The following is a 55,344-nucleotide window of genomic DNA, read 5'->3' as shown; positions in this document are numbered from 1 at the left end:
CTAATGATTGAAAGAACCGCTTTCTGAACCAATCAGACCTTCTGGTTTTAATTTGTAGTTATCTGGATTTATTCAGTTTGCGTCACACAGATGATGCGTCAATTAAAAGCTTGATTGGCTTTCTAACAAGTTTGTGTTTTACTTCACAACCAGGGCGGCACGGTGGCTAAGTGGGTAGCACTGTCGCCTCACAGCAAGAAGGTCCTGGGTTCGATCCCCAGGTGGGGCGGTCCGGGTCCTTTCTGTGTGGAGTTTGCATGTTCTCCCCGTGTCTGCGTGGGTTTACTCCGGGTGCTCCGGTTTCCTCCCACAGTCCAAAGACATGCACATGAGGTAAATTGGAGATACAAAATTGTCCAACACTGTGTTTGATATAACCTCGTGTGAACTGATGAACCTTGTGTGATGAGTGGCTACCGTTCCTGTCATGAATGTAACCAAGGTGTGGGGCATGACGTTGAAATCCTAATAAACAAACAAACAGACTTCACAACAGGGACAAGTTTGGAGGTTTTTAATTAGAAGCACATTTACAAAATAAGGGATTATATTCCTAATGGGACACACGGTTATAAATTTAATAGCATCTGGAAGAACATAAGCTCAGGTAAGCAGTGGTTATGATTTTTTTGCTGTGTTTTAGATTTTGGCCGCTGTGCCGTGATTTTATCGGGCGCTTTTGTTTTGCAGTGAAAACAAAATGTATCAGTTGAAGCTTTTAACTGGTACCTTCTTGTTACAGAAGTTACATTAATTTGCACAATGACTAGGAAAGTAAAGGCACTAAGTAAAACGGCAAAATACACTCGCTAATCTGTTGTTGTTTTTAATCCGGATTTACAGATTATTTGTTTAGTTCTATGCTACCTTTCCAATATATGTTTTGTGTTTATTATATTGACTCGTGACTCGACTCGGACTCTAGCCTAAAGACCCGTGACTCGGACTCTAGCCTAAAGACTCATGACTTGACTCAGACTCTAGCCTAAAGACTCGTGACTTGACTCGGACTCGTATTTTGTGACTTGTGAACATCTCTGTAATAGATACTTTAGCCTAAAGACTCGTGACTTGACTCGGACTCCAGCCTAAAGACTCGTGACTTGACTCAGACTCTAGCCTAAAGACTCGTGACTTGACTCAGACTCTAGCCTAAAGACTCGTGACTTGACTCAGACTCTAGTCTAAAGACTGGTGGCTTGACTCGGACTCTAGCCTAAAGACTTGTGACTTGACCCAGACTCTAGCCTAAAGACTCGTGATAGATACAGTATACAGCAGTCCCTACTCACTATTCCACCCTCATCTGTAAGATCATAGCATTTCCAGTCACCAAGGCAGAGCGTCCACATCATGCAGCTGCTAACAAACGTTGCTTACCACCTGACCAACCCTCAACCAAACCCTCCAATAAACTTTAGGTGAGGTCCGTCAACTCCCTGTTTGCCAACGTTCTTCCATGTTCTCCAATCCTAAGAAATGCAATGGCACCACCAGTTCTTGGAAAGCTTTCCTGTTGTAAGTTTCCCTTTATATTTCCCACAATTCGGCTTAATTTAGCATTGAAGGTTTCAAGGTGGCTCTTGTGATTTCCCGGCTCATAGGAAGAGCTCACGGATGGGTGTGAGCAGTGCAGGAACAACAGGGAGCCAAGAAATAATCATTTAAACAGTTTAAAGCAGTAATAAAGACGGTATTTGACCATCCCCTGAGGGAAGAGAGTCTTGATCTCGGGATGACTATGTCTCACCTTCTGTAACCTAGTGGCACATGAACCAGTCCTCAGTCTTGCCTACATAAGCAGCCTTTGGCAAGAGGTATAAACAGAGTTAGCCTGTCCTAACCACCCTCTTGATCAGACTGGACAACCTTCTAAGGACTCGACACAACCCCAATAACCCCATTAATGCAGCCTCCAGTAATTCCATATCTAAAGCTGAACCCATGAAGGTAAACCTAGCAGACCATCACCAGAAGGAAAAAACTGAAGTGACTAAGCAAAAACTGACCCAAATGACCCAACTTCCAAGCCTAACGATTATCGAAAGTCCCAAAAACCCTAGCCTATCACGTCCTTGAAGTATTCAGCAAACACAAAGCCTTTTGGCTTCCCCTCATAAGCCATGGAACTATGTCTTTGACCTCTTTCTCAGGGCAACACTTCCCAGATCCAAGAGTATATCTCTTGTACGTCAAAGAATCCAGAGCCAATGACTACATCCAAGAAACCTTCTAGCAAAGGATCATTCAACCCCCCCAGTCACCCATGTCTGCTAGGTTCTTCTTTGTAGACAAGAAGGATGGCACCCAATGTCCATATATTGACTACAGAGCCTTGAACCAAACCAACGTGGAACCAAAACTTCCACTACCCACTTCCCTTGGTACCAGCCATGCTGGAACAACTCTGCTGAGTCAAAGGCAAGGGCACTACGAATATTTAGTCAAGGTTAGCTTATCACTTGGGCCCAAACTTCCAAAGCTACTGGCCACCCTGGAGTCAACAAGATGTGACTCATTTCAAGACGATATTGGTGGCCTGTTTTGTCTTGTTTGGGATTGGTCTGGGTCTTGTCTAGGTCTTGATTAGTTTGAGTCTTGGTCTGGTTTTGTACTAATTATTATTAATGTGGTCTTGTTTTGGTTCTGATTACAGTTGTGATCTTTTCTGGGTATGGGTTTTAGTCTTATCTTGGTGTCAATAAAAGTCCTAGTCTTTAAATGTTGGTCTTTCTTGATCTTGGATGCTATGGGTCTTGTTCTAGCCTTGGGTCTAGATCTTGTCTTGGTCCGGGTTTGTCTAGGTCTTAGCGGAGACAGTCTTGATTTTAACGCTGGCTATTTGTCAGACTGAACTGTACGCAATGAACTAATTTACATAATGAACTGCAGATTGATATACTGTGGGGGTTTTTTTCAGTGTTTTGAAATTAAATTAATAAATCAATGAATAAATCGGTGAGTCAGCAGATCAGTGAGGATTGGGGGGGGAGGGGGGTTGATGGCTGAGGCCCCGTGATGGATTGGCATCCTGAATAGAGTGTTAGTGCATTGCGCCAACTGACTTCCACAATGATTCACTGTCCATTTTATCAGCTCCACTTACCATATAGAAGCACTTTGTAGTTCTACAATTACTGACTGTAGTCCATCTGTTTCTCTACATACCTTTTTAGCCTGCTTTCACCCTGTTCTTCAATGGTCAGGACCCCACAGGACCACCACAGAGCAGGTATTATTTAGGTGGTGGATCATTCTCAGCACTGCACTGACACTGACATGGTGGTGGTGTGTTAGTGTGTGTTATGCTGGTATGAGTGGATCAGACACAGCAGCGCTGATGGAGTTTTTAAACACCTCACTGTCACTGCTGGACTGAGAATAGTCCACAAACCAAAAATATATCCAGCCATTAGCGCCCCGTGTTTTGGTCTTGATTGGGTTGTTATGTGTTTTAGTCTCATCTTGGTGTCAGTAAGAGTAAATATATAAATGTCAGTCTTTCTTGATCTTCTTTTGTATGTTTCTTATTCTTGCCTTGTGTCACGGTGGGGCTAATGACTAAACAAAGACAAGACAAAGGGGGCGGACACACACGCAGAGATGTAGGGCAATATATTTATTAATGAACTAAACAAGGGAATGACAAGAGAATGGAACATGAACTAGGTACACGGACTGGGAACACAGACTGGGAACACGGACTGGGAATATAAACTAGGGATACAGACTAAACATAGGTTAGGAACATTGGCTAAACATAAGCTAGGAACATTGGCTAAACACAGGCTAGGAACACTGGCTAAACACAGGCTAGGAACACTGGCTAAACACAGGCTAGGAACACAAACTAAACATAAGCTAGGAACACTGGCTAAACGCAGGCTAGGAACACTGGCTAAACACAGGCTAGGAACACAAACTAAACATAAGCTAGGGACATTGGCTAAACACAGGCTAGGAACACTGGCTAAACCCAGGCTAGGAACACAAACTAAACATAAGCTAGGGACATTGGCTAAACACAGGCTAGGAACACTGGCTAAACACAGGCTAGGAACACAAACTAAACATAAGCTAGGGACATTGGCTAAACACAGGCTAGGAACACTGGCTAAACCCAGGCTAGGAACACAAACTAAACATAAGCTAGGGACATTGGCTAAACACAGGCTAGGAACACTGGCTAAACACAGGCTAGGAACACAAACTAAACATAAGCTAGGGACATTGGCTAAACACAGGCTAGGAACACTGGCTAAACGCAGGCTAGGAACACTGGCTAAACGCAGGCTAGGAACACTGGCTAAACGCAGGCTAGGAACACTGGCTAAACGCAGGCTAGGAACACAAACTAAACATAAGCTAGGGACATTGGCTAAACACAGGCTAGGAACACTGGAAAATAACCACCATAAACCAAAATAACCCCTGCCAGCCTGTTCCTCAGCTCTCCTTTTTAAACTGGTCCCTGATTAGGAACAGCTGGGGCTGATTGCTCAGGGGGACCAATCAGGAGTGAGGCCTGGCAGGAGTGAGTGTGCTCACGGAGAAGAGGGGCGTGGCACATATAAGCACACCAAGGCTAGCAGTGTGACAGATGCCCCTCCCAAAGGCACTACACCTGGAGTGCCTAAAATAAACAAAAACAAGGAGGTCCTGGGCCCTGCGGGGTAAATTTGAAGTCATTAAAAATGTCCTCAGGCAGGCATGACAAAAGTTCAGATGCGCCGTCGGTGGGTGCTGATAAAGAACCAGGAGCACCCTCTGGGGGTGCTGACTTGACAGGAGCGCCTTTGGAGACAGGAGTGCCATCAGGGGGCACCGACTCGGGAACAAGAGCGCCATCGGAGGGCGCCAACTCGGGAACAGAAGCACCATCAAAGGACTCCAACTCTGGAACAGGAGCGCCATCAGGGGGCGCCAACTCAGGAACAGGAGCGCCATCGGAGGACACCAACTCGGGAACAGAAGTGCCGTCGGAGGACACCAACTCGGGAACAGAAGTGCCGTCGGAGGACACCAACTCGGGAACAGAAGTGCCGTCGGAGGACACCAACTCGGGAACAGAAGTGCCGTCGGAGGACACCAACTCGGGAACAGAAGTGCCGTCGGAGGACACCAACTCGGGAACAGAAGTGCCGTCAGAGGACACCAACTCAGGAACAGAAGTGTCGTCGGAGGACACCAACTCAGGAACAGGAGTGCCATCAGGGGGCACCAACTCAGGAACAGAAATCAACTGCGGTGAGCCTGGCGAAGAGGCTTCGGGAGTCAGCTGCGGTGAGCCTGGCGAAGAGGCTTCGGGAGTCAGCTGCGGTGAGCCTGGCGAAGAGGCTTCGGGAGTCAGCTGCGGTGAGCCTGGCGAAGAGGCTTCGGGAGTCAGCTGCGGTGAGCCTGGCGAAGAGGCTTCGGGAGTCAGCTGCGGTGAGCCTGGCGAAGAGGCTTCGGGAGTCAGCTGCTGTGAGCCTGGCGAAGAGGCTTCGGGAGTCAGCTGCGGTGAGCCTGGCGAAGAAGCTTCGGGAGTCAGCTGCTGTGAGCCTGGCGAAGAGGCTTCGGGAGTCAGCTGCGGTGAGCCTGGCGAAGAAGCTTCGGGAGTCAGCTGCTGTGAGCCTGGCGAAGAGGCTTCGGGAGTCAGCTGCGGTGAGCCTGGCGAAGAGGCTTCGGGAGTCAGCTGCGGTGAGCCTGGCGAAGAGGCTTCGGGAGTCAGCTGCGGTGAGCCTGGCGAAGAGGCTTCGGGAGTCAGCTGCGGTGACCCTTGAGAAGAGGCGTCCGGAGTCAGCTGCAAAAACACTGGAGAAACGTCATTAATCAGCTGCACAAATCCTTGAGAATCTCCTTGATTCAGCTGTGAGGACTCTGGAGTGGTGTCCAAAGTCAGCTGCGAAAACACTGGAGAAACGTCAGTCAGCTGCGAGGACCCTGGAGAGGCGTCCAAAGTCAGCTGCGAAAACACTAGAGAAACATCACTCAGTTGTGAGGACCCTGGAGAGGCGTCCGAAGTCACTTGCGAAAACACTAGAGAAACATCACTCAGCTGTGAGGACCCTGGAGAGGCGTCCGAAGTCAGCTGCAAAAATCCTTGAGAAACTCCTTGAAACAACGGTGAGGACCCTGGAGAGGCGTCTGAAGTCACTTGCGAAAACACTGGAGAAACGTCATTAATCAGCTGCACAAATCCTTGAGAATCTCCTTGATTCAGCTGTGAGGACTCTGGAGTGGTGTCCAAAGTCAGCTGCGAAAACACTGGAGAAACGTCAGTCAGCTGCGAGGACCCTGGAGAGGCGTCCAAAGTCAGCTGCGAAAACACTAGAGAAACATCACTCAGCTGTGAGGACCCTGGAGAGGTGTCCGAAGTCAGCTGCAAAAATCCTTGAGAAACTCCTTGAAACAACAGTGAGGACCCTGGAGAGGTGTCTGAAGACACTTGCGAAAACACTAGAGAAACGTCATTCAGCTGCGTGGACCCTGGAGAGGCGTCCGAAGTCAGCTGCAAAAATCCTTGAGAAACTCCTTGAAACAACGGTGAGGACCCTGGAGAGGCGTCTGAAGTCACTTGCGAAAACACTGGAGAAACGTCACTCAGCTGTGAGGACCCTGGAGAGGCGTCTGAAGTCACTTGCGAAAACACTGGAGAAACAGTACTCAACTGTGAGGACCCTGGAGAGGTGTCCGAAGTCACTTGCGAAAACACTAGAGAAACGTCATTCAGCTGCGTGGACCCTGGAGAGGCGTCCGAAGTCAGCTGCAAAAATCCTTGAGAAACTCCTTGAAACAACGGTGAGGACCCTGGAGAGGCGTCCGAAGTCACTTGAGAAAACACTGGAGAAACGTCATTCAGCTGCGTGGACCCTGGAGAGGCGTCCGAAGTTAGCTGCGAAAACACTGGAGAGGCGTCCGAAATCAGCTGCTTGGACCCTGGATATGCGTCAAAAGTCAGCTGTTTGGACCCTGGAAAGACCGGACTCAGCTGCGAAAACACTGGCGAGGAGTCCGGAATCAGCTGCTTGGACCCTGGATATGCGTCAGAAGTCAGCTGTTTGGACCCTGGAGAAACTGGACTCAGCTGCGAAAACACTGGAGAGGCGTCCGAAATCAGCTGCTTGGACCCTGGATATGCGTCAGAAGTCAGCTGTTTGGACCCTGGAGAAACTGGACTCAGCTGCGAAAACACTGGAGAGGCGTCCGAAATCAGCTGCTTGGACCCTGGATATGCGTCAGAAGTCAGCTGTTTGGACCCTGGAGAAACTGGACTCAGCTGCGAAAACACTGGAGACATTGGACAGACTTGGACAGACGAACTCGGCCTAGGACTGACCCGAACTTGAGAACACGGCACTGGGGCCGGTGAACAAACAAAAAGACCCCTGGAGCCCTTGGGGTGACGACGAGAAAATTGAGCTTGCATGAGGCCCTCAAACTCTTGCACAGAGTTCAGCACTGCTCCCTTCTCAGTCCAGAGCCGCCTCGCCCATTCTCGCGCAGCACCCTTCAGCCTAGACATCATGAACATCACCTTTTGTGTTTCAGAAGGCTGCGGGTCGAGAAGGTTTTGCAGGTAGAGCTGGCTCTGAAGCAGAAAGCCCTCAACCAAAAGGTCGCTTCCATCATAGGGAGCTGGCTTGTAAAGTAAGAAGATTAGAGGAAACCTCATGGAGTCAAACTCCGGAAAATTACTAAGACTAAACATCTCGCTGTGTCCTAGAGAGGGGTTATTATGTCACGGTGGGGCTAATGACTAAACAAAGACAAGACAAAGGGGGTGGACACACACGCAGAGATGTAGGGCAATATATTTATTAATGAACTAAACAAGGGAATGACAAGAGAATGGAACATGAACTAGGTACACGGACTGGGAACACAGACTGGGAACACGGACTGGGAATATAAACTAGGGATACAGACTAAACATAGGTTAGGAACATAGGCTAAACATAAGCTAGGAACATTGGCTAAACACAGGCTAGGAACACTGGCTAAACACAGGCTAGGAACACTGGCTAAACACAGGCTAGGAACACAAACTAAACATAAGCTAGGAACACTGGCTAAACGCAGGCTAGGAACACTGGCTAAACACAGGCTAGGAACACAAACTAAACATAAGCTAGGGACATTGGCTAAACACAGGCTAGGAACACTGGCTAAACCCAGGCTAGGAACACAAACTAAACATAAGCTAGGGACATTGGCTAAACACAGGCTAGGAACACTGGCTAAACACAGGCTAGGAACACAAACTAAACATAAGCTAGGGACATTGGCTAAACACAGGCTAGGAACACTGGCTAAACCCAGGCTAGGAACACAAACTAAACATAAGCTAGGGACATTGGCTAAACACAGGCTAGGAACACTGGCTAAACACAGGCTAGGAACACAAACTAAACATAAGCTAGGGACATTGGCTAAACACAGGCTAGGAACACTGGCTAAACGCAGGCTAGGAACACTGGCTAAACGCAGGCTAGGAACACTGGCTAAACGCAGGCTAGGAACACTGGCTAAACGCAGGCTAGGAACACAAACTAAACATAAGCTAGGGACATTGGCTAAACACAGGCTAGGAACACTGGAAAATAACCACCATAAACCAAAATAACCCCTGCCAGCCTGTTCCTCAGCTCTCCTTTTTAAACTGGTCCCTGATTAGGAACAGCTGGGGCTGATTGCTCAGGGGGACCAATCAGGAGTGAGGCCTGGCAGGAGTGAGTGTGCTCACGGAGAAGAGGGGCGTGGCACATATAAGCACACCAAGGCTAGCAGTGTGACACCTTGGTTGCAGATCTTGTCTTGGTCCAGGTTTGTCCAGGCTTTGGTTTTGTCTTGGTCTTAGCAGAGACAGTCTTTAAAGAGCAACATTTACTGTACTTTTACATTTATGGCATTTAGCAGATGCATTTATCCAAAGCAACTAAGGGACTGGCTCATTAGCATCCATAATATGGTGTGTGCACTTTAAGGATGTTAAGTCCCACAAACTGTTAGCCAATCAAATTGAGAAAACCTCCCTCCACCACTATCACATCTACCAACACCAACCACCATAAGACTCAAAATTGTCATGATTCCATCTTCTAATGCTTCACTAACATGCTATCAAGAGACTAAAATCCAAGTACAACAAAACAACAACCAATCATGAAGTGTAAATATTGTATAAACCATTGATTATCCATCAAAAATCAAAACCAACCAGCCTTACCAATGTTTCTGAATCCCTGACCCTCAAATTCTGGGACCAGTGACTCCACAGGAACGCTGATGGTGCGCCGCAGTAAACGAAATCTGCGTGTGTCGGCCCTCATCGGATGCAGGAGCATGGGACGGATCTGGAGAACCAGTTTATCCAAAAAAAGAAGAAGAACCAGATTAAAGAAAAAATACAATATATGGTCAATAATATGTGGACACCTGATTTTGTTGGTGTCTTGGATGTCCTATTCTAAAACCTTAGATATGGTTCCAGTCTTCTGAAAAGGCTTTTAACTTAGCGTTGGTGTGCATCTGTGGGAATTTGGACATTCTGTATATTATTATATTTTTTATCTATTATTATTCATTTTAGTTCATTGCTAATTGTATGAAGGGTTGAGTGATTTCAATATGGCCAGATGACTGGATTGAAGTATTTCCAGGCAGCACTGGTCAGTACCCACCAACAACGGTCCAAGGAGGGACAAACCATGAACCACTAACTGCGGACAAGATTAAAAGTGTTAGCGGTTAACGACAACAAAAAAGGACAATGGCTGATTTATTACTACAAGTGTTCATTCAAACAGGTTGCTACGCTAACAAGAGCTGCTAACAAAAGATAGCATTAAATACAGAAGCAGTAAAAGACTGCTACTGTGGAACTGATAAACGTTTTCGTTTTCAATGGCTATTCGTTTACAGAATGCATTTAGCATTCACTGTCCATTCGTGATCCTGCATGATAAGATAGAAGGTAGCTTTATGCTACAGCTAAAAAGGCTTATCAGCAAAATAACACACGCTGAAAACCACAACCAGGGTTACAAGTACAACCCCAAATCCGAAAAAGTTGGGACGGTATGGAAAATGCAAATAAAATAAAAACACAGAGTTTCTTACATTTACTTTAGCATCAAATGTGTGAGAAAATTATTGAAATGTTTAAAAACAATGAACCTCAAAGAACGATTGGAAGGGATTTGCATATTTCTCCCTCTACAGTGCATAATATCATTAAACCATTCAAGGAATTTCAGTGCGTAAAGGCCAAGGGTGCAAGCTTAAGCTGAACGACCGTGATCTTCCATCCCTCAGACGGCACTGCATCAAGAACCGGCACTCAACAATAGCTGATATAACCACATGGGTGAGGGATTACTTTATCAAACCTTTATCAAGCACTACAATACAAAGTTACATGCACAAATGCCACTTAAAACTTTACTGCGCAAACAAGAATGATAATGGTAATATCATCATCATAATTTATTATTATTATGTTAGATTATTATTTTATTATATTGTTATGTTAAATGATGTGATTATTATTATGAATAATGATGATAGTAATGATGGCAGTAGTGGTAAAAGTAATAATGATAATGAGGGGATTGCTGTTGTACTATTTTATTATTATTATTATTATTATTATTATTATTATGTTAAATGATTAATATTAGTAGTCTAATATTAATAGTAGTATAATATTATAATGATAATGAGGGGATTGCTGTTGTACTATTTTATTATTATTATTATTATTATTATGTTAAATGATTAATATTAGTAGTCATCTTATTATTATTATTATTATGATTATCATCATAATGATTTATTATTATTTTTTTAGATTATTATTTTATGTTGTTTTTGTCATTATTACTAATATTATTATTATACATTGTTAGATGATGATGATAATGATGATTTATTATTAATAATAATAGTAATGATGGCAGTAGTGGTAAAAGTCATAATTATAATGAGAGGATTGCTGTTGTAGTATTTTATTTTTATTATTATTATTATGATTATTATGATTAATAGTAGTAGTAGTAGTATATTGTTAATATCATCATTGTAGTAATTTATTATTATTATTTTGTTAGATTATTATTTTTATATTGTTATTATTATTATTACTATTATTATTTTATTGTTATGTTGGATGATGTTGATGATTATTATTAATAATAGTAATGATGATGTATAGGTAGAAGTAATAATGATAATGAGAGTATTTATGTTGTATTTTTATTATTGTCATTATTATTAATATTATTATTATATTGTTATGTTGGATGATGATGATTATTGATAATACTAATAATAGTAATGATTATGTGGTAGAAGTAATAATTAAAATAAGAAGATTGCTGTTGTATTTTCTATTATTATTAATTATTGAATTATGTTAGATGATGAATAATATTAGTTTTCTTTTGTTCTTCTTATTATTATTTTTATTATTATTATTATTGTTATTATTATTATTATTATTATTGTTGTTGTTATTATTATTATTGTTATTGTTGTTGTTATTATTATTATTAATTATTATTGTTATTATTATTATTGTTGTTGTTGTTGTTGTTATTATTGTTATTATTATTGTTGTTATTATTGTTTTGTTATTGTTATTATTATTATTGTTATTATTATTATTGTTGTTATTATTATTATTATTGTTATTGTTATTGTTATTGTTATTGTTATTATTATTAATAATAATGATGATGTAGTGGTAGAAGTAATAATGATAATGAGAGTATTGCTGTTGTATTTATTATTATTATTATTATACTGTTATGTTAGATGATGATGAATAATATTAGTTTTCTTTTGTTCTTCTTAGATTATTATTATTAATTATTAATCATTGCAGTAGTGGTACAAGTGATAAAAATCGCTGTTGTAGTATATTTTGTTATTGTTGTTATTATTATTATAATTATTATTATTATTGATGATGATGGTGATGGTAGTGGTAGAAGTAATAATGATAATGATAGGATTGCTGTATTAGATTATATTATTATTACTATTATTATTTTAAACTATATTTGTATTTTGTAAAATTAGAATGTCTTTCACTTACTACTGTAATGTAAACTAGCCAATGACTGACTGACTTGCTTAGACCTGGAGTTTTCCTACTATCAAGGAACTCTTCCTACTCTTCCTGGTGAACCCGGATTCGTCCAGATTTTATTAAGTACATGTAAACACACTCATTGACCCTCATACAAATAAGCTAAATTTGTTCTTACATTCAAAACACACTCATTTAGTCTCATAAAGGTAGATAATCATATCGTACATACCTGCACGTGACTCGGAGGACTCACTTCCCACTCTGTCCATTGCATTATTCACTGTTTAGTCCTGCATCAGTAACGAAGCAGCATATGTTAGACTGTGCAAGACTCTGAGTGTAAGTGTGTCGGCTGGGTGAGGATGGAGGGGGGTGATAAGGAGGGCGTTTGTGCGTCGTACCTACCTCACGGCTATTGGCAGGCAACCAAAGCACAATTTATTAATTACAGTGGTGATTTCAGCATCTCTTACTTGTATTTACTCTCTTGTTTGATCTTTTTTTTTTTTAAGTATTTAACCTCTAACTCTTTGTCACATAAATGATGTGTGAATATTTTCCCCAATTTTTCTCCCAATCTAGTCGTATCCTAGCTCAATTTTAGCTAAATCACTTTCATGCTACCAACTTTGAGGCAGCATTTGGCAAAACTCCCTTGTTCCAGCATTAACCCCATTCAACACCTTTGAGACCCTTGGGACCCAATGCTTTTTTGACACAAATTCTCACAGACATACTCCAAAATCTTTCTAATTTAATTTGTCAAAAATTGTAATCCCCTCCCAGACATCTACAGTAGCCGACCATTTCTTTTCCCCTCCACCAGGCGGGTTCATATGGGATCTGTAAAGCACACGGAGAGTCACGCACTGATCTCCATTATCCCCCATCTCTTTGCGGCAGGTGCCATCGATCAGCCAGCAGAGGTCGTAATTGCAGCAGTTATGAGGAATCCCTACAGCCCTCCTCCATCCTTTGGACGAGCCGATCATTGTCCATGTTGTCTCTGACCACAGAGAGACGGATCCACCTGTAGATATGGGCGGCACAATGGTTCGGTGGGTAGTCCTGGGTCCTTTCTGTGTGGAGTTTGCATGTTCTCCCCGTGTCTGTGTGGGTTTTCTCCGAGTGCTCCGGTTTCCTTCCACAGGTTAACTGGAGGGACCAATTTGCCCAATGTATGTGTGTGTGTGTGTGAGAGTGTGTTTGCCCTGTGATGGACTGGCGACCTGTCCAGGGTGAATTGGACCCACCGTGACCCTAAATAGGATAAAGCGGTGGTAAAACAAACAGTGAATGAATACCTGGGGATGTGCTGCCATCTAGTGATGTACACAACCTTATAATATGACCTAGATTACACTAAATTCTGCACCAATCCAGGTCCTGTCAGACAGACACAGTGCTATTTAAAGTACACAGACAGACCTAGCAACACGCATACTGTCTACATGTCTGCATTAAATATTAAGACGTGCTTGACAATGCATATTTCATAACAGGGAAATATTAAAAGTCAGGTTGATGGTAGTTACTGATAGTACACAGCCTAGGCAGTGTAAAGTGCTCATATTATATGTTCTTAGTACTTGTCCCAAGCCCTAATAAATAATGATGTGATTCCAAACAGGTGATTGTAATCATGGTTTGGACCAAAGACCAAAAGGACCAACCACACCGTTATCAGCAACAAGTCCTGAAGTCAGGGTGTGTCATGGTATGGGGCTGTATCGGTGCCCTTTGCAAAGGTCATTTACACTTTTGTGATGGCGGCATTAATGCAGAAAAGTACATTGAGATCTTAGAGCAACATACGCTGCCTTCAAGACGTCGTCTTTTCCAGGGACGTCCAGCATTTTTCAACAAGACGATGCAAAACCACATGCTGCACACATTACAAAGGCATGGCTGTGGAAGAAGAGGGTACGGGTACTGGACTGGCCTGCCTGCAGTCCTGACCTGTCCCCAATAGAAAACATGTGGAGAATTTTAAGACGTCTTAAGACGTGTTTGCAGAAAGAATTGGACAAAATAAAAGCTGAAACACTAAATTGCTAAAATGTCTTTTATGTGTGGTGGAATGTGTTGCAGGCCTGAAATGCAGGAATGGATGTTTATTATTAAATGTAATAAAGTTGAGCAGACAAAACATGAAATATCTCAGGTTCATCCTGTCTGCAATGAAATAAAAGTTAATGTAAGAAACTCAGTTTCTTTTTATTTGTATTTTCCATGCTGTCCCAACTTTTTCTGATTTGGGGTTGTAAAAAATGTTTAATAAGGCCCTTGTAGTGATTGAGTTGAAGAACATGCACCTGCCTTGTTGTCATTTTAGTTGTAAAAAAAATAAATAAAAAAGAAGCAAACAGAGGCTATAATTTGTACATTTTTATTCATTTTATTTATTTATTTAATTAAAAAAAGGTTTACTCAGGCTCTGGTGGTGATTGTTTACAGAAGTTGAGGAACCATGGACTACACTACCTAGCATGCACATGCCTTGTTGTCATTTTAGTTATGAAAAAGCAAACAGAGACCATAATTTCAACAAAGACCATAATTTGTAATGCAAACTATTTTTATTCATTATTATTTTGTAATTAAAAAGGGTTTAATCAGGCCCTGGTGGTGACTGCTAGCCGAAGTCGAGGAATCATGAACTACACTACCCAGCAAGCACCTGCCTTGTCATTTTAGTTTTGAAAAAGCAAACACAGACCATAATTTGCTGTGCAAACTATTTTTATTTATTATTATTTTGTAATTAAAATGGTTTTAATCAGGCCCTGGTGGTAATTGTTTACAGAAGTTGAGGAACCATGGACTACACTACCTAGCATGCACCTGCCTTGATTTTATTTTAGTTAATTTTACGTAGTAAAAAGCAAACACAGACCATAACTTGAACAAAGACCATAATTTGTAATGCAGAGTATATTTATTAATAAATATTTTGCAATTAAAATGGGTTTAATCAGGCCCTGATGGCGATTGTTTACAGAAGTCGAGGAACCATGGACTACACTACCCAGCATGCACCTGCCTTGTTGTAATTTTAGTTGTGAAAAATCACACACAGACCATAATTTGAACAAGGACCATAATTTGCTGTGGAAACTATTTTTATTTATTATTATTTTGTAATTAAAATGGGTTTAATCAGGTCCTGGTGGTGATCTTTAACAGAATTTGAGCGCCATTGAGGAACCATGGACTACACTACCCAGCATGCACCTGCCTTGTTTTTGATTGGCGCGCGCCGTCTGCTGGTGATTTATCATTAGAGCAGCAGTTTCAGAGCGAGTCAGAACCGCAGCGCGTCTGCGCCGCTCAAAACAGGTGAGCCTAAAGCGCTTATATTTATATTTTATACACTTTTCTGTCTCCTAAAACCATTCTGTTGGGTTAATATTTGATAATTTACCGTGTTTTGTGGGTAAATTGTGTGTAACCGTCGGTGAGAGAGCGGAGCTGAATGAGCAGTTAATACTTTATTCCACTTAACGGACGTTTGACCGTTAAAATTTGAATTAGCTTGTTGGCAAGTCACGTGACGTGATATTTAAATATATGTCACGTGTGAGCGTGTGTTTAATGTGTAAATATGATATTTAGTAATAGTAGTAGTCTCGACCAGTGTTAATGACATACTGCAGTAAATATCCACTATGTATGTATATACATTTATACGGTACATATACAGGTGTACAGTACAGTTGGACAGCATTTTGTCTTAATTAGCTACAATATTGTGCCAAAAATATGTGGACACGTGATCATGAGTATCCCATTCCAAAACTAGTGGATCCAGTGTTACCATGACACTCGGACTTAAGATGGGAATACAGCCCGGACAAGGCATCACATCCTAAGCTATCTCACAGTTACTCATTGCCACACACCAAGGGGCGAATTAGAGCAACCAGTCCACCTTCTGCATGTAGCCGCAGGAAACTGGGAGGAAAATGTCCAACCTGTAGATAGATAGTGACTTAAGAAGAAGGTTCAAACTCAGAACTTTGATGCTGCTCCACCATATCACCCAGTACAGTCTAGTATGTGGTAGTTGTGCAGCGATTTGATACACTAATCCACCACGGAGAGCTACAGAAGTGACAGTGTCCAATGGGTACAACTGGTAGGGGGACCATATTTTGGTAAAAAAAGACGACACTTGACAGATGGCAGCATGGGCCAGACGGACCACTGCTTTGCAAGTTTGACTCCCGTGTTAAATTCATGTAATTGGTGGCACCATGGTAATGCGTATGGGGTAAGGGTTAAAATATTTGACAAATGCATTAATAACTATGTTAACACGCAAGCTACTTTTTAAGACAACTAACAAATGCGTTTATGGTCAGATAATCGTATTACTTTCAATTCAGCGTTGGCCCTAAACAATAATAACAACAAATAAAATAGGTCATCGGTAGATCTATTTCCACAGAATGTGACACTGTGTCAGGTGTTGACAATAACATCTATACTATATTGCCAAAAGTTTTCGCTCATCTGCTTTCACACGCATATGAACTTGAGTGACGTCCCATTCTTAATCCATAAGGTTTAATATAGGGTTGGGCGGTATGACGATATTACCGTATACCGCGGTATTTAAAAATGGTGACGGTATTCAAAAATGGTGACGGTATTTTTTAAATGTGAAGCGCCAAATTTCTGCTTCAGGTTTACCTTGAAAACTGAGACTTTAGGACATGCGCTAAGGGAGGGGTGGGAGGGGTAGGCGGTTGGAGCTCGCTGATTGGCTGTGGGGTGCTCACACAGAGAGACGAGTGAAGAGCCACACTGGCTAGCGTTAGCTGTGAGCTAACAAGCAGAAACTGAAAAACGGCTCGTCTTTTAATTTTTCAAAAATCAACATTTTTTATCAGTTCAACCGGAAATGAACGCAAGCGCGTGCATGCGCGGACGTGTACTTATTTACTAAATATATCTTCAGTGTAAATCGAGCACAAGTGTTGAGAAAAAGGAGCAAACAGTAACAATAACGTTACGCCCAATCCGCTGTTCTGACTCTTGTCTGCCATAGATTTTCCTGCCTATGTAAGAACTATTTTTTCCTAAATAAAAGCGCTATATTAAGAAAAAAGAACGTCTCACCTGTCGTGTAATTTGAATTATAAAATATATTGTCTGGCCCTTTAAGAATGTTAAGCGCACTATAGGGCGTAGGGAGCGAGTGTGTAGGGAATAGATCGGATTTGTACCGTTTCCGTGCTCGAGTTTTGCACTGAGCTTGTGTGACATGTAAAGTAGCGTTCTCGTTAACCACTCAAATGTTTGGACTTTGAATTATTTTAACATTATTTTACATCACCGTCATCGCAACATGAACATTTACATTCATATTTTTTGTTACGGTATAGAACTTAATTCTGGATTACAGGCATAACTAATCGTACACGTTCATACACTTTTAAGAAATATCTGTAACTATAAACTAAGAAGTTAACTTTTGAAATGTGTAGCCTGCTATTATTCTGTTTTGTGTGGGCAGAGAGAGATTACAATGCCAAAATGTTGTGTTAATGTTTGTGTTAAAGTGTAATTGATACACATGCATTTATACTTATGCGTATTTATTATAGATCAGACAAGATAAGCAATGTTTGACGTTCAGATTGTTAAATCTTTGAAACAAAACATTGAAATATTGTAATTACACTCAAGTGTGTACACTGTAAAGTTTGACCCCCACCGCGGTATTTCCTGAAGACGGTATGATATCGGCAATATCGTTTAATAACCCTAGTTTAATATGATGTCGGCTTCAACTTTTCTGGGAAGGCTTTCCACAAGATTTAGGAGTGTGTTTATGGGAATTGTTGACCATATTTTCAGAAGGGCATTTGTTAGGTCAGACACTGATGTTGGACGGGAAGGCCTGGCTCGCAGTCTCCGCTCTAGGTCAGGATTCTGTGCAGGCCAGTCAAGTACTTCCACACCAAACTCGCTCATTCATGTCTTTATGGACTTTGCTTTGTGCACTGGTGCGCAGTCATGTTGGAACAGGAAGGGGCCATCCCCAAACTCTTCCCACAAAGTTGGGAGCATGAAGTTGTCCAAAATCTCTTGGTATGCTGAAGCATTAAGAGTTCCTTTCACTGGAACTGAGGGGCCGAGCCCGACTCCTGAAAACAACCCCACACCATAATCCCCCCACCACCAAACTTTACACTTGACACAATGCAGTCAGACAAGTACCGTCCTCCTGGCAACCGCCAAACCCAGACTCGTCCATCGGATTGCCAGATGGAGAAGCGTGATTCGACTGCTCTAGAGTCCAGCGATTGACTCTGCTGACCCCGCTCTGTCATTTTACGTGGCTACCACTTCGTGACTGAGTTGCTGTTGTTCCCAATCGCTTCCACTTTGGAATATAATACCACTGAGAGTTGACTGTGGAATATTTAGTAGTAGAGATGCATGAGTACCGATACTGGTATCGGGTATTTGCCCGATACCGCGCTCATTAACTTGTACTCGTACTCACAAACAAGGCTCCGATACTAAACATCCGATACCGTGTGCCTAGTGCACGTTGCTGCGTTATGCCTAGTTCACACTACACGATTTTTGCCCTGGCATCCTATCATGGTACCACGCTGGAATTCACTGAGCTCCTGAGAGCGACCCCTTCTTTCACAAATGTTTGTAGAAGCAGTCTGCATGCCAAGGTGCTTGGTTTTATACACCTGTGGAAGTGATTGGAACACCTGAATTCAATGATTTGGATGGATGAGTGAATACTTTTGGCAATATAGTGTATCTTTGTACAAGCACTTGACAACGTGCTGTTTCATAATTAGGAAAAAAAGACGTTCAGTTAATTGATCTGTAGCTGTTGTGATGCTCTATGGTGTTAAATGCAAAAACTCCCTCTGCAGCACTAACATCATCTTCTGTTTTACCCTGTTATCGTCTGCAGTATTGTGTTTTGCTGAACTGGCATGTTTATTTAACACTGGCACATATGAGACAGCTTTGCAGGTCATGCATTGTGCTTACCTAGGATCCAAAAACGTGGATTTATTCTGTAATTCTGTAATAGTTTGTTTACTTTTATTTTGTAAAAATAAAAGAACATTAAGCAATAGCTTGGATGCAGGCTATTTTTTTCCTACAGCACTGCAGAGTAGGGCTGGGCGATATATCGAGATTTTATAATATATCGATATATTTTCATACGCGATATAAGATAAGACAATATCGCATATATCGATATAGATGTTGCGTTCCAGTTAGATCCGACAGTTCGTCTTTCTCTTCTCCCAGTTAGTCTCTGCACATGTTCACCTGCCCCGCCTCTCTCCCTCACTGAACACAACTCGCCCTCCCCCACCGCTTCAGTAATTCCTGCAGGCAGCGATAGCATGGAGACAGATAAAGACATGACAGAAGCTATCGAAGAGGAGCTGCTTAGTAAAAAGAAAAATAATGGCTCAATTATTTGGAGATGGTTCGGATTCAAAGTGTCAGATGAGCAGCAGAATAATGTATTCTGTAGAGAATGCCGAAAACAAGTCCAGACAAAATCTTCGAGCTCCGTGTACCACTCGTTTTTCACTTCAAATCCCAAAGTTGAAAAACAAGAAAACGAGTCGTTATTCGTTTCAAAAACCAATATAAACATACAAGCGCATGCACGGGCTGACATGCACGTTAGTTTATACTGGATGATATCCCGACGTCCGAGACTCATTTATTTATTTATCTTCTATTATAGTATTTCTTGTTCTCGGCCAATAAACATCCAAAAATTAATAAAATTGCATGAACTAACTCTGCAGTAAACAAGGAGCAAACAGCAATTAAACAACAAATAAAGCTGTTAAATAATAATGAAGTGCATGAAGCAGAACGCTGATTAAAATGCATTATATATTGTAATAGTTACACAGTAACATGAATGATTAGTTCTGCCTGTATTACAGAACTGTGTTCTATATGGTAAAAAAATATTAATGTAAATGTTAATGTTGTGGCGACAGATGTAAAAATAATGTATAAAGTCCAAACATGTGAGGGGGGGTTTAATGAGAACGCTACTTTTAATGTCACACAAGTGCAAAACACGCAAGCTCACACAAGCGCAGCCGGAAACGGTCAATTTCTGTTATCTTCCCTACACACTCGCTCCCTGCACCCTATAGTGCACTTAACATTCTTAAAGGGCCAGACAATATATTTGTAATTCACATTACACAACAGGTGAGACGTTAGAAAACAAACTTTTTCTTACAATAGTTATTTTTTTTCTTAAGGAAAAATAGTTCTTGTGTGAAGCTTCCCAGCATGAATATTAATAAAAGTGCCTGTAAAAAATTTGGAACATGTAGCTTTGTCTCAGAAGTGTCTTGTTGTTATTATCTTATGGGATGAAAAAATATCGAGATATATATCGTATATCGCCATTCAGCTAAAAAATATCGAGATATAATTTTTTATCCATATCGCCCAGCCCTACTGCAGAGCTATTCAGTTGTTAAACATATACATTGGATTCATTTGAATAACTAATGTACTTGAAGTGTGCACTGTGTGAACAGTATTATGTAGTTCTTATCTAGACAATATCTAGAAAATACAAGTATCGGTTTGAGACTCGGTATCGGATCGGGATCAAAATTAATGATCGGGATCGGGAACAAAAAAACGTGATCGGGACATCCCTATTTTTTAGGGAATGCGATGCGATTCGCAATACTGGGTTCACGATATGATTTTGTCCCGAAAACTGAAATTGAAGTCAAATTTTGACAAAGTTTCCTTTTATTATTTCTCTTAAAAAAGAAAAGAAAATACAGTATTTGTGCTTATCTTTTATTTATCTAAATAATGAATTTTGAATTAAGCCCAATTTGGCTGACAAACCCCGAATTTGGCAACCAGGCGTATAACGCCAGTGACGTCAACCAGGCGAGGTGTATAGCGCCAGTGCCCTCTGCTGTTTAAAGTGAATATAGATTCATTTTACATGTCAAATCGATTTGAATCAGGAATTTTTGAATCGGTTATTAACTGTCTTGTGGTGAATCCTTACATCCCTAGTATTTCTTTCTATAATTCATTGGAATTTTCCAATGAAAAATCCTGGACATTTTTGGTGATTTAGAAACCTTGGTTGGACTCATTTCTTAGGTCCAAAAAAGAGGACGTACGGTCACCCTAACAACTGGGTGTGCCTGAGCAGAAAGAAATGCCTCCTCCGCTCTCCGGGCAAGTCGCCCGGCCGAGTGGCAGAGGATTTACCAAGATTCTGTGAGCACACATTTAAGGGGCGTGCGACAGGCTGTGGCTGTCCTCGGCTCATACGGGGGTGGTGCAAACGACAAGGGGGTTGCAATAACAGAATTGGAAATGACTAAAGTGGATAAATAAGTCCAAAGGAAAATCTTGCTGTGACTTCTTGTGGGACAGGGGGGTGGTGGGGTCATGAAATTTGCAGGGCCCAAAATTTCTACCCATGTCTCATCAAATATAAATAATGTATTTAACTCATTTTTGTGCACGTGTACAGTAGGTTCAGTAGCCTTGAAAAATGCTGAAGTCTGTTCAAACCTTGCTATTTTGGTAACCACATACCCTAACATAGGGTAAGAAAACACAGAGCTCGGTTTTACGGCCTCTCATTACAATAAAAGGATGCAGGAGCCGCCACTTTGTAGTTAAACTTTAGAAATCTGTAAAAAGTCGCAATTAATTTCCTTTAGTGAGTCCTTAAGGGCTTTAATATGGCACAAACACGTTGTCTGCAAATCTCACCGGAAAATAGAACCACAGCCTGGGCTCATAAACCGACACATGCGGGTTAACAGCGTTTAAAATAGTTTAAAGCAGCTTTTTATTTAAAATCGGGTCTCCCAGTTTCTTTGTCTTACCGTCTGGTCCTGTATACACCCTATGTGGACAAAAAGCCACCAAACAAGATAGATGGATACAATTAGAGGAACAAGGAACAAGCCATTAGGGACCTCAAGACTCAATAATGGATGCTCTGATGAATTTTGAGACTTTTGAGGCCTGCAACACATTCCCAAAAAAGAAGTGCATTTGTGAGGTCACACACCGATGTTGGACGAGAAGGCCTGGCTCGCGGTCTCCGCTCTAATTCATCCCAAAGGTGTTCTATCGGGTTGAGGTCAGGACTCTGTGCAGGCCAGTTGAGTTCTTCCACACCGAACTCGCTTCTCCATGTCTTTACGGACCTTGCTTTGTGCACTGGTGGGAAGGGGCCATCCCCAAACTGTTCCCACAAAGTTGGGAGCATGAAATTGTCCAAAATCTATTGGTTCCTTTCACTGGAACTAAGGGGCCGAACCCAACTCCTGAAAAACAACCCCACACCATAATCCCCCCTCCACCAAACTTTACACTCGGCACAATGCAGTCAGACGAGTACCGTTCTCCTGGCAAGCGCCAAAGCCAGACGGAGAAGCGTGATTCGTCACTCCAGAGAACACGTCTCCACCGCTCTAGAGTCCAGTAGTGGCGTGCTTTACACCACTGCATCCGATGCTTCGCATTGCGCTCGGTGATGTAAGGTTTGGATGCAGCTGCTCGGCCTTGGAAACCCATTCCATGAAGCTCTCTACACACTGTTCTTGAGCTCATCTGAAGGCCACATGAAGTTTGGCGGTCTGTAGCGATTGACTAGCAGGAAGTTGGCGACCTCTGCGCACTATGCGCCTCAGCATCCGCTGACCCCGCTCTGTCATTTTACGTGGCTAACACTTCGTGGCTGAGTTGCCACTGACAGTCGACTGTGGAATATTTAGTAGCGAGGAAATTTCACGACTGGACTTGTTGCACAGGTGGCATCCTATCACGGTACCACGCTGGAATTCACTGAGCTCCTGAGAGCGACCCATTCTTTCACTAATGTTAGTAGAAGCAGTCTGCATGCCTAGGTGCTTGGTTTTATACACCCGTGGCCATGGAAGAGATTGGAACACCTGAATTCAATGATTTGGACGGGTGAGTGAATACTTTTGGCAATATAGTGTATCTTGTTGGGTGGCTGTCCTCTTCCTCTTCTACTTTTTTACATGGTAATATAAGGTGTTCAATGGTGTTGAGGTCAGGACTCTGTGTAGGCCAGTCAAGTTCTTCCCCAACCCACACAATCATGCCTTTATGGACCTTGCTTTCTGCACAAGAGCACAGAGGGCCTTTCCCAAACTACAATTAGGCCAACCCTATAAAACAGAATATAATGTAAGGTTTTGACCTTACTGAAACTTCTAAACAATGACTAAATCTGACTCGTGCAATACGTTCCTCCTCTCATGCTCATGTGAATGCTCTTCGCATGTAATTATACCCTCGAATTTCTCAGGCCAAGCTGTCCAAGATGTGAAAATAGCGAGGAGCGTGACATTAGCTTTCTGGGTCGGAACACGCCGTCCTAGATGGAGCTTCGTGACTTATAAGAGAGGCTGCACCAGTACCAGCTAATCTGGGGTGGTTGCAGACACTGTGGAAAGGGATTGCCTTTTGGTTAGTATTTTTGGCTTAACTGTGGAAGATTTGTGGCATGAGGGTAATGGAATAATTTGATTTGAAGCAGTTGGCAAGTGCACACATGACGGAGGGGGCGTCCGTCGGGTACGATCCTCGTCAGTTAGGGTGTGGGTCTGCAGCAGTAGAGGAGAAATGACTCGGTAATGGGATGCAACTGGTTTGGGAGGTTTTTTGTTTGGCCTTCCCCCCACTTGCAGTCTCCGGGCACTTCTTTTCACCTGTCAGTGAGAGGCACGCTACACCCTTACAGCATAAGGAACCCTGTTCATCAAGCATGGCCGATTGCGCCTATTAGACAGCCAACAGAATGCCTTTATTTGTCATATATACATGCACCAATCAGGCATAACATTATGACCACCTTCCTAATATTGTGTTGGTCCCCCTTTTGATGCACTGTGAATCCTGACACCTTTCTATCAGAACCAGCATTAACTTTTTCAGCAATTTGAGCTCCATGAGCTCGTCTGTTGGATCGGACCACACGTGCATCAATGAGCCTTGGTCGCCCATGACCCTGTCGCCGGTTCCTTCCTTGAACCCCCCCCCCCCCCCCAATCTAGTCGTGTCCAGTTACCCTGATTGCGTCCTCTATACTGATTCGACCCTTTACCGCTGCCTGAAGACGCCTCTCAACCGACAGACGCCCCCTCCAACACGTACAGTCAGTACAGACTGCATTTTTTCACACCCGCACGTGTCAAGTTCATACACTTGACGGGCACTGTGTACGGAGGGACACACCCCCATCAGCATTATTCCTCAGCCCTGTGCAGGCGCCATCAGTCAGCCAGCAGGGGCCGCAGCAATGAGCACCAGTTATGAGGACCTATGATCCGACTTCCTTACCCTCTAACCCTGAACAGCATCCAATCGCCAGCGTACTTTACCGCTGCGCCACTTGTTTGGAAGCTGGGATCAGAGAGGGTTAAGGGCCTTGCTCAAGGGCTCAACAGTGGCTGCATGGCAGATCTGGGATTTGAACTCTCAGCCTTTCAGTTGATAGTCCAAAGCTCTACCCACTGTTTCTCTACCCCAATGTTTGTGTTTGAACTTTGATCTAATGACTATTTGGGTTTAAACTGAATACAAGGTCCTTGTTTTGTAAGGCACATTGTTTTCCAAGCATCATCTTAAGAGCTAAATGAGAAAATCCGTCTCCCTGTTACATCGGCCACTTTCCAGCGCATGACTCATTACCGAATCGGAATACCGCGCGTGTGCACGCGGATTCTCACGGAATGGAAGCGCGCTCTCACGAGGAACGAAGGAGCTAATATTAGTCCTCAGCCTCTGGGTGGTTCAGTCGTGTCGGAAAAAACGCCGGTGGATTCTCATTGGCTGGGTGGAAGCATCTGTGGGCGGACAGAAACGCGTTCTCATAGAGGACGGAGAAGTTCAGCTGATTTATTGATTCTTTACGTACTGAAGTGTGTGTTGTGTTCTGCATCGCTGAACACTCTCTGTGTGTGTGTGTGTGTGTGTGTGTGTGTGTGTGTGTGTGTGTGTTTGTGGGTGGGTGTTTGTGGGTGGGTGTGTGCATTCAGCAAGATGCCTTGGATTATTTCCTGTCAGTGTTTCTCCCACAAAATCAAGTCTGTATGCTGTAGACGAGCATTTTGACCACATTCATAATATTGTCTTGGTCCCTCATTTGCTGCCAAAACAGCCCTGACCCATCGAGGCACGGACTCCACTAAACTCCTGAAGGTGTGCTGTGGTATCTGGCACCAATATGTCAGCAGAAGGTCCTTTAACTCCTGTAAGTTGTGACGTGGGGCCTCCATGGATAGGACTTGTTTGTCCAGCACATCCAACAGATGCTGGATTGGATTGAGATCTGGGGAATCTGGAGTCCAAGTCGACACCTCAAACTCGTCGTTGTGCTCCTCAAATCATCCCTGAACCATTTTTGCTCTGTAGCAGGGCGCAGCCATCAGGGAATAGCGTTTTCATGAAAGGGTGAACATGGTCTGCAACGATGCTTAGGTAGGTGGCCCAAAGTATCACACTGCCTCCGCCAGCTTGCCTTCCTCCCATAGTGCATCCTGGTGCCATGTGTTCCCCAGGTAGGCGACACACACGCACCCGGCCATCCACGTGATGTAAAAGAAAACGTGATTCATCAGACCAGGCCACCTTCTTCCATTGCTCCATGCTCAAGTTCCGATGCTCACGTGCCCATTGTTGGCGCTTTCAGCAGTGGATAGGGGTCAGCATGGGCACCCTGACTGGTCTGCGCCTATGCAGCCACATACGCAACAAACTGTGATGCTCTGTGTATCCTGACACCTTTCTATCAGAACCAGCATTAAGTTATTCAGCAGTTTAAGCTACATAGCTCGTCTGATGCCTTCACTCTCCAACGTTCATCAATGAGCCCTGTCACCGGTTTACCACTGTTCCTTCCTTGGACCACTTTTGATAGATACTGACCACTGCAGACCGGGAACACCCCACAAGAGATGCAGTTTTGGAGACGATCTGACCCAGTCGTCTAGCCATCACACCATTTTTCCTGCTTCTAACATCAACTTTGAGGATAAAACATTCACTTGCTGCCTAATATATCCCACCCACTAACAGGTGCCGTGATGAAGAGATAATCCGTGTTATTCACTTCACCTGTCAGTAGTCATAATGTTATGCCTGGTCGGTGTATGTGTATTGTACAACATCACTGTTGTTTTGCTAAGGACAGTGTTCTCTTGTCATTGCCTGTGCTGCAGTGTTTCCATCCGCTTCAACACTGCAGCAGAGTCATATACATGTTATATAGGCTAACTCACCCCATTCAGCAAAGGCATGCTAAGCCTAAGTAATGTACCTCCTAACTTGGGCCATCACTTTAACCTGACAGCAGAGAGCACTGTTACACATGACCTCCTTTAGTCACGTCCTTTGAGCCCGTTGCTGGTTGTTTACATCGCCGAGGTTTGAACCAGAGACTAGCAGTGGACGAGTAGCGTATCACACTGCAACATGATTTAAAAAGAAAATAAATAATTAACCACACTCTTCTCGTTGTAATGACTTCTTTTTCCATTGTAATGCTGATCGAAGTCATGGCAGGTCCTGTTCCACTGAGAAACACTGGGCGCAAGGGTGGAAACCCCTAAACAGGACACCAATCCATCACAGCGCTTCAGCCATCCCTCCTCAGACATAGCCAATCACATCTGTGTAGACGCCCAGCAGGTCAATAGCATCGCCGTCATTCGAACGGTGTCTGTAATCCTCATTTTAAAATAATCACGTTTAATGTGGATTGTCATGGCGATTATTATTTTAAGCATGATCATGCTAAGTGGTTGATATTTTGTGTTAAATAAGCAGCCAGTTCTTTCAAATTAGCACTTCATGACTTGAAAGCCAAACAAGTCATGTTCTTCTATTAAAACCGATAATGTTATAACGTCGTGCTCATTTACACCGTAATGTTTATTAGGGATGCGTTTCATCAAGGATCCTGAGGGATTCTGTATTTGTGAAGTGGTCGACCACACTCCTGACTCATGTGTCTTATCAGCGCTGTGGTTCGTCCCACGGGTTTTGTAGTCTGCCAAGCCGTCGGTAATACGAGCTGCCGTTGGCTTTATAAAAGCAACCACGAACGAGACTGACAACGCTGCACAGCGACGACGTCTGGGCTGAATTCACATCCGTCATAAATCACTCGTACACTATGTTGGCAAAAGTATTCGCTCGTCTGCCTTTACACAATTGATGGCATGATGACCTATAGTTGGTTGATTGTGTCTATAAATAGGTAACCTCTCTGTACCGCCTTATTAACAGAACGGCAATATGTAACATGATGTTTGAGCCTTGTCCTTTAAAAAGCATTAATCAAAAAAGCCAGACTTATTCACTAACGACACATCGCTACGACTGATGTTTCGCACTGACAACAAAACAATGCTACAGCCTTCCAAGAGAACGTTATTACACCAAAATGTTAGGACCATCCGGATAATGGTAGGTACTTCTTTGACTGATATGATCAGTCATAAAGACCTGAGCCCCCAGATGGCGCTGCAGGATATTCCGCTAGCACACCAGCGCCGAGATTCTGAACTCCTGGGGTCGAAAGTCGGCATTGCCACCGGTCGACTGGGCGCCATCTAGCGGGCATAATTGGCAGTGCCTGCAGCAGACACAATTCTGCTAGGGCGGGATGACCGGACTATGTGGGTGTGGTCTTCAAACGCTGTGTAATGACCCTGATTAGCAGATAGAGAGGCACCTGTGCAGAGTGCAGGCTGTGCATGGGTCGGAGCAGCGATATACCCACCTTGACTGCAATCAGGGATCCCCCAGTAGCGGAAGACAAATTGACTACACTAAAAAGTCGTAAGGGCCAAACCATTTACGTTACATCTTGTAAACTACAGTGGGACCAGATTGCCCCCCTTTTTATTAATCAAGTATTTTTCGTTTTGTGTTTTGTTTTAACGTGTTTGTGCCATCGTCAAAATGTGGGTCGCTTGAAATAAAAGTTTGAAATACCCTGCCATAAGGGTTAAAGCCAGATGACTTGGTTGAAACATCTGTGAAACAGCAAGGGGTGAGCACAGGCAGCCGTGGTGGGTACCCACCGTGAGTGGTCTGAGAAGTCACAAGCCACAAACCGCCGACAGGTTGTTGGGTGGCCAAGATTCATTCATTCCAGATGACACGAAAGCATCAGGAGAATCAGAAGAGCAACCATGACTAAAACTGCAGATCATTTTAATACTGTACCCATAGTTCGTACCCCTTGTTCGCCATCGGAGGCACCTAAACCGGACAACCAGGCATCAGAACTGGACAACGGAGCAATGGTCAGACGAATCCTGGCACCAAGATGATCGATCGCGTATCGTACAGAAATTGAACGAGCCGGCTCCCCGGTTCGAATCTCGGCTCTGCTCCTGGTCGGCTGGGCGCCCTCTTGCAGGCACAATTGGGTACTGCCTATAGCAGATGAAATCGGCCTCCGGTCTGCTGGGTGGGAATAGACCAGACTAAAGGGTGGGGTTATAAACGCCGTGTAAGGACCTTGGTTGCCCAGGGCGCCTGTACCTAAAGTGGAGGAGTAGTGGGAGAAAAAGAAGCGATTGGTGGACACATCAAAGGGAGTGTGAATTCGTCAGGTATATATACACCCTCCTTGGACGCCGTTGGGGTCCCCAAGAGCGGATTGGCTACGCTAAATTTTTGGAGATAAAGGGGGTAAAATGCATGTACCAGATACGACAGGACCTCTCGGAGGTCTTGTGGAGTCCACGCCTCAAGAAGTGAGGTATGGCAAACACACCAATGGCTCAGACCGGGTCGCCCGAGGCAACCCGAACCCTACGCTTTGCAAAATGACCCATTTCCTCTCCGAGTACTTTGCAGTCATTTCCTTTCTCGCTCTTGCTCTCTCGCTCGCTCTCGCTTTTCCCTTTCTCGCTCATTCTAGCCGGCTTCTGTTTGAGTTTAGCAGGGCAGACCGGCGTCTCAAAGCCCAGGAGAGCTCGGCTCTCACGAAGGCACGTCCTAATTGCACAGAGAGGATGTGCCCTGAACCGCCGCTACCCGGGAGCGCCGTTCTGCTTCGCGCCGTGCCTTCTTGTCCGGGTTTTATTCACATCGGACTGCGGAGCTAAGAGGAGCAACACATTTCAGGATCCCGAGCCAAAGGGACGCACCGCCGAAGGTACCGAAGTTATTTTTACCGCCTGTTTTACTGCCAGTGCTGCATTTCTGTCTTTATTTTTGCTTCTATGTTTCCACTGTAGACTAGATATAAATAGCTTAGATATAGGTACTTTTATATGCAGTATATCATGTGGCTAAAAGTATGTGGACACCTGATCTTGAGCTTGTCCAAAACTATCATCATTATAGAGCTGGAACAGCCTACTCTCATTACGAATGGCGTTACATAAGATTGCCTGTTGCCTCTAGACCGGAGAGCATTTGGAGGCGCTGATGTTTCACGAGGAAGCCTACCCCGTGATCAACGTTCCTCTTCATCCCAGTGGTCTGCAATGCTTCTGTAAATAGCCATATATACACCAACATCTTTTTTATACTCGGTCTAAACACTAATGATTTGTGTCCATTGGCATTTTAAGGAGACGTTAAGGCCGAACGTGCCTCACAAGCTGGCGTACTTCCCGCGGTTTCGTTTTGCCCGTCGCATCTGCTCCAGAGCTGCAGGTGGCGCTGTGATATCTCAATGTACTTTTCTGCAGAAGTGTAAATGACCTTTGTCATAGGCACTGACGCAACCTCATACCGTGACACACCCTGGCTTTTGGATTTGTTTCTGATAACAGTCTGGACGGTCCTTTTCATCTTTGGTTTGATTTGACCACAATACACGTATCTGCTGTGTGATGGTCCATCCGAGATGCCTCCGACGCCGCTTCTGGACATGGTTAACACAAGGCTTCTTTTTGTGCACAGTAAAGTTTTAAGTGGCATTTGTGCATGTAACTCTGTGTTGTAGTGTTTGACAAAGGTTTGCCAAAGTAATCCCTCACCCATGTGGTCATATCAGCTATTGTTGAGTGGCGGTTCTTGATGCGGCGCCGTCTGAGGGATGGAAGATCACGGGCGTTCAGGTTAAACTTGTGTTCTTGGCCTTTACGCACTGAAATTCCTCCCGATTCCTTGAATGGTTTGATGATATTATGCACTGTAGAGGGAGAAATATGCAAACCCCTTCCAATCTTTCTTTGAGGTTCATTGTTTCTTCGGATCATCTTTGCTCATCAAGGACTCAGCCTTTCCTGGATGCTGCTTTTGTACCAAACCATGATACCTCATTACTAGCACTGATTGCTCCCGTCCCAACTTTTTTTTTTTTTTTTTGGAACGTGTTGCATGTCTGAATGGATGTTTAATAAAATGAAGATGACCAGAGAAAACATGAAATATCTCAGGTTCATCCTGTCTGCAATCAAATAAAAGTCAAAGTCAATGTTTGATTTGCATTTTCCATACTGTCCCAACTTTTTCTGATTTGGGGTTGTATTAATAGGAGTGTAATATATGCTCCCTAATGAAGGACGTGTTTCAAATCTGACCAGTTTAGTCTTTTGCGAAGTGCTCCTCTTGAGTTATAACCACAGGGGGGTGGCGGGAGGGGGGTGCCGAGGGAACTGCCGTCATTTCGTCCAAGCTTTATCATGACTTGGCACTTCACACGCCAGAAATTAAACGCACACACACACACACGTGCACACAGAGCAATGGCAGGTGGAGCACAGATGCTGAAGCCCTGCTGACGTGGAGAAACAGTAGGGACACGTGTGGAGAGTACACCACACGTCATCCTCTACAACTGATAGGCCAAAACATTAGAACCACCTGCTTAAAGTGCCGTCAGAACATCTGGGGCTCTCCGTGCATTATTTTTTTAGGGGTGCTCCTAATGTTTTGATCAGTCAGTGTAAAAAAAAAAAATAAGATTATTAAATAATACCAAACAACAAAGAGAAAATGCGTTAAGTACAAAATTGAAATGACTTTACAATAACTATAGAAAAATCGACAGTTGGACTCCAATTAGGTTCTAGAGACATCTAATTTTTTGTGTTAAGGATTTAAATTAATATTTAAAGAACTCTAAAACATATTTCTTTGTGGTTATGGGTGATTAGGTAACGAGTTCACAGTGCGTCTGTCTCAAAACCTAGTAAGCTGCCTTGCTCCTACTGCCTACCTAGAGGATTCTAATAAGCTATCGAACTTATAAGGCAGATTATTTAGGCGCACCATTCATGCCTAGTTCACACTGCACGTTTTTTTCCTGTGATTTTCACTCACCGACTGGTCGGCGCTAGATTTTTCGGCTCGGGAGCAACTCTGGTCCCAATCGCTATGTGTGAACTGCTCAACAACTCGATCCGAGCACTCGGCTCGCCGAGCACTCAGCGACTGAAGATAAATATATCTAGCATGTTAAATATCTGGATATCAGTCAGCCGACTGGCAGCGAGCGCTACGTCGGAACTACAACCAACGAGAACCCAAGATACAGGGTGAGGGGAACCCAGGGGAGGAGTGTAAAAACGTGGGACAGGGGCATAATATAGTTTCTATCAGTATACATCAGCGCACACACAAGCTTTACAGTATTTGTGACTTATCGTCCACGCCAAACCATAATACCCACGCTGCATTGCAAAAAATATCTGTTAAACTCCAACTACAGAACAGACGATCCCTGCTGGTCGTGTTGCCAAATCCACTGCACATCAGCACACAACAACAACTTTGATCGATGCTATGCTATTTTTGGACGTGGTATCATTAAACCCCTCGTCACTTCTCCGTTTTCATGACCAGACGTAGTTTGGGAGACCAGTTTTCGCTTACCGAGCTAACACGGTTAGCCACAGGCCATTCAAACCAACGGGCTGAGGCGGCACGACCCGCTAGCATGCCGGCTAACATCTCCCCCCGTGTACCTCCGAGCACTTGTGCCGCACTGAATGTCGGGATTGCCTTCATCGCTCAGGAAGCATCGGATGCGCCAACATTTCAGTCAAATTATCACTCAGAATTAAGGCACCTCAGTAGAAGGTTTTGAAGGTTGAAGTTATCTAAGAATTTAGACAGCCTTCTTTTCAGGAGCATGTAGGACGACGTATAAGGCGTCTACGTAGAGCACACGTGTCCAAATCCGGCCCACCGTGTCATTTATGCGGCCCTGAGGGCGTAAAAGACATCTCGTCGTACATCTCCCACAATGCATGCCGATTCTGTGACCCGCAAAGTGACGTTTCTACATCGGCATTTAACGGAGGCGGTTTTCCAACAATTGACGTTGAGAAATATTTACAAATAACCCCAACATGTACGAGAAGAGAAAGAAAGTGAATACAACCGGTACGTCTCTTGTGTTATGAGGCCGTGTCTGTGGTAAAGGAGAACAATATAAACGTATCTATACTGTACATACACCCCTGACGTAGAGAGATCACTAGGTTTTCAAACAGACTCAGAGTGTCGAGCGCATTTCTGTGTACTTCTCAAATGACCACAATATTTTGGCCCACAAGGCCGACTGCACTGCACACTTCATTGTGCATTATCTGCCATGGAATGAACGGCGGTAGGATGCCATCACCCGTAGGCTGGCGGGATTCAAACAGACTCGTGTTTCATAGAGAGGAGAAAGTCGTTCTTTCATGTCTTAGTCGTAGTGCTATCTCTTACACCCATGCTTTGATGTCAGATAAGCTCGACGGGCGGCTCTGTCGATGGTGCTAGATGAGACGTGGGAGGCTTTTTATGGTCAGGACCACTACTGACACTGACATGGTGGTGGTGTGTTAGTGTGTGTTGTACACCTCACTGTCACTGCTGGACTGAGAATAGTCCACCAACCAAAAACATCCAGCCAACAGCGCCCCGTGGGCAGCGTCCTGTGATCACTGATGACCAAGTCAAACAGCAGCGATAGATGAGCGATCTCTGACTTTACAGCTACAAGGTGGATTAACTAGGTAGGAGAGTCTAATAGAGTGGACAGTGAGTGGACACGGTGTTTAAAAACTCCAGGAGCGCTGCTGTGTCTGATCCACTCATACCAGCACAACACACACTAACACACCACCACCATGTCAGTGTCAGTGCAGTGCTGAGAATGATCCACCACCTAAATAATACCTGCTCTGTGGTGGTCCTGATCATTGAAGAACAGCATGAAAGGGGGCTAACAAAGCGTGCAGAGTAACATTTATGGCTGATCAGCGTATATGACCTCTTGAATCTCGTAATGTCACGCCCCCCTGGACAGGTACGGCCCCCACAGGTTAAAAAACCCCTGTACTAGATTACTATAAACAATACAGCCTTTTGATTTGAATATAAGGATATGAACTGGCCTCGTGCAGGTGAAGAGGCAGTCGGTACAGCGTGTTGGAGGGGGCGTGTGTCGGTTCGCTCTCCCCAATTGGGGCGGTGGGTCAGCACCAGTAGAGAGGAAGCGTAATGCCAATTGGGTACAAATTGGACGCGCTAAAGAACCCAGATAAAATGAGATATGGAAAGGACTAGATGAAAGATGAACATACTGAGCCGTCAGCTGTCAGCCCACTCGTTCTCTCAACATTTCCATCACACAACAGGTGGCTCCTTCAGAAGGGCTGTTAGGTCGGGAAGCATGCACGCATCACCTGAATTATTAATACCGCTGCATGTGTTTCTGTTCATTCAAACCAGGAGCTTCAGAGCCGCATACTCAATGCTTCAGCACAGATGCACACACTGTATTACACATGTCCAGCTCTAGCTTTAAAATAATACACATTGCCACTCAGGTGGCGCAGCGGTAAAAAGACACGCCGAGTGGCTGTATGAGCAACGATTGGCCGGTTGCTCAGTTTGGGGGGAGGACAAAGAACCGGATGTGGGTCTCTCTCTGTCAGAATGCGATTACGACCTCTGCCGTCTGATTAGAGGCGCCCGCACAGAGATGAGGAAGAGCGCCCTTAGGGTGTGTCTCTCCGCATGCAACGCTAGATGGCGCCACACTCATCGATGTTTGGGTGGCAATAATGTATCCGGCTGCTTCCCATGTTTCGGAGGGGATGCGCGTTAGCTTCGATCTCCTCGGTCAGGGCAGGGTTCGGCATAGACAGAGAGGAATTGAACAATTGGATGCGCTAAAGAGGGGGGGGGAATTATAATAATAATACATATTGGTAACATATTGGTATTCTTTCCCAGTTTGCACTGGTCTAAATTGGACATATTGGATCATCCTTTGCACTCTAGTGACCCCTGAGACGTACACAACTCCTCAGCACTACATTGCTGCAATCGAGATGGTTCTGGTCTCTAAAAACGATGCCGCCTGTTTGAGGAACACCAGGCACGGCCCACAGGAAGGTGGCCCCAGTACAGACCCAGAACCTCCTGGAGGGATTATATCTCCCAGCCAGAGATGGGGACTCGAGTCGCACACACAGAGACTTCAGACTTGACTCGGACTCAACTCATGACTCGTGAACAACAAGAGTCCCTAGCGTCAGCATGTGTAATAACGTGTGACAATTTGTGTATATATAATTAGTATTATTATAAATATTCTGCTCTCTAATAACGCTCCGGCCGTCTTAACCCACGACGCACACAATGGGTAAATGTTCCAGCCAGCTTCCGGCGTAGTGATGAAGCGTCGCTCCCTACTCCCTACACAGTTTGAAGTTCACTTCATTTGAACAAGGGACAGTTGTGGCCTAGTGGTTAAGGTATTGGACTAGAAATCCAAAGGTCACTGGTTCAAGCCCACCACTGCCAGGTTGCCACTGTTGGGCCCTTGAGCAAGGCCCTTAACCCTCAATTGCTTAGACTTGTATAGTTACAGTACTGCATGTCACTTTGGATAAAAGCGTCTGCTAAATGCCGTAAATGTAAATGAACATTTTTGCCACCTTTGGTTTGGAATATCACTCAAAATGGTGGAATACCCTACGTAGTGCACTTCACAAGAACAACTGGGGTGAATTGGTGCTTTCTGAATTAGAATTTTCAGTAAAAAATGCTGTTATTTGCATTTATTCAGTTTGCGTCACACAGATGATTGTCAATGAGCCGCTTGATCGGCTTTCTATCGAGTTCGTGTTTTACTTCACAACCGGGAAAAGTTTGGAGGTTTTTAATTATAAGCACATTTAATGGAAAATAACGGATTATATTGTTAATGGGACACACGGTTATAAATGTAATAGCATCTGGAAGAACATAAGCTCAGGTAAGCAGTGGTTATGATTTTTTTTTTTGCTCGCTGTGCCGTGATTTATCGCTCGCTTATGTTGTGCAATGAAAACAAAATGTGTCAGTTGAGCTTTTAACTGGAACCTTCTTGTTACAGAAATGTCATTCATTCGCACAATGACTAGGAAAGTAAAGGCACGAAGTAGAACGGCAAAATACAGTCGCTAATCTGTTGTTGTTTTTTATCTTAACTATGCTACATTTCCAATATATGTTTTGTGTAGATTATATTGACTCGTGACTTGACTCGGACTCGTATTTTGTGACTTGTGAACGTCTCTGCTCCCGACTGGCCTGGGAACGCCAACGGATCCCAACTTAGGAGCTTGGTTGAAGTTGAAGACCCTGAATTTTAAATCCAGGCCTTAATGGGTCGATGATTTTGGCGTCCAGTGATTGTCGTTACGTAATTTTGTCACAACAAATTAGACAATATCGGTAAAGATCATCATTTAAGACTTAACTCCATGTAAGGGAAGACTGTTAATAGTTCCTCTGAACAGAATGCAAGTCGTGATATCGTTATCAGCTAATACTTGTCGAGTATGTGGTGTCAGAAAGGACGTGACTCATCAAGATCTCTTAAAACCTCTTACTTAGTACCCAAGCCTGGAGGAACTAGCGGAGGGCCGTGGCGACTCCTCCCTCTTCCTGTCTACCCATGTTGTGAACCCTTGGCTTTGTGTTTTGCCAGCTTTCTCATTATGGGTTCATGTTTTCTATCCTGTTTACCAAAAGTACATCTGGGTACTTATAGATCCCCAATTTAAAGAACTTGAGCACTGACTCGTGGGTTCCAGTCACACCGATCAGGCCTCCACATACAGACCTGATTGGCTATGCTTGGGGTTGGATTGTTTTTTTCCCCCCAATTTGGCCTAGCCAATCCACTGCTTGGGACCCCGATGGCGTCTAAGGAGGGCGTACATTGGTATATACCTGACACTACCTCCAACTTTCTTTACTGGCACCCCGGGCAACACAACGTTGATAATCCCAACCCTTAGTCCGGTCTTTTCCACCCAGCAGACTGAAAGCCGATTCGAACCCGGAACCCCGACCAGAATAAAGCGGCTGGGAAATTGCATTTTAAAATTGACCTTTTTTTATGTGAGACACTATATATTACTATAGGGTTAAAAGTAAATGGTCACAAGACCATGGGCCTGGCTTTGCAGTCAGCATTCCAATATGTCCCAGAGGTGTTGAGGTCAGAGCTCTGCGCTGTCCATTGGGGTTTCTTTACACAGTCGACATTCTAGTCATGGAAGATCAGCCATAACATTAAAGCCACCTCCTTGTTTCTACACTCACTGTCCATTTTATCAGCTCCACTTATTATATAGGAGCACTTTGTAGTTCTACAATTACTGACTGTAGTCCATCTGTTTCTCTACATACCTTTTTAACCTGGTTTCACCCTGTTCTTCAATGGTCAGGACCCCCACAGGACCACTGCAGAGCAGATATTATTTGGGTGGTGGTCATTCTCAGCACTGCAGTGACACTGAGTGGACATGACACAGTAATGCTCACTGCTGGACTGAGAATAGTCCACCAGCCAGCAGCGTCCTGTGCCCATTGATGAAGGTCTAGAAGATGACCGACTCAAACAGCAGCAATAGACGGGCGATCGTCTCTGACTTTACATCTACAAAATGGACCAACTAGGTAGGAGTGTCTAACAGAGTGGACAGTGAGTGGACACGGTGTTTAAAAACTCCAGCACAACACACACTAACACACCACCACCATGTCAGTGTCACTGCAGTGCTGAGAATGATCCACCACCTAAATAATACCTGCTTTGTGGTGGTCCTGGGAGGGTCCCGACCATTGAAGAACAGCATGAAAGGGGGCATGAAAGCACGCGGAGAAACAGAAGGACTACAGTCAGTAATTGTAGAACTACAAAGTGCTTCTATATGGTAAGTAGAGCTGATAAAATTATTAAGTACCCTCGCTTCACCCCAGCGGCTTCTGTGAATTTAAGACTCATGCCCCGTCTGTTCTGACTGATAAAGAAACCGTTTGGCAGCGTGATTTAACGGTAAAAAAGTCCCTGCCGACTTCCTCAGTTCCTCTCTCGCTCTCTCTTCCTCTCTGTAGAATTGAAAGTGCATTGTGGGGGGTATACACGGCATGAAGCGGTGTCTGCTCTGAGCACGCTCCGGAAAGTCGAAGCTCGAGCACTTAGGCAAGAGAGGACGCCAGGACCAGTGTTTCCAGTAAGTACTGGATGAATTTAGGATTACGATTAAATAGAGTGTTGTTTGTTTGACTTCTCTGTGTACGTATGAGCTTTGATGTAACATTTCACACAGGACTGGGTGATTTGACAATCTACACTATATGACCAAAAGTTTTTGGACAGCCCTGCTGAGTATTAAGTTGTACATGTAAGATGTAATGTCTATGTATGGAAGTCGGGGATGGATAGCCTTGTGATGGACTACCACCCTGTCCTAGGTATTCCTGCCCTGCGCCTAGTGTTTCCCAGAGACCCGACCCACTGCAACCCTAACCAGGATAAAGCATAGTATGATCTAGACCAGGGGTTTTCGACCTGTACATCGTATCGAATCCCAGCTCTGCCTGCCGGCTAAGGCTAAGCGGCCTCATGAACGACGATCGGCCTGTTGTTCAGATAGGCGGGACTAAGCCGGATGGGGTCTCTCTCTCATGACTGGTGCAATTACGACCTCCGCTGGCTGATTGGGGTGCCTGCACAGAGATGAGAAAAGAGTGTGCTTATCAGGGTGTGTCTCTCCGTACACAACGCTGAGCTGCACTGCTCTCGTCAAAGTGTAGGTGATAAGATGCATACGGCATGCTGCCTATGTGTCGGAGGGGGCGTGGGTTAGCGTCTTTCTCCTCAATCTGAGCGGGGATCAGCATTGGTGAAGAGGAGGCGTGATGCAATCGGCCAAAACGCGCTAAAAAGGGGAGAAAAAAAATATATATATATATATATACAGTGTATCACAAAAGTGAGTACACCCCTCACATTTCTGCAAATTTTTCATTATATCTTTTCATGGGACAACACTATAGACATGAAACTTGGATATAACTTAGAGTAGTCAGTGTACAGCTTGTATAGCAGTGTAGATTTACTGTCTTCTGAAAATAACTCAACACACAGCCATTAATGTCTAAATAGCTGGCAACATAAGTGAGTACACCCCACAGTGAACATGTCCAAATTGTGCCAAAATGTGTCGTTGTCCCTCCCTGGTGTCATGTGTCAAGGTCCCAGGTGTAAATGGGGAGCAGGGCTGTTAAATTTGGTGTTTTGGGTACAATTCTCTCATACTGGCCACTGGATATTCAACATGGCACCTCATGGCAAAGAACTCTCTGAGGATGTGAGAAATAGAATTGTTGCTCTCCACAAAGATGGCCTGGGCTATAAGAAGATTGCTAACACCCTGAAACTGAGCTACAGCATGGTGGCCAAGGTCATACAGCGGTTTTCCAGGACAGGTTCCACTCGGAACAGGCTTCGCCAGGTTCGACCAAAGAAGTTGAGTCCACGTGTTCGGCGTCATATCCAGAGGTTGGCTTTAAAAAATAGACACATGAGTGCTGCCAGCATTGCTGCAGAGGTTGAAGACGTGGGAGGTCAGCCTGTCAGTGCTCAGACCATACGCCGCACACTGCATCAACTCGGTCTGCATGGTAGTCATGCCAGAAGGAAGCTGACGCACAAGAAAGCCCGCAAACAGTTTGCTGAAGACAAGCAGTCCAAGAACATGGATTACTGGAATGCCCTGTGGTCTGACGAGACCAAGATAAACTTGTTTGGCTCAGATGGTGTCCAGCATGTGTGGCGGCACCCTGGTGAGAAGTACCAAGACAACTGTATCTTGCCTACAGTCAAGCATGGTGGTGGTAGCATCATGGTCTTGGGCTGCATGAGTGTTGCTGGCACTGGGGAGCTGCAGTTCATTGAGGGAAACATGAATTCCAACATGTACTGTGACATTCTGAAACAGAGCATGATCCCCTCCCTTCGAAAACTGGGCCTCATGGCAGTTTTCCAACAGGATAACGACCCCAAACACAACCTCCAAGATGACAACTGCCTTGCTGAGGAAGCTGAAGGTAAAGGTGATGGACTAAACCCAATTGAGCACTGTGGGGCATCCTCAAGTGGAAGGTGGAGGAGATCAAGGTGTCTAACATCCACCAGCTCCGTGATGTCATCATGGAGGAGTGGAAGAGGATTCCAGTAGCAACCTGTGCAGCTCTGGTGAATTCCATGCCCAGTGGGGTTAAGGCAGTGCTGGATAATAATGGTGGTCACACAAAATATTGACACTTTGGGCACAATTTGGACATGTTCACTGTGGGGTGTACTCACTTATGTTGTCAGCTATTTAGACATTAATGGCTGTGTGTTGAGTTATTTTCAGAAGACAGTAAATCTACACTGCTATACAAGCTGTACACTGACTACTCTAAGTTATATCCAAGTTTCATGTCTATAGTGTTGTCCCATGAAAAGATATAATGAAATATTTGCAGAAATGTGAGGGGTGTACTCACTTTTGTGATACACTGTATATATATATACAGTGTATCACAGAAGTGAGTACACCCCTCACATTTCTGCAGATATTTAAGTATATCTTTTCATGGGACAACACTGACAAAATGACACTTTGACACAATGAAAAGTAGTCTGTGTGCAGCTTATATAACAGTGTAAATTTATTCTTCCCTCAAAATAACTCAATATACAGCCATTAATGTCTAAACCACTGGTAACAAAAGTGAGTACACCCCTTATTGAAAGTTCCTGAAGTGTCAATATTTTGTGTGGCCACCATTATTTCCCAGAACTGCCTTAACTCTCCTGGGCATGGAGTTTACCAGAGCTTCACAGGTTGCCACTGGAATGCTTTTCCACTCCTCCATGATGACATCACAGAGCTGGCGGAAATTCGAGACTTTGCGCTCCTCCACCTTCCGCTTGAGGATGCCCCAAAGATGTTCTATTGGGTTTAGGTCTGGAGACATGCTTGGCCAGTCCATCACCTTTACCCTCAGCCTCTTCAATAAAGCAGTGGTCGTCTTAGAGGTGTGTTTGGGGTCATTATCATGCTGGAACACTGCCCTGCGACCCAGTTTCCGGAGGGAGGGGATCATGCTCTGCTTCAGTATTTCACAGTACATATTGGAGTTCATGTGTCCCTCAATGAAATGTAACTCCCCAACACCTGCTGCACTCATGCAGCCCCAGACCATGGCATTCCCACCACCATGCTTGACTGTAGGCATGACACACTTATCTTTGTACTCCTCACCTGATTGCCGCCACACATGCTTGAGACCATCTGAACCAAACAAATTAATCTTGGTCTCATCAGACCATAGGACATGGTTCCAGTAATCCATGTCCTTTGTTGACATGTCTTCAGCAAACTGTTTGCGGGCTTTCTTGTGTAGAGACTTCAGAAGAGGCTTCCTTCTGGGGTGACAGCCATGCAGACCGATTTGATGTAGTGTGCGGCGTATGGTCTGAGCACTGACAGGCTGACCCCCCACCTTTTCAATCTCTGCAGCAATGCTGACAGCACTCCTGCGCCTATCTTTCAAAGACAGCAGTTGGATGTGACGCTGAGCATGTGCACTCAGCTTCTTTGGACAACCAACGCGAGGTCTGTTCTGAGTGGATCCTGCTCTTTTAAAACGCTGGATGATCTTGGCCACTGTGCTGCAGCTCAGTTTCAGGGTGTTGGCAATCTTCTTGTAGTCTTGGCCATCTTCATGTAGCACAACAATTCGTCTTTTAAGATCCTCAGAGAGTTCTTTGCCATGAGGTGCCATGTTGGAACTTTCAGTGACCAGTATGAGAGAGTGTGAGAGCTGTACTACTAAATTGAACACACCTGCTCCCTATGCACACCTGAGACCTAGTAACACTAACAAATCACATGACATTTTGGAGGGAAAATGACAAGCAGTGCTCAATTTGGACATTTAGGGGTGTAATCTCTTAGGGGTGTACTCACTTTTGTTGCCGGTGGTTTAGACATTAATGGCTGTATATTGAGTTATTTTGAGGGAAGAATAAATTTACACTGTTATATAAGCTGCACACAGACTACTTTTCATTGTGTCAAAGTGTCATTTTGTCAGTGTTGTCCCATGAAAAGATATACTTAAATATCTGCAGAAATGTGAGGGGTGTACTCACTTTTGTGATACACTGTATGAGAGAGAGAGAGAGAACCCCTGAATAGACCAGAGCCAAAAAATGTGTCACAGAAAAATTGTGGAGGCTTTACGTTATACCTTGTAAACCACAGCGTGACCAGATTGCCACCATTCTTATTATTTAAGTAGATTTTGTCTTGTATTTTGTTTTGATGCACTGTTTGTGTTGCCTGGGTTGCCATAAAATATGATACATGGATAAGATATGGACAGTCTGCACCCCAGTGAACACCCTTGGGATGAATTGGAACGTCTGTCCCGAGCCAGACCTTCTTACTCAACATCTGTGCCTGACTTTTATTACTGAGTGAGTTTTATTATGATTCCACCGAACACACAAGCTTGATGTCAGGCGTCTACATATTTTTGGTCATAAATGGTCTGTCTTAAAACCTAGCGAGCTGCCTTGCTGCCTACTCCCTACCTAGGCAGCTCTCTAAGTAGAGAGGATTCTAATAAGAATGCTTGCGAATCGGGATCATTTTCAGCTCCGCCCTGTTACATCCTGTCCTTCATGTGCAAACCGTTTATAGTTCTGCTTTTCGTTTCACTTCCAGTTCCTCAATAAACCTCAGGACTAAAATCTCCATCTCTGGCTGGTCCAGGGTTTCCATTTATCTTTTTTTTGGCATATTACGACAACAATCACAGTTTTTATTCCTGCGCTATCCCTTTTCTATCCTTGTTTGCTCTTGTGGGCTGCTCATGTTATTACGTCTTTGAATTGTTGCTTCGTTTTCGTTATTCTGGCCACCGATTTTATTCGTCAGCCACAGATTAGTTCTACCTTGGTTAGACATCCTGCTGGTGCTGGGCTGAACCCGCCACCCTGCCCCGCGCCATTACAGATCCGGTATTGGCGTCACGTCTTTCCACACGAGTTTACAGTGTCTGTAAGAAATCGTGCCCATTCAGCCAGGAGAGCTTTTATACGGCCAGTTATTGACACATCGACTTGATATCGACTTTCCTATTCATTGCGAAGCTGCTCATGGGGTTTAAAGTCAAGGGGCTGTTTAGGCCAGCGGTCTCCATTTATTATGGGTTATTTATTATTGGGCCGCACAGAAAGAATAAATAATTAGAGACGCCACAAGAGCCATTACATTTTCAACACTATTCGGGTGATCTTGTCTCCAATCACCACTAGGTGGGAGCAGCGTCTCGTTGCAGCGAATAAAGCTCACACTGATTCACACAGATTTTTCATTCTATAGTTATTCTATAGTCCGTGAAATTATATCTTATATCATTGTTTCCCAACCTTTTTGACCCGTGGCATATATTACACATTAGAAAAATCACAAGGCACACCACCAAACAAAAATGTCACACAAAGTATTGTTGTACTGCCCTCTAGTGGAAGAGAATGTAATTGTTCTGCCTGTCACTACACGCCGTTCGCTTAGAGTAACAAATTGGATAATCTTCTCACGGCACACTTATGTGCCGCGGCACAGTGGTTGGGAAACACTGTCTTATATGAAGCCAGTACATGGTGCAAACAAAGGTCGTAGACCGCTGGTTTAGGCCACTGCATCCCAGTTCCGGCTTTTATGTCTTTATGGACCTGGTTTTTGTTCACAGAGACAAAATCACGTCATGGTGGTGGACAGGGGTCAGCAGGGGCACCCTGACTGGTCTGCGGCTATGCAGCCCCATACGTAACAAACTGCGATGCACTGTGTATCCTGACACCTTTCTATCAGAACCAGCATTAACTTCTGTTGGATCAGACCACACGGGCCAGCCTTCGCTCCCCAGGTGCATTAATGAGCCTTGGCCACCCATGACCCTGCTCCTTTTTTGGACCACTTTAGGCCAGTGGTACCGGTCCGTGGGTCATTTATTACCAGGCCGCACAGAAAGAACGAATGATTAGAGACGCCACAAGAGCCATTACATTTTCAACACTCTTCGGGTGTTATTGTCTCCAATCACCACTAGGTGGGAGCAGCGTCTCGTTGCAGCGAATAAAGCTCACACTGATTTTTCATCCTATACTTACTCTATAGTCCGTGAACACCTTATGTAATAAAAGAAATGATGGGAGTACCAAGCCACACCCCGCCCTCTAAAAACATTATCAACTTTATATGAAACGGAAACTTTCAGACGTGGCAATAAATCCCAGCTATCATCTATAGTCCGTGAAATTATATCTTTTATGAAATCTGTCCGTGGTGCAACAAAAGGCTGGTTTAGGCCACTGCATCCCAGTTCCGACTTCTCAAAACTCTGTGTCTTTATGGACCTGATCTTTGTTCACAGAGACACAGTCATGCAAGCAATGGGTTTTGCTGAAACACCCGAACCTGATAATTAGCAGGGCGTCTACATAATTTTGCCAATCCACACATAGACGAACGTTTGTAATTGTAACATTGCAGCGTTTCTTCTTCTTTAGCCACTTGCTAAACAAGTACTCGGAATAGAAAGCGATGACTTGGTGTCCCAGTATAGCTCAGCCACAGCTTCTTGTGCGCTACATGGGGACTGATGGTTTTGCCACGTTACCCAAACTCAACCCCAAATTCTGTGTTGTGGGCGATGGCTGGTTAACCTTTTGTTAGCTTCGACTGTGTGTGGGGGGGGGGGACTCCCTACATATACACAGATCAGCCATAACATTAAAACCACCTCCTGGTTTCTACACACTGTTCATTTTATCAGCTGCACTTACCGTAGTTCTACAATTACTGACTGTAGTCCATCTGTTTCTCGGCATACTTTTACTTCCTTTTACTCTGTTCTTCATTGGTCAGGACCCCCACAGAGCAGGTATTACTTAGGTGGTGGATCATTCAGCACTGCAGTGACACTGACATGGTGGTGTGTTAGTGTGTGTTGTGCTGGTATGAGTGGATCAGACACAGCAGCACTCCTGGAGTTTTTAATCACTGTGTCCACTCACTGTCCACTCCTGCCTAGTTATCTTCCTCCTAGTCATCTTCTAGACCTTCATCAGTGGTCACAGGATGCTGCCCACGGGGCGCTGTTGGCTGGATGTGTTTGGTTGGTGGACTATTCTTAGTCCAGCAGTGACAGTGAGGTGTTTAAAATAGCGTCTTATAGCTTCGTCATTCTGTATTTCCACAGCCTGAGGACGGAAAGCCTGTAAACGCAAGGAACGATGTTTAAAGGGGGCACCACCAAGGTGGCGCCGCCCAAGACGGGAGCCCCGGACCGGGGACGGCTGCCGTCCTCGATCTGCCATACTACCGCCACCCTGAGCAACAGCAGCGCAGCGACGATAAGGACGTCCAGGTCGTCCAGCACCATCGCTTCTGATCTACGACTCAGCCGGGTAACGACACTCACAACACACACAAGTGCACTATAGGTCATAGCAGAATCCTAACAACACTGCTGCACCTGCTACACTTATACTAGTACACACAGACTGCTATGTCTTATCGCTGCTAAATCAATTAATGTATGTACAATATAGGTGTAGGTGAGCGCGCATTCATAATGAGCCGTATACTGATCGCGTGTGTGCAGCTCAAGCGGGCGAGCAGCGACGACGCCCTGGCCAAACCCGCTCCAGGACCAGCAGCTCCAGCGTCTCGCTTAAAGAAGACCGTCACCACCGGGGCCATTTCAGAGCTGGCTGAGAACAGACCACGCAGCCTGACGGGTATGAGAGAAAGCAAGTGACGAGTACACACACACACACATACACGTATACACTATATTGCCAAAAGTATTCACTCACCCATCCAAATCATTGAATTCAGGTGTTCCAATCACTTCCATGGCCACAGGTGTATAAAACCAAGCACCTAGGCATGCAGACTGCTTGGGTCGCTCTCAGGAGCTCAGTGAATTCCAGCGTGGTACCGTGATAGGATGCCACCTGTGCAACAAGTCCAGTCGTGAAATTTCCTCGCTACTAAATATCCCACAGTCGACTGTCAGTGCTATTATAACAAAGTGGAAGCGATTGGGAACAACAGCAACTCAGCCAGGAGGTGGTAGCCACGTAAAATGCATAGTGCGCAGAGGTCGCCAATTTTCTGCAGAGTCAGTCGCTGCAGACCTCCAAACTTCATGTGACCTTCAGATCAGCTCAAGAACAGTGTGTAGAGAGCTTCATGGGATGGGTCTTCATGGCTGAGCAGCTGCATCCAAGCCTCACATCACCAAGCGCGATGCAAAGCGTCGGATGCAGTGGTGTAAAGCACGCCGCCACTGGACTCTAGAGCGGTGGAGATGTGTTCTCTGGAGTGACGAATCACGCTTCTCCGTCTGGACGGGTCTGGGTTTGGCGGTTGCCAGGAGAACGGTACTCGTCTGACTGCATTGTGCCGAGTGTAAAGTTTGGTGGTGGGGGGATTATGGTGTGGGGTCGTTTTTCAGGAGTTGGGCTCGGCCCCTCAGTTCCAGTGAAAGGAACTCTCAATGCTTCAGCGTACCAAGAGATTTTGGACAATTTCATGCTCCCAACTTTGTGGGAACAGTTTGGGGATGGCCCCTTCCTGTTCCAACATGACTGCGCACCAGTGCACAAAGCAAGCTCCATAAAGACGTGGATGAGCGAGTTTAGTGTGGAAGAACTTGAATCCTGACCTCAACCCGATAGAACACCTTTAGGATGAATTTAGGATGACCTCACAAATGCGCTTCTGAAACACACTCCTAAACCTTGTGGAAAGCCGTCCCAGAACAGTCGAAGCTGTTATAGCTGCAAAGGGTGGGTCGACATCATATCAAACCCTATGGATTAATGTTATTATGGGATGTCACTCAAGTTCACATGCGTGTGAAGGCAGACGAGCGAATGCTTTTGGCAATATAGTGTATATGACAAATAAAGGCATTATTCTTCTATGGACCTGATTGTCTAAGAGGTCTAAGAATCACCTCTCGTGTTTATCCGTCTTCAAAAGTCTCCCCACTTTCAGCTCACGACCACTAGAGGGACCCATCTCTTCATTATAAGCGATCATGTCTGTCATTAAACAGTGTGTGGTACATTTACTTTGTCTTTTACTGCAGCTGTGTTTGACAGAAGCCTTTCGTCCATTAAAAGCGAGTGGGATCGTTAGTGGGTGGTGATGGAAGCGAGTCTTCACGTGTAATTCGATTCAGTGTGCAATATTAACACACAGAAACAGAAAGGAAACAGGAAGGCTTCGATGTTGGTGCACTTATATTCCAAATGTTCCATAAAAGTTCAATTGTGTTCAATTAAAAGGGGGTTTGTATGTGTCAGTTCTTGTATATGTTACAGTCATGGTTCCAATTCAGTCTGAACAATCTTAGGGTTTAGTATTTTAGAGGGGAAGCGTACTGATACATAACTGTACATAACATTAAAACCACCTCCTTGTTTCTACACTCACTGTTCATTTTATCAGCTCCACTTACCATATAGAAGCACTTTGTAGTTCTACAATTACTGACTGTAGTCCATGTCCCCACATTTAGGTGGTGGATCATTCTCAGCTCTGCACTGACACTGACATGGTGGTGGTGTGTTAGTGTGTGTTGTGCTGGTATGAGTGGATCAGACACAGCAGCACTGCTGGAGTCTAAATACCGAGTCCACTCACTGTCCACTCTATTAGACACTCCTACCTAGTTGGTCCACCTTGTAGACGTAAAGTCAGAGTGTCTGACTGCTGTGTCTGATCCACTCATTCCAGCACAACACACACTAGCACACCAGCACCATGTCAGTTTCAGTGCAGTGCTGAGAATGATCCACCACCTAAATAATATCTGCTCTGTGGTGGTCCTGTGGGGGTCCTGACCGTTGAAGAACAGTACAAGGAGGTTAAAAAAGTATGTAGAGAAACAGATGGACTACAGTCAGTAATTGTAGAACTACAAAGTGCTTCTATATGGTAAGTGGAGCTGATAAAATGGACAGTGAGTGTAGAAACAAGGGTGATCGGTATATAACCTTTATTGTTGGCTTAAATGTCTTAATAAGCTTATGGTTAGGTGTCCACATACTTTTGGCCATATTATTACAACTGATTAAGCACCCCTTGGTGGAACATGTTCCCTAAGGGCTGGTCTGAGAGATTAATGCTAATCTTGGTAGACTAATATAATTTGTCCAATGGAATTAATGTAATGGACACATACGGTTCAAATTCTTGGAGTCATTCAATGTGAGCCAAGTCTAGACGAATCACATGTCCACATACTTTTGGCCATATCGCTGTTCTGCTTTTAATGAAAGGGCTTAAGCAAACAGAGCCTCATCCTGCTTCTTTCGTCTAGCCTGATTAATAAGCTGGAAGTGCGAAAGGCATGACTCGGTCGCCATTAATTACTCGCTTTGTTTACCGTGGAACCCGTCCAGACATTTCTGAAACGTTGAGCGATGCCCATTGTACTCGGATGGAAGAGAACAGCGCACGTTTGCTCACAGGGGTTATTTTTACAGGGCTGCGTTTGTTAAGGGAATAAGACGGGACATGCGCTGCAAGCGATCCAAAAAAAGAGGACGCACTTTCTTAACTGTACGCGCTCGATTGGATTAAACAAGGAGCCGACTGGCAAGAACGGGCACAGAGGAATGAAAGAGAAGGGAAAAGCAGGGTAGGAAGGTACTGTACTGGTAATCAGGAGATCGCTGGTTGTTACTGTTGGGCCCTTGAGCAAGGCCCCTAACCCTCAATGCCAACCCACTATTCCTATGATCCAGAGCTCGAATCCCTAGAGATGCCATCGGCCAGTTGGGCATCTACGTACAGACACGTTTGGACCCCGATGGCGTCCAAGGAGGGTGTATATTCCCCTGGCGTATGAGGTCAGTTTCACGTACTAAGAGCCACGCCCCGATCTCTGCGCTCCTCCACTTTCTGTACAGTCCTTACACTGCATTGATAAACCCACTCCTTAGTCCGGTCTTTCCCACCCAGCAGACAGGAGGCCGATTATGTCTGCTAGGGGGCACCCAGCCGACCGGAAGCAGAGCCCAGATTCGAACCTGGGAGCTCAGAATCTGGACGCTGGGGTGCTACCGGATTATCTCGAAGAGCCACGCCCTGATATCTGCGCTCCTCCACTTTCTGTACAGGAGCCCTGAGCAACCGAGGTCCTTACACAGCATTGATAATCCCAACCCTTAGTCCGGTCTTTCCCACCCAGCAGACTGGAGGCCAGTTGTACCTTCTAGAGGGCGCCCAGCCAACCGGAAGCAGAGCCGGGAGCTCAGAATCTTGACGCTGGCGCGCTTGTGGATTATCCCGCTTCACGTATGAAGAGCCACGCCCCAATCTCTGCGCTCCTCCACTTTCTGAACAGACACCCTGGGTAACCACCCCATAGTCCGGTCTTTCCCACCCAGTTGACTGTATGCCGAATTATGCCTGCTAGACGGCACCCAGCCGATCGGAAGCAGAGCCAAGATGCGAACCCGGGAGCTCAGAATCTCGACACTGGTGTGCTAGCGGATTCTCCCGCTATCCCCCCCAGGTAGATCCTTGCTGAATTGTTGTTTCTTGGTGTCGGGACCCCACATGGGATGCCCGACATGCAGCTAGGGTCTAAGAGCAGAAGTGTTGCGAAAGAGAGCTATCAAATTTGGAGTGTTGGGGTGGTGCAGTTCACTGCTAGTAATATTAACCTAGATTAGTATAAGCTGTTGCTGAGTGCCTGAGCTATCGACCTGACCGGGCAGCCGACAGATAGTTGGCCGTGTCTGAGGGAGGGAAAGTCGAATTCACAGTATGAGGTACATTTACATTTTCGGCATTTAGCAGATGCCTTGGCCAGTATACAGTCTAAGCGATTGAGTGTTAAGGGCCTTGCTCAATGGCCCAACAGTGGCAACCTGGCCATGGTGGGACTTCAACCAATGACCTTTCGATTACTAATCCAGTACCTTAACCCGCTAGGCTACAACTGCCCTCGAATACATCTTCCCACACTACTTATTTAGACAGGTCTGGACTGGACGACGACGCAGGCCGACCAGTCTAGCAGTTGGACTCAAAGCTAATACAAAACCATGGTCCTGCAGCGTCCTGGCAGTGGTGGGGATTGAACCAGCGACATTCTTAGTGGATTACAGGTCCAGTACCTTAACCAATAGGCTGTAAGGTACGATGGCTATCTGTGAGAATCCACCGCTTGCTGGTGTGAAAGAAGCGACCCCTGATTGAAAGGCGTACGGTACGATTTATGTAAAACGAGGAAGAGGACGGACAGACTGCATGTGTGGGACTTTGACAGAGTAAAGCCACGCCCCCGTGTATCCCAGCCTGCTAGTCTAACGCAACAGCCGCAGCCTCACCATGTCCCTGCTGAGAGAGAGAGAGAGAGAGAGAGAGAGAAAATGCGCGAGTGTTAGACCGGATCCAGGACAGCCTGTGAGAATGCTGCTCGCTGACAGCCACACAAGACAGAGGAAACGGAACAATAACGCCAGCACTGTCTGATAGCGTGGGTTCGGTTCGACTCCCCGGCAGCTGGTTCGCGCTCTGATGGATTAGCGGCGGTCGGGAACAAAGCCATGGGGAACCACGCAGCCCGAGCCGAGGAGCCCGAGTCAGGTCTGATGAACGAACTGCGTACACGTCTCTTCTGTTTACTCCGTGTGTGTGTGTGTGTGTGTGTGTGTGGCATTATATCCACGTGCACCTCTATATGAATAATCCGTCTCATTTTATGTACAGACATGTACATATCGGCAGAAGTATGTGGACACCTGACCATGCGCTTGTTGGACATTGCATTCCAAAATCAAGGGCATTTAGATATACTAACCCCACTGGCTATAGCATCCCCGGAATGACTTATCACAACATGTTGGAGTGTATCTCTAGGAATTTGTGCCCATTTGGTAAAAAAAAAAAGCATTTGTGAGGTCATAAATATAAAGACTGCCTGGGATGCTTATTGGTTTTTAGCTTTGAACCTTGTGTAGAGATGTTTCCATATTCTTTATTTATCATATATACTATTTTTATATATCTTTTAATAATATTGTGGACTGTAGAGGGTGGAATCCATCAGTTCCTTACAATTGTATGTGGAGAAATGTTGTTTTGTACTTGAGCTGGTAGACGGTGCTTCAGCATTGGTTTTACCCTTGCTTTTTACATAGAGATTCGATACCTTGTATGTATTTTAACAATATTATGGCCTGTAGATGGTGAAATCCATTAATTCCTTGTACGTGTATGTGGAGAAATGTTGTTCTTGAGCTGGTAGATGGTACGTCAGTATTGGTTTTAGCCTTTATGTTTACGTACACTTTGTATCTTTTGATAATGTCATGGACTGTAGATGGAGAAATGCCTTAATTCCTTGGAATTGTATGTGGGGAAATGTTGTTCTTGAGCTGGTAGACGACGCTTCAGTATTGGTGTCCAGCCTTGCTCTTTACATAGAGGTACGTACACTTTCAATCTTTTAATAATTTTATGCACTGTAGATGGTGAAATCCATTAATTCCTAGTAATTGTAGTTTGAGAAATATTGTTCTTGAGCTGGTAGTTGGTGCATCAGTATTGGTGTCCAGCCTTGCTCTTTACATACAGATACGTACACTTTGTATCTTTTGATAACGTTATGGACTGTAGATGGAGAAATGCCTTAATTTCTCATAATTCTATCTGGAGAAATGTTGTTTGTGTGCTGGTAGTTGGTGCATCAGTATTGGTGTCCAGCTTTGCTCTTCACATACAGATACGTACACCCTGTATCTTTTGATAATGTTATGTACTGTAGATGGTGAAATCCATTAATTCCATGTAATTGTAAATGAAAAAATGTTGTTAAGCTGGTAGACAGCGCTTCAGTATTGGATTTCAATCTTTTACTAATTTTATGGACTGTAGGTAGTAAAAACTCATAATTTCTTGCAGTTATATGTGTAGAAATGTTGTTCTTGTGGTAGGTGGTTCAGTATCAGTTTCTAACCTCGCTCTTTACATAGAGATTTTTCCACACTTGTTATATCTTTTAATGATGGACTGTAGATGGTGAAATCCCTGTATTCCTTCCAATTTTATATGAAGAAATGTTGTTCTTGAGCTGGTAGATGGTACGTCAGTATTGGGTTTTAGCCTTGATGTTTCCATACACTTTGTATCTTTTAATAATGTTATGGACTGTAGATGGAGAAATGCCTTAATTTCTTGTACTTGTACATTTAGCCTTGCCTTTTATGTAGAGATTGATCTATACACTTGATATCTTTTACTAAGTTTATGGACTGTAGATGGTGAAATTCTTTATTCCTAGCAGTTATATGTTGAGAAATGTTGTTCTTAAGCTGGTAGACTGCTTCATTATTGGATTTCAGCCTTGCTCTTTACATAGAGATTTTTTCATACACTTAGTATCTTTTAATAACGTTATGCACTGTAGATGGTAAAATCCCTTAATTTCTTGTAATTGTATGTAGAGAAATGTTGTTCTTGAGCTGGTATTGGATTTCAGCCTTGCTCTTTATGTAGATTTTTATACCGATCAGGCATAACATTATGACCACCTTCCTTGTATTGTGTTGGTCCCCCTTTTGCTGCCAAAACAGCCATGCAACTGTGATGCTCTGTGTATTCTGACACCTTTTTATCAAAACCAGTATTAACTTCTTTAGCAATTTGAGCTACAGTAGCTCGTCTGTTGGATCGGACCTTCGCTCCCCACGTGCATCACTTAGCCTTGGCCGCCCATGACCCTGTCGCCGGTTTACCACTGTTCCTTTCTAGGACCACTTTTGATAGATACTGACCACTGCAGACCCGGAACACCCCACAAGAGGTGCAGTTTTGGAGATTCTCTGACCCAGTCGTCGAGTCATCACAATTTGGCCCTTACACTAACAGTCAGTGTTATTCACTTCACCTGTCAGTGGTCATAATGTTATGCCTAGTCAGTGTATATCCTTTAATAATGTTATGGACTGTAGATGGTGAAATGTGAAGAAATGTTGTTCTTGAGCTGGTAAATGCTAAGTCAGTATTGGTTTTAGCCTTGTCTTTTATGTAGAGATTTATCTATGCACTTTATATCTTTTAATAATATTATGGACTGTAGATGGTGAAATGCCTTAATTTGTTGTACGTGTATGTGGAGAAATGTTGTTTGTGAGCTGGTAGACAGTGCTTCAGTATCAGTTTCTAGCCTTGCTCTTTACATAGAGATTTTTTCCACGCTTGTTATATCTTTTAATAATGTTATGGACTGTAGATGGTGAAATCCCTTAATTTCTTGCATATGTATGTAGATAAGTGTTGCTATTGAGCTGGTAGATGCTGCTTCAGTGTTTGATTAATACTAATTACTACTAATAATATTGGAATAATAATTAAATACTTAAGAACTTGTATGCCCCTTGTGGAGGCTTTACATTACATCTTGTAAACCACAGTGGGACCAGAGTTGACAGTTGCTTCGAGTGGCGTCACTTTGCTTCTACTTTGCTCTTACAATTCAAACTGAGTTTGTTTCCACCCTAGTGAGACCCTCCCTAAAAAAATAACCCCACTCTAATCTCATCAGATAAAGACTGTGGCCCTTTGAGACGACCCCAATGATAGATTTGCATATTAAGCACTTGAACTTTTTTATGCTTTATTTGCTCTTTTGTTTGTTTGTGTGTGTGTGTGTGTGTTTGTGTGTGTTAGGGGGGTAGTTAGTAAGACTGGATGCCTCCTGCATGTACCGACTGCTGAAAGTGCTGAGTGCTGATGAAGGGATTTTCAGATGCGTGGGTGTGTGTGGGAATCTAGTGTAATGAAAGACTGGCTAAAAATGAAGCCTTGTGTGTGTGTGTGTGTGTGTGTGTGTGTGTGTGTGTGTGTGTGTGGAGGGGGGGGGGGGGGGGGGGGGTAAATAAAGTGATCTGTGTGGGGAGTCCAGTGCCAGGACCTTAGCATTACATACAGTGTGTGTTTGTGTTGCATCTTATGCGCTTTGAATGTCTGTGTCCTGTGTGTGTATGTGAGTGTGATAATATGAGAAATGAAGTTTTCTGTTTGCGTGTGTGTGTGTGAATGAATGTGTGTGTTTGTGTGTGTGTATTTATCTGTGTGTGTGTGTGTCTGAATGTAATAAATGAGGTGATCTGTGTGTTGTCTGGATGTAGGGAGACCAATGCTAGGACCTTATTATCCCCCGGTGTGTGTGTGTGTGTGTGTGTGTGTGTGTGTGTGTGTGTGTGGTAAATAAACTGATCTGTGTCTCGTCTGACTGTGGGGAGTCCAGTACCAGGACCATAGCATCATATACAGGGTGTGTGGATGTGTGTGTGTCCCATGTCTGTGTGTGTGCCTAAATGTATGTGCGTGTCCCATTTCTGTGTGTGTTTGTGTGTGTGTCTGAGTGTGTGTGTGTGTGTGTATATCTGAATGTGTGTGTGTGTATATCTGAATGTATGTGTGTGTGTATATCTGAATGTATGTGTGTGTATCTGAATGTGTGTGTGTGTGTATATCTGAATGTATGTGTATATCTGAATGTGTGTGTGTGTATATCTGAATGTATGTGTGTGTGTATATCTGAATGTATGTGTGTGTGTATCTGAATGTATGTGTGCGTTTATCTGAATGTATGTGTGTGTATCTGAATGTATGTGTGTGTATCTGAATGTATGTGTGTGTATCTGAATGTATGTGTGTGTATCTGAATGTATGTGTGCGTTTATCTGAATGTATGTGTGTGTATCTGAATGTATGTGTGTGTATCTGAATGTATGTGTGCGTTTATCTGAATGTATGTGTGTGTATCTGAATGTATGTGTGTATATCTGAATGTATGTGTGTGTGTATCTGAATGTATGTGTGTGTGTATCTGAATGTATGTGTGTGTGTATCTGAATGTATGTGTGTGTATCTGAATGTATGTGTGTATATCTGAATGTATGTGTGTGTGTATCTGAATGTATGTGTGTGTGTGTATCTGAATGTATGTGTGTGTATATCTGAATGTATGTGTGTGTATCTGAATGTATGTGTGTGTATCTGAATGTATGTGTGTGTGTATCTGAATGTATGTGTGTGTGTATCTGAATGTATGTGTGTGTATCTGAATGTATGTGTGTATATCTGAATGTATGTGTGTGTGTATCTGAATGTATGTGTGTGTGTATCTGAATGTATGTGTGTGTGTATCTGAATGTATGTGTGCGAGTGTCTGAATGTATGTGTGTGTGTATCTGAATGTATGTGTGTGTGTATCTGAATGTATGTGTGCGAGTGTCTGAATGTATGTGTGTGTGTATCTGAATGTATGTGTGCGCGTGTATCTGAATGTATGTGTGTGTATCTGAATGTATGTGTGTGTATATCTGAATGTATGTGTGTGTGTATCTGAATGTATGTGTGTGTGTATCTGAATGTATGTGTGTGTGTATCTGAATGTATGTGTGCGAGTGTCTGAATGTATGTGTGTGTGTATCTGAATGTATGTGTGCGCGTGTATCTGAATGTATGTGTGTGTATCTGAATGTATGTGTGTGTGTATATCTGAATGTATGTGTGTGTATATCTGAATGTATGTGTGTGTGTATCTGAATGTATGTGTGTGTGTATCTGAATGTATGTGTGTGTGTATCTGAATGTATGTGTGCGAGTGTCTGAATGTATGTGTGTGTGTATCTGAATGTATGTGTGCGCGTGTATCTGAATGTATGTGTGTGTGTATATCTGAATGTATGTGTGTGTATCTGAATGTATGTGTGTGTATCTGAATGTATGTGTGTGTATCTGAATGTATGTGTGCGCGTGTATCTGAATGTATGTGTGTGTATCTGAATGTAT

The 55,344-nt window shown here is 44.1% G+C and overlaps 1 protein-coding gene across 1 annotated transcript; it reads left to right on the top strand.

Moving 5' to 3' along the window:
- The first annotated feature begins 15,385 nt into the window (after positions 1–15,385).
- LOC134303706 (cytospin-B-like) lies at positions 15,386–45,271 on the top strand. Its single transcript, XM_062989180.1, has 4 exons — positions 15,386–15,415; positions 29,070–29,306; positions 44,711–44,918; positions 45,116–45,271. The coding sequence occupies exons 3-4, from the start codon at positions 44,745–44,747 to the stop codon at positions 45,269–45,271; spliced, it is 330 nt and encodes a 109-aa protein (XP_062845250.1). The 5' UTR covers positions 15,386–15,415; positions 29,070–29,306; positions 44,711–44,744.
- Positions 45,272–55,344: the final 10,073 nt, after the last annotated feature.

Source organism: Trichomycterus rosablanca, chromosome 26 (assembly GCF_030014385.1).
Source record: "Trichomycterus rosablanca isolate fTriRos1 chromosome 26, fTriRos1.hap1, whole genome shotgun sequence".
Classification (NCBI taxonomy): Eukaryota; Metazoa; Chordata; class Actinopteri; order Siluriformes; family Trichomycteridae; genus Trichomycterus; species Trichomycterus rosablanca.
The sequence above is the reverse complement of the archived record's forward strand: the minus strand, read 5'-3'. Positions and strand labels throughout refer to the sequence as shown.

What these genes read in the sequence shown, in the direction of transcription:
- LOC134303706 (XM_062989180.1), top strand. Translation starts at nt 44,745, where the DNA reads ATGTTTAAAGGGGGCACCACCAAGGTGGCGCCGCCCAAGACGGGAGCC. An exon ending in CTGATCTACGACTCAGCCGG is followed by an intron (nt 44,919 to 45,115) that starts GTAACGACACTC and finishes GCGTGTGTGCAG; the next exon opens with CTCAAGCGGGCGAGCAGCGA.